This window comes from Betta splendens, chromosome 6 (assembly GCF_900634795.4).
Source record: "Betta splendens chromosome 6, fBetSpl5.4, whole genome shotgun sequence".
NCBI lineage: Eukaryota > Metazoa > Chordata > Actinopteri > Anabantiformes > Osphronemidae > Betta > Betta splendens.
The window spans coordinates 3,214,811-3,285,452 of NC_040886.2; the positions used below are offsets into that span (position 1 = coordinate 3,214,811).

Genomic DNA, 70,642 nt, shown 5'->3' on the forward strand with positions numbered 1-70,642 from the left:
TGTTGAATTGTGTCTTAGCAGAATGATTTTAAACAACTCGTGCCTAATGAGCCACCAGGCTGCCTAAAAGACACAGCAACATTGCATTATGTTGCCATCAAGTGACATCTGGACTTTTTTGTAGGTCAAAAAGTGTTCTGTGGTCTCCAGCCAGTTTTTCTCTGACTGATGACCTAGATGGGTGGTTGTGAAACATTTTAATCTAGAAAAACAAAGTCCAGTGTCTGTGACCCAGACAACCTCACCTGAATGATTGAGAATCAGTCAGTTTGAGCATTTGGAATGTCATGTACAAAAATCTTTTTATTAAAAAAACCATATAAGCATTGGTCTCCACAGCAGGCGACCTGAGTTAGTCTTTTGCCTTTGACATGTATTTTGAGAGCAACGTGTAATACTGCCATACAAAAACTGAAATGTTAGATGATAGATGCATACAAAGAGATTAACAAAAGCCAACCTATCTACCTGACAGACAAACAGTGTGTGATAATGTCATCATATCAGTTCTTCCTACTATCTTCCTGCTTTACAGCTAAAAGATAAGATAGACTTTTTTCATTCTACGATGGGGAAGTTCTTTTATTTACAGTATAGAAATATAGAGGAACAGTGAGGCTACCACAGTGTCATAAAAAGTCCTTAGCAGCTGTCTGCTTAACTGTCTTAACTAGGTACTTGAATATGTCCATAGACTCAATGTCTGAGCCCTGGATGTTCACCAGTATGTGTGGTGAAGGGGACCTCCTGAAGTCAAGAACTAGCTCCTTTGTTTTGCCAGTGTTTAGTACAAGGTGGTTGTTCTCACACCAGCTGACAAAGTCAGTGATGACCCCCCTGTACTCCTGCTCATCCCCCCTGATACAAAAACAACAATGGCACTGTCATCTGAAAACGTCTGTAGGTGACAGTGGTGGGAGTTCTATTTAAAGTCCAAAGTCCTATTTAAAATCCCCTGAGGTGCTCTCGTGCTGCAGACTACCACATCATACACACAGTTACGCAGTCTCACAAACTGTGGTCTGTCTGTGAGGTAGTTTACGGTCCAAGCAGCCAGATGAGAGAACGCTGAGAATGTGGTCAGCATTTCCCTTGTATTGGGCTTGCGTTTTTAACATGGTTCGCCGTGCCCGAAGCCAGGTGCAGCGACAGCGCAACAATAACGCATGAGCCGACAGTACCTGGATCTCTCTCTCCAAGAAGGCAAAGAGAGGTTTAAACCCGTAGGCGCACTGGAATGGTGTGAGCCTGGGAGAGGTGCACAGCAGTGTGTTGTTCGCAAACTCTACCCAGACTAGCTTCTGGGACCAGGTATCCAGGTTTTGGGAGGCCAACAATCACAGTCCGGTCTCCAGTTGTTAGTTGGTCCGTTCAGTTTGGCCGTTGGTTTTCGGGTGATATCCTGTTGACAGGCTGGTCTGGGCTCCCATTAAAGAGCAGAACTCCCTCCAGAAGCGGTGACGAAATCCATGGCGATGTGCAACCAGGGCCGATGAGGCACCAGGAGGTGACGCAGAAACCCGTCCGGCTTTGGGTGCGATAGTTTGTTGGCCGCGCACGTGGGGCAGGCCTCCATGTACTCACGGATGTCCTGCCTGAACTGTTTTCTAACCCTGAAAGCTGTTTGGTTGATTTCAGGATGCCCGCTGAAGAGAGAAGCGTGAGCCCAGTGGATGACTTCACCTCTGAGTTCTGTGGGTACAAACAAACGGTTAGGCGGATTGCTTCCTTTTCTCATGCTTGGATGGACCATGTAACTGCCCGACTACACAACCAGCAGGCAGGATGGTTGCAGGTTCCTCTGGTTTGACCCCGGCCTCATGGATCCTGAACAGTGCGTCGGGCTTGCCATTGCCAGACCCTGGGCAGTAAGTAAAAGTATAACCTTCACACTCACGTTTAATCTGGATTGCAGGGTTCTGGGGTACCTTTTACGCTGCTCCCTGCTTCTCCTGGGTTGAGGTGCGTCGACGGGGTTCGGGAGGTGCTGCTGTCCCTGCCTGGGGCCACATGGGCGGCAGGCCGGAGACCCACCCTCCCCATGAATGAGATTAAGCAAATGGTGTGGGTGTGAGAATGAGAGTGCATGGGTTCACGTAAGCCCCACTCTGGGCGCAGGGACATCTCCTAGTGGGCTCTCTACGGACCGTGGGTCGTCGGGCTCCACACTCTCTCGGGCCGACCCTCCCACTGGGGGGAGTGTTTGCCCCTGGTTCTCATGGGGCAGATAGCGTTGACCCACGGTTGTCCACTCTGGCCTCGGGTGCTGTCTCTGTGGCTGTTGTAGCTCTGCCTGGGGGGCTCTGTGTGGGCGGCTTGGGTCACAACACCTGCCCTCCTGGAACTGAAGGTGTGTGGGGTCCCTGGCTGCTAGGTCTCTTACCTCCACTCATTGACATCACCCTGGCTTTCACAAGTGGCATTGTCTATGCACCAACATCTGCCTCACCCTTTGGGTGAACAATGTTAAGCTACAGCTTTACTAACCTTGTAGTGGGACACTCAACACCTGAGCTAATAAACAGGCTTTCGAAACCTAACTGTAAGTATTACTTATACTTATTACTACCAATATCAATAATGTGCAAATTTGGAAATTGTGACGTTGTATGTCATGGCTGTTATTAAGTAGTACTGTATGAGATCCTGTATAACAATGCATATGTGTATGTATATGATTTATGTATATGTTGTGTGTGAGTGTGTGCACATACCATAACATTATTATTGGTATTAAGATTAATTTCAAAGGTAAACCACAGTACAGCAGTTGTTTAGTTAGGAATGTGTCAGCCTAAGGTACATCCCTACATATTTATTTTGCACCAATTGTTTGCTTAACTGATTTGCTTGGTTTCAGCAGCTGGTTGCACCCCCAATATTCAATTATCTTAACATTTTCCTGGGTAAATATCATTGAATCTGCACATTTTCTGATCTAGTATGGCGAGAAAAACCGGAAGTGGGGCGACAGCAAGGGGAACCTCAGCCCCGATGCTGAAACTGTCAGTAAATGGGCTGATACAAGGCGTAATCCTATTCTGTTTCACAGTTTGTTTCCAGTATAATGTTTGCAGTCTTCAGACAGATTTATTCTACACCATGACTTTGTAAAACCTGCCTGATGTGTCTATCTATGTTTTTCTGATCAGCCATAAAATCATGATATGTCATAAAACCAACAGAGAAAACTCATGAGGGGAGGCTGGACAGGTCTGCGCCTCACCCAGAAAGGGGCGCTGCTTCCATCCTTTAACGCAGGATATCCCCACAAATGGGTTTCACTTTATTAAAAGGACTTACTGAATCACTCTAAGTAAAACAATTCAAGTGCTTGAGAAGTAAATTTGAAACTTGAGTGAAATATTCTATGTTATCCTAATGAAGAGCAAACCTGTAAAACTCAATAAAGCAGTGTTTAAAGTTTTAAAAACAACATAAACTTCACTGAAGCTCAAAATTGAAAATTTGCACCTCTCTATACTTTAGCATGAGTATGAATCATGAAATGACGCAATAGAAGTGACATATGTTTGATAGGTTTCTGTTCTCATCTTGAAAGTCCCTTCATTGGCTCCCAGTTGAGTTTCTCATTAGATTCAAGATTTCATTATTTGCTTTTAAGGCAGTCCGTGATATGGCACCTTCTATTTTATATAAGTAACCTAACTCAACTCAATATGCACCTGTGCCGTTTTGCTCTACTTCCCCAAGCCCAATAACAAGTATTTTCTGTGTCCTGGCCCCACGACTATAGAGCATCCTTCCTTTAAAAATTAGGTCTTCCAATGTCTTCTCTATATACTCTTAAGTTAATGTTATTGTTCAGCCTAGGGTAACATTTTGTTCCCCTTTGGCGCTATATAATTAAAGTTTGATTTGATTTATTTTGATTATTTTCACATTGCACAATAAAATCACAGCCACAAATACAACAACATTGTAGAACATTAAGTCATGGCATCTGGGCTTTGTTCTAAAGTTGAAACAAACATTTGGCTTTGTGGTCACCTGCCAGCTTTCCTCTAACTGATGACCCAGATAGGTGGTGGTGAAACATATTGATCTAGAAATGCAAAGTCCAGATTCTGTAGCTTACCTTACACAGACAATCTCACCTGGAATTGTGAAGTCATGGACATATAAACAATAAATTTAACTTTACTTGAAGTCACAGTATGAAAATAAGATTAGAATAAACTCTGTCTTCAAATTGCTGGGACCCGACATGACCCATCAGTCAGTTCCTCTGAGCTGGACCTTCATGTGATAGGGTCTGGGGGTCAGGGTTATTCCAAAAACAGGAGTAAAATCTGGCTCTCCTGCATCCTCTGGCCAGATGAACTTGAACTTCCTCAGCAAACTCACTAAAACAAGGAAGAGCTCCATGCGAGCCAGGGCCTCTCCAAGACAAATCCGTGGTCCTGTGTTTTAAAACACAAATGACTTATGAAAACTATTTTCTATAATCCAGTCAGTCTTTCTGTATATCTGCTATTAGATAATCATGCACCTGTAGAGAAAGGCATGAAGGCCTCTGGTTTTACAAACTCTCCCTTTTCATTGAGGAAGTTTTCAGGGTTGAATTCACGAGGGTACTTCCACTGTCCCTCCTCAAACAACACTGAGGACAGGTTGGGGATGATAATGGTTCCCTGAACAACAGACAAAACAACAAATATCAAAATCTACTACACTCTAATACCATTCTACATAAGAATAAGCACTGTGGTTTATTTTGCTTTGTTTGCAACAATTAACTTTAGCAAGCATTCGTCTATATGAAGCTATTGATTCATCACTGAATAAAATGAAATGTACAGGGGAGTTTAAGATACACATCACTTCAATGTTTTTAAAACAACTCGTCCCTTGTTCTCTTCGAACGTCTCCCTGCCCCACCTGGAGCTTCCCTCTGCACGCTTGAAGCCTCCACCGCAGCTGAACTAACGGAAACGTCGTCACAGAGAACGGGCCTGATCACCCTTCTACTTCCAGTCACACGGCAGGAAACCGCCAGCTTACGCACGCACGCACGCAACGTCGGATCTTCCCACCAGGATTGCGCAGTAAGGCAGAGGCATTCTTAGGTCTGAGCAGAGTAGAACTCTTAGGGTATCAGTAATTGTTTTATTGTTGTGTTGTTTCTTTTCCTGCACACACGATCTGACCACTGTGTATTTCCGCGATCACGTGACTGTAACGCTGTTACCAATCTACGTGAATCTAAGAGGTGCACATTGAAGTGTTGTAACCTGTGATTTCGCTATCTTAAGTGCTTTAGTGTGTTACTGTGGAGCGATGCTCTGTCTCTTCTGCGACCACGCCAAGGGCACGTTTCAACCACTGCACGCTTCCGCGATCACGTGATTATATCGCATAATATAGCCTCACGTGTTTGTGTGACCACAAGCCTTATCCACGCTAGTCCCACTTCACACTCCTTTACACTCTTCTTTCCCTGTGAGCGCCAGACACGCGCGCTCTATTCAAAGGGCTCAACGGCACACGCGCGCAGCTGTGCCACCTCACCACGCCCCTAAAGGGGGGCGCCCTCCTCCTTCCTTCTCCTTTCTCTCTCTCTCTCTCTCACACACACACACACACCCCTCTTATCTCAGGTAACGCGCATACACATACAGTACGTCCAGACGAACACACCATAAGATTAAGTTGTGTTTTGCTGAGTTATTCAAGATAGTGTTGACACTAGAGTTAATATTAATTGCTTATTAAAGCGTTCATAATTTAATTGGTCGTTGTCTGTGATTATTTGTATATGGTTTTGCAACACTGGTGAATTGAGTCGGCTATAGTACGGAGTTCATCCTTCAACCAACTTAAATACAAATGAGACTGTATTGGCTATTCCAAATTGGTTATTGGTCCCTGGTAACAGGGTGGTGCCCCGTAAATTAAGTAATTGTTAATTCAATTAATAATTATTAAATCAATAATAGTGTTTCACTTACCAAACTATAGACATTTTTCACATAGTTATATATATTTAAGCTAATAACCAAGATTTGTGAATCTAAAGTATAAACATAATTGGTATCTCCAATCAGGAGCTATAAATCCAATTATTATAATTTGTGCTCCTCACATTCAATGAACAATTGGTTAATAAGAATAGGTGGGTCAAGTGGCTACAAAAGACCTATAAGAAAAAACATGTGGTTTCAGTTCTTTGGTAAACAATGTTAGAATTCAGTGCTGTGAAAAATATCAGGGCCAATGAGCTGTAAATCTAAAAAAGAAGAATGGAGCGCAACAAAGCAAAGAAATTTGAAGAAATTCAAAGAATACAAGACCCTGCTTTAGTAAGGCATGGTGGCTCAGTGATGCTCACATGCCTGTAGCATGTGGAATAATTCAGCGATTGAGATTCCCTACTGTGGAATCAATACAGTTTATCCCTAATCTCAAGTTTCAGGACATCTTAAGAAACAACATGACTCTCTCTGTGAGGTAGTTGAAGCTTGGGAAACATACGTCTATTTAAATGTTCTTTTTGGATTTGTTCTTTTCAAACATTTGGGGCCTCATGTACGAAGGGTTCAGTACTTACACACATAAAACCTGGCATAAGCACAAATGTACACCTAAGGTCAGATGTATGAACAACTACGTGATGTGCGTAGGTCTACGGTAGCTCCCTGGTTTGCAAAGGTACTTTTCTACAGCTATTGGTCCCTTAGCAAAACTAAGAGGTGAATCTGGGAAACTGTTAATAATGTGAAAACGGTCATTAGTCACGCAGGAGAAAAATGCTAAATAATTTATATACAGCCACATGTCTACAAGTAAATGAGAGGATATAAAAATATGCGCAAAACTGTGCAAACATATATTCTATAAAGTAGCTCTGTTAGAGAATCTATTAGAATTTGGTAGACGCGCCATGGGGGCATCTACAGTATAATGAGCTGCAGACCGCTCGGGTATATGCCAGGGGACCCTGAGCCCAGCCGTGCCAGCTGCGTGGGACACAATCATCTGTGTCTCAGCAAAGCATCAATTTAGCATACAATGGTCGATCGGGGCAACATTAAAGTGCAGTTTGCAGCAAGAGCTGGTTTACTTGATGTAATCAGACCCATCGACTGGACACACATCGCTATAAAAGCACCGTCACAGGATGAGTCAACAGAAAACATTTTTATTTTATCAATGTACAAATAATCTGTGACACAAGTTTATTTGTGTAAATATTTAAATTGATTAACATATTTATATGGAGGTGTGTCACAGGAGGAGGCTACTCAAATGACTGCGTACAATTATATTTGATGCAAGCATGTTTGTTTTTGTGTTACATACCCTTGGTATAGAGAACCCCATAAGCTCTGTGTCTTGAGTGGTGCAGTGGAAAACACTGAGAGGAGTGATGTTACCCATCCTCTGGATTTCATGAATGACAGCCTGCAAGAAAGAATCATTCACTGTAGCACTGTGTGACCCAACAAACATTAATTTTACAGCAACAAGACATAGGAATGGTTCAACTAAAAAAATGTCAAATATATGTACATAAAGCTGAAACTATCATAGCTTGCCTGTACATAGGGCATCTGGTGTCTGTCTTCAAAACTGGCTTCATCCTTCCCATCCAGAACTGTGTCTATTTCCAGCTGACACTTCTCTGAAGAAGACAGAAAAAAGAGCTGGACAATTAGAAGACAGAACGACTTTATACAGCCACACTAGCAGCTGCACTGAGCTAAATGTCCTCATGAGATGGTCACACTGACAACTCAGTCTGTCCTAACAGCTCCTCAAAAAGCTTACAGCTTATTCAAAGTGCTGCAGAGATCCCATTTCTCAGAAATTAGCTTCTCTGCACTGGCTGCCTGTAAAATGTAGGATAGAATTTAAAATTCTCCTACTCACCTAAAAAGTACTTAATGTAAAGCTCCTTCTTATCTTGAAGGTAGGATACATGTAGTTCCTAGAGTCTTTAAATGTAGAACGGGAGGCAGAGCTTTTAGCTACCAAGCTCCTCAACTCTGGAACCATCTCTCTGTTCAGGTTCGAGAAGCTGACACACTCTCCACCTTTAAGATCAGGCTTTAAACCTTCCTTTTTGATAAAGCTTATAGTTAGAGATGGTTCAGGTCACTGGCAATGATTGTTAGTGACAGGAACCATCTCTTAGTTAAGCTGCAATAGACATAGACTGTTGTGGGACTTAATTTATACACTGAGCTCCTCTGTTTCCTTCTACTGTACCTCTTCTCTCTGTTTAACTAACCTTGTCTCTTTCTCTTCAGTAGTTGTGCCCCCCCCCCTCCTCCACTCTTCCCTTAACTATAGGTATCATTGGACTCAGAGCCTTGTGTCTGTGATGGGCAGCTGCGGATCCAACCATCCTGCCTGTATCCAGTCCCAGGTCCAACCATCATGCCTGTGTCCAGTCCCTGGTCCAACCATCCTGCCTGTGCTCTGTTGTTGCTGTGCTTCTCTCTCTCTCCAACCCCCCCCAACCGGTCGAGTCAGATGGCCGCCCACATCCAGCCTGGTTCTGCTGGAGGTTTCTTCCTCATTAGAGAGTGCGTTTTTCCTCTCCACTGTTGCTGTCAAATTAAAGGCTTGCTGTATGTGGGATCTGATGGGTTTAGTTGTGTAAGGTCTTAAACCTTACTTTGTAAAGTGCCTTGAGATAACTTTGTATTGAATTGCTACTGTAACTGTGTGATGTCTTTGTTTAGCATTTTAGCATCTTTAGCACAAACCATACATGTAGAAGACAAGGGTATTGTATTGTAGTGTGCTCATAGACTGATAAATCTAAAAATCTAAGAAAATTTCAAATTAAAATTTCACCTAAAGTAAAGATGAAGTTGAATATAAGGTTACATATTTCTGTATGCATACCCTGTATCTGTGGGTAGTTCATCAAGTAGAGACAGGCAGTAAGCAGAGTGTTGGCTGTTGTGTCAGTTCCACCAAAATGAAGCTCTGTAATAACTGAACACAACTGGTCTTCATAAAACGTGTCTCCTCCCTGCAGGGAGAGAAAGAGAACAACTGATCCAAATATCACCTTCACCTCAGCAAAAAATGTCTGCCACACAAACCTTCTCTATTTCATCAAGGTAACAGTCCATGAAATGTCTTGGTTTTCCTGGAACTCTGGTCTTTTTGCAGTCAGCCAATATATCTGAATATCTTTCATGTGCAGCCTAAAAGCACAGATTGTTTGCAATAAAAAATGATCAATTTGTTTTTGTAACATGTTTATATAGTAAAACATCTATTAATCTTAATAGTAAAGGTAAAATTAAGGAAAGCTATTTCTGTCTTCTGTACTTTCCTTTTATTAATTTCTATTTTTATGTGTAAATAAATGCTTCATTTTGACCTAGACTGAGGTCAGTGTTTTGTTTTGGCCACGTAGTGATACACTTACAGTAGTGGGCCTCACTTATTGATAGTACAGTAGGTGGTGATCAAGATCAGAAACAAACAGGAAAAACTTATTTAGCACTACACAAACCAGAAGAAAAACCTGTGTTTTTTCCCAGGGTTACCCAGGTATATCGAATTAATAAATTTAATTAAAATTGACCAAATGACATCTGAGATAGGTCTCCAAGGACCCTTACAAGGTGATAGTTTCAGAAAATCTAATCATTGGTTTCCTGAATTGGAAGGAAAGTTATACCTGGAACAGCTTAAAGGTTTTCTGGAAGGGCAGTGGCAGGCTGCGCAGCATGGGGAAAAAGTCGTAAGTCTGTAGTGTGGAGAAAAAATAAAACATACTCGATTTAGTATACTTTGCCCATATGAGATTAAAAACTTTGGTTATTTTACAGAATTAACACACATCAGTCTTGCAATTCCTATTTTAATATTTCTGTATAAAACGTTACGTACCATACCCCAGAACCCATTGATTTGTTTTGAACTCTCACGAAAAAATACAGGAAAAAACTTCATGAATTCATCATCGTAGTCAAACTGTTTAGCAAACAGGACTTGGCAAATAATACTAGATGCTGCGTTGTGGAAAAGCAGGTGAGGATCTATTTTCTTACCTAGAAATAAACAAGACTTAAGAAACGTAAAAAGGTAGATATGTTGACTGATAAGGTAAATTCATATAAAAATGTTACATCATCATAGCCTAAATGTAGACGTAATAGTCATGTTTGTAAAGTAGACATACCAACACTCTGCTCCAGACATTCTATAATGCGACGTATCTCTGTCAGAATCCTCACTTCCATAGATTGCTTGCCTAGCCCAAAGTTTTTCATGGTCATAACACCAAAGCGTCGATGTTCTTTCCAAGAAGTGTTAAAACCTGCCATTACCACTCCTGGAGCTATGTAAAAAACCAGCAAGTTAAAAAGAAATTCAGAATAATTTAGCCATTACATCAAATAGATACTAACCTATGTATCTATGCACAGTACTTCTGTGAACAGTCTTTTAGCAATGATCAAATGAAAGGTTTACAGGACAGTAGTGAGAAATTATGTTAATCTAAGTATTCTTTATTTTGTAGTTCACTGTCACTGTCAGTTTATGTTTTTATTATTTCAGCAAGTCTAAGCATTACGTATAAGAAGATTATAAGCTTATTCTGCTTCTACAGTATATGATGCAGCAATAATGCATGTACCTTTCTTTTGAAAAGCATGATTGATCATGAGGTTTTCTGGTCTGCCTGAGAAAGCTGCAGCTTTGTTTATTAGAGCTTCTTTCAACGCATGTAGTCCATTGATGACAACTGTTGGTCTGGGACCAATAAAGAGGCTGTAGACATTGCCGTACTGTTTGGCCAGCTGAGTAAAAAACCATACAATTCAGTTTTTTTATGTAGCACTAATTCACAACAAAAGGTATCTCAAGGCACTTTACAAGATTGAAGACCACGAACAACTAAAACCCAGAAAATCCCACATTAAGCAAACTTTTACAAGAATGTTTGCCTGACCAATATTCACTACAAACAAAGCCAAAAAATTTGATTTTCTGAATAGCATAGTGTGCAATATATTTGTTCTAATGACTGAATAAAAATGCAAACATTTAGTTTGTGTAAGGAACAAAGATAAAAAAAACACAGATGCAAATCGACCACACCGAACAAAATAAAGTGCTGACAAGTTTTGGTTTTAATATTAAATTTTCTACAGAAAAATATCATATACCATAATCCCTGAGGCTGTTTAGAATCATTTGTTAACTTTACCCTCTCCAGATCTGCAATGGGGTTTGTCAGGTTGAGCTGCAGCACATTTCCAAGGATAGGAATAGGCCAAGGACCTGGAGGAAAGTTGTTAGATTTTTGTGTTTGAAAAAAAAGTAGCAAGAAGAGCAAAGCAGCGACAAAAAGAGCCACTGAAGCAAACATGATGAATTTGAGTTTCTGGTGAATGCGAACTCCTTTTATTTCTGTCTCTGCTTTTATATAAGTGTCACAATCACAACCTTTGATCAGTTATGTTGGCAAATTACTGGTTCAGTAATCACAAAGGTGATGCAATTGTGAATATTTCCCAATATTTACCTCAAACAATAAGTTTTTTTTTTTTTTTTGTTCTGTCCAGCAGTTTAACAAGCAGCATATCTTACGCTGAATGCCATATTGTGATGGACAGCTTTGCTTTAACAAGAGGAGTATTTATAAAATATATATACTCTTCTTGATTTATGGTTTATTTAATGGTTTATTTAGCTGATCCAAAATATGTGTGATGTTGCTGTGTTGGTGGACAGGTTAAGTCGGTTCTGCTTTAATAAGGGTGTGCAACCAGCTGCTGAAACCAAGCAAATCTGTTAAGTAAACAATCAGAGCAAAATAAATAAGAAGCAGGGATGTACCTTAGGCTAACACATTCATAACTAAACAACTGTTGTACTGTGGTTTACCTTGGAGATTAATACTAATACCAATAATAGTGTTAAGGTATGTGCACATACTCATACAAACATATACATATCATATACAGACACATTGCATTATTATACATATCACATACTACTTAATAAAAGTCATGACATAGAACACCACAATTTCCATATTCACTCATTATTGATATTGGTAGTGATAAGTATTAGTAATACTTACAGTTGGATTTGGAAAGTGTCCCACTACAAGGTTAGTAAGGCTGTAGCTTAATATTATTCACCCAAAGGGTGAGGCAGACCTTGGTGCATGAACAATGACACTTGTGGAAGCCAGAGTGGTGTGAGGGGCTCGGCCACTACGCCCATTCAACCAGCAGAGGAAAGAATCCTAGCAGCTGGGGAGCCCACACACCTTCAGTTCCAGGAGGGCAGGTGTTGCGACCCAAGCCGCCCACACAGAGCCCCCCAGGCAGAGCTGCAGCAGCCACAGAGACAGCACCCGAGGTCAGAGTGGGCCACCGTGGGTCAACGCTGTCCACCCCATGAGAACCAGGGGCAAACACTCCCCCCGGTGGGAGGGTCGGCCTGAAAGAGTGGAGCATGAGGACCCACGGTCCGTAGGGAGCCCGTTAGGAGATGCCCCCGCGCCCAGAGTGGGTCCCACCCCCAGTCCACCACCCCTACACGGGCAGAGCGGGGCCTACCCCATCGGCCCGAACTCATCCCCTGGCACCACACCGGCCTGCAGCACAAGGCCAGCAATTGATGGGGGTCAGCAGAAATGAGACCACCCAGGCAGACGATCATCGTACCCCGGGCGGAAAACCGGACCCCCCACACTCCAACCGCACCACACGCATACAAACTCACACAAACACAGACGCATACACCCACCCACACGTACAACTCACATCATCACATCAACACACACACACCATAAACTCTCTCACAACAAACTAGTCAATCATATGTGAACCAATGCACTCTCGGATACATTCTCGCACCCACACCATTCGCTTGGTCACATTCGTGGGGAGGGTAGGTCTCTGGCTTGCCGTCCATGTGGCCCCAGGCAGGGACCGCAGCTCCTCCCTGCAACCCAGCTTGGACGTGAGTGTGTGGAACTAAAGCGTACTGAAGGTGGGTGACACCTCCAGGAGCACAACCGCTTTTAAAAAATTAGTTACAATAGTTAAAATTGGGTGATGATCTCCACCAGGGCCAGTGGGCGAGGCCACAAATGGCCTCAGCCCCAGGCCCTAGTGAAAGAGCCCACCCCCGACCCTAAATGTATGTGTATGTGGCTAAGTATGAGGAACTTTGGGAAAAGTGCAGTCCTAGGAACAGCAAGGATACTGCGCAGAACTCTCAAGCGAGGCTGCGACTGACCTAAAAGATAAGATCATGGCAAGATTGAAAAGGCAACCCCACTACAACGACTAAGTGAAGTACCATCAGAAAGTCTAATGGAAGATGTGAATGCAGCATTGAGAGCGATCCCTACCACAACAATCACAGAAACCAATGAGCTGATATACGCTTCAGCATCAGTGATCCTAGAGGTGCTTGGCTATAGGAGCAATCATGGGAGCCATGAGAAACAATACCCACCATGGAAACGAAGGTTGGAGGCAAAAATCAAGGCAGCTCGGAGGGAAGTGAGCCAAATGACAGAGGCCCAGAGAAGTGCAATGAAAAGACGCTGCCCAAGAGGTACAGCCAGATGCCCATACCTGAAGCACTCGAAACTGCCAAGCAAAGGCTACAAGCCTTGGCCAGCCGCCGAAAGAGATACACCAGAGACAACGAAGCCAGACGAATAAACCGGCTGTTCGCAACACAACCTGCGAAAGTGTACTCTCAATGGCAGGGTACTGGAAACTGAACAGTACTGGAAAGGTGTATGGGAAAGGGAGGCGTCACACAACTGTTGACTGTTGACTACAGCAACCTCCCTGAACATGTATATATATATATATATATATATATATATATAGAAAGGGAGGCATCACACAACAGTGATGCACAGTGGCTGGTGGATCTGAGGGAAGACCACAGCAACCTCCCTGAACACAATCCAGTGACTATCACAGTGGCAGACATCCAACATAGAGTCACACCAACCTGTGCACAGCCTGGATCGACTACAAGTAAGCCTATGACTCAATGCCACACACATGGATCACTGAATGCTTGGAGCTGTACAACATCAACAGAACTCTAAGGGCCTTCATTGCAAACTCGATGAGGTTGTGGAGAACCACCCTTGAAGCCAATGGGAAGCCACTTGCCCAAGTATCCATCAAATGTGGCATATACCAAGGAGATGCACTGTCCCCACTGCTGTTCTGCATAGGTCTGAACCCCCTCAGCCAAATAATAAACAAGACTGGCTATGGATACCGACTCCGGAACGGGGCCACCATAAGTCACCTCCTCTACATGGATGACATCAAGCTGTACGCCAAGAGTGAGCGAGACATCGACTCGCTGATCCACACCACCAGGATCTACAGCTCGGACATCGGGATGTCATTCGGGCTCGAGAAATGTGGGAGGATGGTGACAAAGAGAGGCAAGGTAACCCACACAGAAGGGGTCTCACTCCCAGAAGGAACAATAGCAGACATTGAGGACAATTACAAGTACCTTGGAATACCACAGGCAAACGGCAACCTTGAACAGGCAACAAGGAATGCGGCAACAGCCAAATACCTCCAACGAGTAAGGCAAGTCCTAAGAAGCCAGCTCAATGGCAAGAACAAATCCCGGGCAATAAACAGCTACGCCCTGCCAGTGATCAGATACCCTGCAGGAATAATAAGGTGGCCAAAGGAAGAGATACAGACCACAGATGTTAAGACACGAAAGCTCCTCACCATGCACGGAGGGTTCCACCCCAAATCCAGCACCCTGAGACTGTACGCTAGCCGCAAGGAAGGAGGCCGAGGACTAGTGAGCGTGAGAGCCACTATCCAGGATGAAACATCCAAGATCCATAAGTACATCAAGGATAAGGCCCCGACAGATGACGTGCTGAGTGAATGTCTCAGGCAGTGGAGAACAGAGGATGAGATGCTGGAAGAGGGACCATCATGGGAGGACAAGCCCTTGCACGGGATGTACCACCGGAACATAACTGAAGTGGCTGATCTCAACAAATCCTACCAATGGCTTGAAAGGGCTGGGCTGAAGGACAGCACAGAGGCACTCATCCTGGCTGCACAGGAGCAGGCCCTGAGCACCAGAGCCATAGAGGCCCAGATCTACCACACCAGACAAGACCCAAGGTGTAGACTGTGCAAAGAGGCCCCAGAGACGGTCCAGCACATAACTGCAGGGTGTAAGATGCTGGCAGGCAAAGCATACATGGAACGCCATAACCAAGTGGCTGGCATAGTATACAGGAACATCTGCGCGGAGTATGGACTGGAAACCCCAAGGTCAAAGTGGGAAACACCTCCCAAGGTGGTAGAGAACGAGCGAGCCAAGATCCTGTGGGACTTCCAGATCCAGACTGACAGAATGGTAATGGCGAACCAACCAGACATTGTGGTGGTGGATAAAGAGCAGAGGAAAGCCGTAGTGGTGGATGTGGCAATACCAAGCGATGGCAACATCAGGAAAAAGGAACATGAGAAACTACAGAAATACCAAGGGCTCAGGGAAGAACTGGAGAAGGCTTCGAAGGTGAAGGCCACAGTGGTGCCTGTGGTGATCGGAGCACTAGGGGCTGTGACCCCCAAACTGGAGGAGTGGCTACGACAGATCCCTGGAAAAACATCCGAAATCTCAGTCCAGAAAAGTGCAGTCCTAGGAACAGCAAGGATACTGCGCAGAACCCTCAAGCTCCCTGGCCTCTGGTAGAGGACCCGAGCTTGGAAAGTGGATGAGACCACCCGCGGAGGGTGAGAATAGAGTGTGTATATATAGGTAAGTATTGGGAAGGAGGCTTTAGACCTGTGTGTTCAAAAGAGGAGCGAAACAAAAAAGCTACAGATGAAAACAGGATTCAATTTTGACTTCAACTAAATGCTTTTCATTTGATGAATTGATCTGATCTGTTATTTGCTAATCAACAATTTAACCTTGAGCATTAATGCGGCAATTTGTATTGCTCAAAGTGGAGATATGTGCCTCGGTCTACCACATATGATGCTCCAATAATGAAATATTCTTTCATGAAATAGCTCAATTTTGCAATACATCTAAACTAAAAATGTATACTAAAGTATTACTACTGGCTATATTTACCACGCGGTAATAGGAAACATATATTTAGTATACTGAAAGTTTGGCGTATTATTGCCTGACAGCAACATTCCCACTTTCTCTAGTCTTGGAGCATTGATTAACACTACAAAAGGCATCCCTCTCACAACATATTATAGGGATAAAACTATGAGTGTTTATTATACAGTAGCTGATTTCTTTGTAATCTCTGGTTGAACAAGTAACAATGCTTCTAAAATACACAAAACCAAGTCAAGAGTGAAGACGGAACATACATTGTAAAACTACTAAAAATAACTGACAAAAACTGATTACAACAATTATAAAGAAGATACTATATACTTCACAGTAGGTTGTTTTCTTAAAAGGTAATGGTTGTTTTTATAGCCAAAATTATGATCAAACATTTTTTGTTTTTTTGTAAAAAAAAGACTAATATAGCTACTCTATATAGTATATACAGTATCTAAGGGCTATGTTAGATATAGTTCACAGTAATTTGTAGTGAACAGAAAGATCCACATGAGGGAGTCAGGGGCAAAGTGTATTAGTGGTCCAATGACTGTGACTGGTTCAAATATATACCGGTATTACATAAATTCATAACAACAAATCCTGACCATCTGTGTTTTTGTGTAGTGATTGATAATTACATTTAATTAAATTTAAAACCCAATGTTTTTGTTTAACTGATTTAAAAAGACAAAAAAACAAATAGTTCTGACTTTTAAAAGTACAGCAGATAAACTGTTCAGCTTCAAACTATTAGTAACATAATTCCCAGCCCCATAATCAGATGATGAATGACAGTTTATACACAAGATTATTGTAAAGACACTGAATTGTTGCAGGTTCCACTACACAAAATATTCAGTATCGAAATATGCATTTGTTTTGGCTGCCATCTCAACTTGTCAATTATTAATGGCTCCACTGAAATCAGTGGGTCATGTTCTCATTTTGCACACCTCCTTCTTTCTTCAATCCCTGCTGTTCGTCTTACTGCATCTCCCGGTGTTTGATCTTCATGCGGTACGGTTTTGGAGTCAGGGTGACCCCAAACTCCGGGGTGTAGTCTGGCTCTCCAGCATCCTCTGGCCAGAGGAACTTGAACTTCTTCAGCAGAGTCACCATGATAAGGAAGAGCTCCATACGAGCCAGACCCTCTCCAAGACACATCCGTGGTCCTGTGTTTTAAAATACCAATGACTTATGAAGACTATTTTCTATAACCCAGTCAGTCCTTCTGTATATCCGTATTAGATAATCATGCACCTGTAGAGAAAGGCATGAAGGCCTCAGGCTTAACAAACTCTCCCTGGTCGCTAAGGAAGTTTTCAGGGTTGAAGTCATGTGGAAATTTCCACTGTCCTTCTTCATTCAGAACTGATGTGAGATTAGGAACAATCATTGTGCCCTGAAAGAACATTTTGTACAAATTAGTTAGTTAACTCCATTTATCTTTCAATTTTCATACTATAGTACATAAAACTGTGAGGTTTATTTCCACAATACTTTGTCAAAATTTCTTCTCACTTTGGGAATAGAATATCCCATCAGCTCTGTGTCTTTGGATGTGCAGTGAAAGACGCTGAGTGGAGCAGTGTTGGCTACCCTCTGCACCTCATGGACCACAGCCTGGTAGAAGTTAGTTTCAAAAAGGATTTTAACAACAAACGTCACACCTTAATACTCAAATAAAAAGTTGAAAAAGGACTTCACAAGAACAAATAGTACAAAGAGAAGTTTTTGAATAAATGTAGGTGAATGTTAAAACCCAATCCATTAGCACACCATAACATCATTTTAAATATATTTGTGCACTGTAAAAAAATATTAAATAAAATATGATGAATCTTTCGTATGATGTACCTGCATGTAGGGCATGTTGTGTCTGTCGTCAAAGCTGACCAGATCCTTCCCTTGTAACACCTGGTCTATCTCCTGCTGGCAACGCTCTGAGAGTTAGAGGTCAGGAGAATGCAGGAGGTGGAAGGTAACACATTACAGTGACACACTTTTCACTAGTTCTGTTGTCACGATGAAGGACGTGCAACACTGTATAAACAACTGATGGAATCTTCAATATTATATGAAAAGGTTCCAGAGAATACAATGAACCTCAATAAGCCATATACAGTACACACACCTTGTATGTTTGGGTAGGTGGTGAGGTAGAGGAAGCCAGTAAGCAGCGTGTTGGAGGTTGTGTCGGTTCCAGCAAAGTGAAGATCGAGTGTCATGAAGATAAGTCGTTCTTCTGAAAATGGGGGAGCATCACTGCCTCTCTAGAAAAAGAGAAGGATTTAAGACAAATATTAGATGTGATTTTAATTTTAGTGCACATGGGTCTAGGTATGAACATGTATACACTTGTATAGTAGAGTATGATGATGTACATACATGTACCTAGGAACCAAACAGAATATTAAAAGGCCTTTTGTCCTACAGCATAAAGGTTCCTGTCACTCAATGTGAGACATATTGAGCAGAGATAGTGGGACGTTGCATAGATCTTGAAGATGTCTCACCTTCTATCTTAAAAGCTTCATCACCTTTGACTGACTGATTTAAAGCCATGTGGAGTCATTTATACTTAAACAGTTGCCAGTGAGTGTGTTGATGTTCCACCTGACTGTGATGTGTCATTGACCAACAACTCCAAAAACTCAGTGTGCTGAATGATGCTTTTGATTCTCCTGAGCTTTATAGACACTCCAGCAACACATGGAAACACATCGCTGTTCTGTTTTCTTCCCTTTTACTTTCTTTTACCCCCTTCTACCACCATATGCTTTGACTGAAACCTTGATGTACTTCAGTCTTATGTATGGGGAAAACAGGAGCTAGAGCCGTGAGCGGGAGAAAAGAGCTGCTAAGGCTTAGGGAGGGCCCGGATGCACGACCCAGAACAGACATGCAAATGAAATGTAATTTATTAAAGTAACGGATAGGGAAAAATTAGAACAACTAAAAATCATTGCAGAGCAAATCAAACTAAATACAGGAAATGACAAAACAAACCAAGATGACATGAAACAAAGCAAGACCAGAGGGCCCCCTGGTGGCGTGGACAGGCAGAGGCTGAGAGTCAACAAATAAATATTAAACCTAATCGTCTCGATCAAAACATAAGAAAAAATGTTAGGTAGATTTAACTAGTATTTTCTTTTATGAAAACATTGTTGATGATGACAAATGTTGATGAGACGATCCTCTGGTAAAACCATTACAACTGTACAAGGAACTGTAAACCCCTGACTTTACGAGAATAAATAAATGTACATAAATGTAAGGCTGCATAAAAGAGGGATATTTTAATAAACAACAATTGAACTGTATGTACAGGGAATATAGACATTCCATCGATACAAACACACACATACACGCACCTTATCCAGTTCGTCCAGGTAGCAGTCAAGAAAGTCTCTTGGATCTCCCGGGACTCTGGTTTTCTTGTGCTCATTAACTAAATTACTTGTAAGATTTTTACAAATCTGAAAAAGGACAAGTCATCATTCACTTACTGTTAAAGTACTTTATGTGTGTGAGGTGGGACAGAAATATTCAGTAAATTACACAATTATGCTCCAAGTCAAAGGATCATACCTCAAAATTCTTGAAAGCCTTTTTAAAAGGTAGCGGCAGCTTACGCACAATAGGATAAGAGTCATAGACCTGAAGGACAAAAATAAAGACATATACAAAATTCCTAGTATGGATTTTTTGACTGCATTCAAAGTTTAAAATTTTATGTTTAGAGGGCGCTGGTGGAGACAGGAAGTAGAGGGATAACAGAGCAGGCTGTCACATAAACGGGACAGAGGACCTTGGCAAAAATATGCAACATGCGAGTTGTGTTTATGTAATACTGTATGGATGAGCCATGATTCACTCACCACACTCCACGGTCCATTAGCTATCTTTGAATTCTCCATGAAGCAACGAACAACCTCTTTGATGAACTTATCATCGTACTCGTAGCGTGTCCCAAACAGAACCTGGCAGATGATGTTAGAGGCTGCATTATGGAACATGACTTGAGGACTCATAGATTTACCTGTGAAGGACATCTACTGTAAGAGACTAAAGCGCAACAAAAACATTGTACAAGAGAAAAACAGAAAAGGAAGAAAGCTTCTGTACAAACAAATAACACACCGATGTTGTTGTCCAGGGTTTTGATGATGTGTTGTATCTCTCCATGAATCCTGTCCTCCATGGTGTTCTTGCCCAGACCAAAGTTCCTCAGGGTCATCAGGGCAAAGCGACGATGTTCCTTCCAAAAAGGGCCATAATCTGCTAGAACTAGTCCTACAATAGAATGGGATTACATTCAATGTGTGTTTAAGAATAAGCTACTGTAATGTTTTCTGGAAGGTATGGCTTTTTATTGTGATTCTTGCTGTTCTTTTTTCTGGTTCTGAGTTCATCCAATAATTTGTTGTCCATAAATATTTGTGTTGGACTCTGCATCCATGCCACCAGGAAAACTAAACCACTCTGGTGTGGTTTTGTTTTGTGTCCTCTTGTTTTGTTGTTGTGGTGTCATGTCATTTCCTATAACTAATTTCATTTGATTCACCTGTTGTGTTGTATTTAAAGTCTTTCTAAAGTCTCATCTTTGTGGGTTCATCGGGCATGATATATTTTTTGTGTTTATTAATTAAAACTATTTTTATTTAGAGTTTGTCTATGGGTTGTGCATGTGGGTCATCTGCCTCTAGTCTTGTTGTAAGTCTTAGCAGTCCCCCCTCTCATTCTGAGTGCTGCCCATTCCCAGGTTTTGCCTCGTACGTAACAGTTTGATCAAGAGAGAGAATGCCTTATAGAGTTAACTCAAATCAAATTTCACCAATCTTCATTTAACATTTCTAGACACTGGGCTGGTACCACCTTGCAATGACCTCTAAGTTTTTGAGTGTGATATAAATGTGTGTAAAATGTTCAAACCTTTGTACTCAGGCTGGTTTTGCTTTTCACTAAGAACTTTGATGTTTGATTATATGTCATGTAACATCTACCTTTTCCTTGGGTGACGTCAACGACAAATATGTCTCGAGGGCGTCCAGAGAAATCAGCAGCCTTAGTCACTAGAGCCTCTTTAATGGCGTGGAATCCATTTATGAATACAACTGGTTTGCGCCCAAGGAACAGGCTGTAAACATTTCCATAAGACTTCCTCAGCTAGGAGAGAACAAATGACGTTGTCAGCGTTATCAGCATTTTCATTTGACATTGTTTCAGATGAACAGAATTCTATACAATCATGAGTGTGCGCTTATATTCTCAGACAGGCATTTCTTCAGGTGTTTAATGGCCATAAACACAAACACTTTCCTAGTTAAAGACATTAAAACTGAGAAGCAATAAAACGTCAAAAAAGGTTATTTGGGGCGTGTCACAGCAGAGCTTTTCCAGTGAATTAGTCTGATCTTGTAACTACTGGTGATCAGTATGTTTATGGTCTGCGTGACACAGCTTCCGGTTTCTGTACTGTCTGAACTTTTATTTTGAACTTTTACAGCCATGCAATTTCTGTAAGAGAAGTTTTTTAAAAATTAAAAAAAGATTCAAACTTTCTATTGAAGCTTAAGAATTTTCTTTTGCCATGGCACTAATCACTTTAATCTGCTGTACATGGTACAGTACAGATTTCTTGAAAGACTGGTTTATCAATATCTCTCGCTTATTCATGTTATTGTGTACAAAAGGCAGTGAACTCTGTACAGCTAATGATAATGTATCATGTAACCACAAAAAAACAGAACCAATGCTGTTGTTATACAGTGAAAGGATTTTAGGTTATGCTTTACACGATAAGGTTGCAATATAAGGTTTATTAGTTGAGATAAATCTTTAATGCATATGTTTTACTTACCCTCTCAAAGTCCTTTAAGGGGTTCTCTAGGTTCAGGTTCAACAGGTTCCCAAGTACTGGCACAGCAGGTGGTCCAGGGGGAAAGTTCTTCGGCCTCCCAGATTTGAGTAGAACAATGACCAACCAAATGCAAATGCATAGCAGGAGGGCTGCAGCAAACATGATTAACAGAACTGGGCTGAACAGAACTGAGGAGAGTAACTGTCAGACTGGCTTTATAAGAGAAGCCCTGCCTCTTTTGGCAGTGCAGGTTGCTCTTCATAGAACCGTGGCGCCCACAGTTATATAACTGAAAAACCAACACACAGGGGTGTTTCATCACATAGGGTTTATTATGAATTAAGACAAATTCCACTACAGCAGATGTTTATCTGATCATTTCAGGAGACGATTTATGTCCTTTTCTTTATTCCTATGTAACTACACAAAGGAGAGCAGACATCTTATTTATGTTGCCCTGCAGTATAGGCACTTTATCCCCTCTCAGATCAGCCTCAGTCTTCATTTTTAGGGTTAACAAACCCAGCTAGCTGGGTGTTTCTCTGTTGGCCCTTTTTGTAGGGGAGAGAAGGCTTCCCCTGCTTAGTGTTTTCTTTCTTGTTTGTGTTTTTGCAGTTATGTTAATTTTATTGTGTGTGGGTCACTGGGCAATAGCCTGAAGCTAGCAATGAATGACAGTGTTGCCTCATGGGAATTTGACCCCGAGAGGGCAGCAGAGTAAGGGCAAAGTGATGGATGTTGTATGAATTAGGATGCCCTATTGTGAAAAAAAGAATAGATCAAGGCATTGGAAGGGACTGACCAGAAGCAGCAGCTAACTGGGGAGAAATGAATGACAAAGTTTTGTGGACCTACTGTAACATAAATGTCAGAAACGATAGGTATGTTTGTCTAAAATAAAATTGTGGGTAAGTAATGGTGCAAAAACACAGTTGTGCATTTTGAATCAGCCTCACCTGTAGACCATATTCTAGGAATGGAGGGGGTGCAGATCTTCCATACATACAGTACCCTAGAATCAATACCATGTGGTTCAGCATGCAGTTGTCATTAAAGGGCTCATTGGGAGTAATAGGTGGAGTTCTCCATGGATATATTAATATTAAAATATTGACAGGTAGTATGAGACATGCATGTGATGTCTTTGTGTTTCATATCTAGTTTTAAAACATAAAATGTTGGCAGCTGGTAGAGTCATGAAGGCGAAATCGAAGCCTCATGAATCACTGAGCAACTATAAGACAGTTAAGTTGAAATCAACACATTGCTAAACACGATTTGACACAGTCAGAACAACGACATCTGCTGGTTGAGTATCATTTTGCACACCTCCTTCTTTCTTCAATCCCTGCTGTTCGTCTTACTGCATCTCCCGGTGTTTGATCTTCATGCGGTACGGTTTTGGAGTCAGGGTGACCCCAAACTCCGGGGTGTAGTCTGGCTCTCCAGCATCCTCTGGCCAGAGGAACTTGAACTTCTTCAGCAGAGTCACCATGATAAGGAAGAGCTCCATACGAGCCAGACCCTCTCCAGGACACATCCGTGGTCCTGTGTTTTAAAATACCAATGACTTATGAAGACTATTTTCTATAACCCAGTCAGTCCTTCTGTATATCCGTATTAGATAATCATGCACCTGTAGAGAAAGGCATGAAGGCCTCAGGCTTAACAAACTCTCCCTGGTCGCTAAGGAAGTTTTCAGGGTTGAAGTCATGTGGAAATTTCCACTGTCCTTCTTCATTCAGAACTGATGTGAGATTAGGAACAATCATTGTGCCCTGAAAGAACATTTTGTACAAATTAGTTAGTTAACTCCATTTATCTTTCAATTTTCATACTATAGTACATAAAACTGTGAGGTTTATTTCCACAATACTTTGTCAAAATTTCTTCTCACTTTGGGAATAGAATATCCCATCAGCTCTGTGTCTTTGGATGTGCAGTGAAAGACGCTGAGTGGAGCAGTGTTGGCTACCCTCTGCACCTCATGGACCACAGCCTGGTAGAAGTTAGTTTCAAAAAGGATTTTAACAACAAACGTCACACCTTAATACTCAAATAAAAAGTTGAAAAAGGACTTCACAAGAACAAATAGTACAAAGAGAAGTTTTTGAATAAATGTAGGTGAATGTTAAAACCCAATCCATTAGCACACCATAACATCATTTTAAATATATTTGTGCACTGTAAAAAAATATTAAATAAAATATGATGAATCTTTCGTATGATGTACCTGCATGTAGGGCATGTTGTGTCTGTCGTCAAAGCTGACCAGATCCTTCCCTTGTAACACCTGGTCTATCTCCTGCTGGCAACGCTCTGAGAGTTAGAGGTCAGGAGAATGCAGGAGGTGGAAGGTAACACATTACAGTGACACACTTTTCACTAGTTCTGTTGTCACGATGAAGGACGTGCAACACTGTATAAACAACTGATGGAATCTTCAATATTATAATGAAAAGGTTCCAGAGAATACAATGAACCTCAATAAGCCATATACAGTACACACACCTTGTATGTTTGGGTAGGTGGTGAGGTAGAGGAAGCCAGTAAGCAGCGTGTTGGAGGTTGTGTCGGTTCCAGCAAAGTGAAGATCGAGTGTCATGAAGATAAGTCGTTCTTCTGAAAATGGGGGAGCATCACTGCCTCTCTAGAAAAAGAGAAGGATTTAAGACAAATATTAGATGTGATTTTAATTTTAGTGCACATGGGTCTAGGTATGAACATGTATACACTTGTATAGTAGAGTATGATGATGTACATACATGTACCTAGGAACCAAACAGAATATTAAAAGGCCTTTTGTCCTACAGCATAAAGGTTCCTGTCACTCAATGTGAGACATATTGAGCAGAGATAGTGGGACGTTGCATAGATCTTGAAGATGTCTCACCTTCTATCTTAAAAGCTTCATCACCTTTGACTGACTGATTTAAAGCCATGTGGAGTCATTTATACTTAAACAGTTGCCAGTGTGTGTGTTGATGTTCCACCTGACTGTGATGTGTCATTGACCAACAACTCCAAAAACTCAGTGTGCTGAATGATGCTTTTGATTCTCCTGAGCTTTATAGACACTCCAGCAACACATGGAAACACATCGCTGTTCTGTTTTCTTCCCTTTTACTTTCTTTTACCCCCTTCTACCACCATATGCTTTGACTGACACCTTGATGTACTTCAGTCTTATGTATGGGGAAAACAGGAGCTAGAGCCGTGAGCGGGAGAAAAGAGCTGCTAAGGCTTAGGGAGGGCCCGGATGCACGACCCAGAACAGACATGCAAATGAAATGTAATTTATTAAAGTAACGGATAGGGAAAAATTAGAACAACTATAAATCATTGCAGAGCAAATCAAACTAAATACAGGAAATGACAAAACAAACCAAGATGACATGAAACAAAGCAAGACCAGAGGGCCCCCTGGTGGCGTGGACAGGCAGAGGCTGAGAGTCAACAAATAAATATTAAACCTAATCGTCTCGATCAAAACATAAGAAAAAATGTTAGGTAGATTTAACTAGTATTTTCTTTTATGAAAACATTGTTGATGATGACAAATGTTGATGAGACGATCCTCTGGTAAAACCATTACAACTGTACAAGGAACTGTAAACCCCTGACTTTACGAGAATAAATAAATGTACATAAATGTAAGGCTGCATAAAAGAGGGATATTTTAATAAACAACAATTGAACTGTATGTACAGGGAATATAGACATTCCATCGATACAAACACACACATACACGCACCTTATCCAGTTCGTCCAGGTAGCAGTCAAGAAAGTCTCTTGGATCTCCCGGGACTCTGGTTTTCTTGTGCTCATTAACTAAATTACTTGTAAGATTTTTACAAATCTGAAAAAGGACAAGTCATCATTCACTTACTGTTAAAGTACTGTATGTGTGTGAGGTGGGACAGAAATATTCAGTAAATTACACAATTATGCTCCAAGTCAAAGGATCATACCTCAAAATTCTTGAAAGCCTTTTTAAAAGGTAGCGGCAGCTTACGCACAATAGGATAAGAGTCATAGACCTGAAGGACAAAAATAAAGACATATACAAAATTCCTAGTATGGATTTTTTGACTGCATTCAAAGTTTAAAATTTTATGTTTAGAGGGCGCTGGTCGAGACAGGAAGTAGAGGGATAACAGAGCAGGCTGTCACATAAACGGGACAGAGGACCTTGGCAAAAATATGCAACATGCGAGTTGTGTTTATGTAATACTGTATGGATGAGCCATGATTCACTCACCACACTCCACGGTCCATTAGCTATCTTTGAATTCTCCATGAAGCAACGAACAACCTCTTTGATGAACTTATCATCGTACTCGTAGCGTGTCCCAAACAGAACCTGGCAGATGATGTTAGAGGCTGCATTATGGAACATGACTTGAGGACTCATAGATTTACCTGTGAAGGACATCTACTGTAAGAGACTAAAGCGCAACAAAAACATTGTACAAGAGAAAAACAGAAAAGGAAGAAAGCTTCTGTACAAACAAATAACACACCGATGTTGTTGTCCAGGGTTTTGATGATGTGTTGTATCTCTCCATGAATCCTGTCCTCCATGGTGTTCTTGCCCAGACCAAAGTTCCTCAGGGTCATCAGGGCAAAGCGACGATGTTCCTTCCAAAAAGGGCCATAATCTGCTAGAACTAGTCCTACAATAGAATGGGATTACATTCAATGTGTGTTTAAGAATAAGCTACTGTAATGTCTTCTGGAAGGTATGGCTTTTTATTGTGATTCTTGCTGTTCTTTTTTCTGGTCCTGAGTTCATCCAATAATTTGTTGTCCATAAATATTTGTGTTGGACTCTGCATCCATGCCACCAGGAAAACTAAACCACTCTGGTGTGGTTTTGTTTTGTGTCCTCTTGTTTTGTTGTTGTGGTGTCATGTCATTTCCTATAACTAATTTCCTTTGATTCACCTGTTGTGTTGTATTTAAAGTCTTTCTAAAGTCTCATCTTTGTGGGTTCATCGGGCATGATATATTTTTTGTGTTTATTAATTAAAACTATTTTTATTTAGAGTTTGTCTATGGGTTGTGCATGTGGGTCATCCGCCTCTAGTCTTGTTGTAAGTCTTAGCAGTCCCCCCTCTCATTCTGAGTGCTGCCCATTCCCAGGTTTTGCCTCGTACGTAACAGTTTGATCAAGAGAGAGAATGCCTTATAGAGTTAACCCAAATCAAATTTCACCAATCTTCATTTAACATTTCTAGACACTGGGCTGGTACCACCTTGCAATGACCTCTAAGTTTTTGAGTGTGATATAAATGTGTGTAAAATGTTCAAACCTTTGTACTCAGGCTGGTTTTGCTTTTCACTAAGAACTTTGATGTTTGATTATATGTCATGTAACATCTACCTTTTCCTTGGGTGACGTCAACGACAAATATGTCTCGAGGGCGTCCAGAGAAATCAGCAGCCTTAGTCACTAGAGCCTCTTTAATGGCGTGGAATCCATTTATGAATACAACTGGTTTGCGCCCAAGGAACAGGCTGTAAACATTTCCATAAGACTTCCTCAGCTAGGAGAGAACAAATGACGTTGTCAGCGTTATCAGCATTTTCATTTGACATTGTTTCAGATGAACAGAATTCTATACAATCATGAGTGTGCGCTTATATTCTCAGACAGGCATTTCTTCAGGTGTTTAATGGCCATAAACACAAACACTTTCCTAGTTAAAGACATTAAAACTGAGAAGCAATAAAACGTCAAAAAAGGTTATTTGGGGTGTGTCACAGCAGAGCTTTTCCAGTGAATTAGTCTGATCTTGTAACTACTGGTGATCAGTATGTTTATGGTCTGCGTGACACAGCTTCCGGTTTCTGTACTGTCTGAACTTTTATTTTGAACTTTTACAGCCATGCAATTTCTGTAAGAGAAGTTTTTTAAAAATTAAAAAAAGATTCAAACTTTCTATTGAAGCTTAAGAATTTTCTTTTGCCATGGCACTAATCACTTTAATCTGCTGTACATGGTACAGTACAGATTTCTTGAAAGACTGGTTTATCAATATCTCTCGCTTATTCATGTTATTGTGTACAAAAGGCAGTGAACTCTGTACAGCTAATGATAATGTATCATGTAACCACAAAAAAACAGAACCAATGCTGTTGTTATACAGTGAAAGGATTTTAGGTTATGCTTTACACGATAAGGTTGCAATATAAGGTTTATTAGTTGAGATAAATCTTTAATGCATATGTTTTACTTACCCTCTCAAAGTCCTTTAAGGGGTTCTCTAGGTTCAGGTTCAACAGGTTCCCAAGTACTGGCACAGCAGGTGGTCCAGGGGGAAAGTTCTTCGGCCTCCCAGATTTGAGTAGAACAATGACCAACCAAATGCAAATGCATAGCAGGAGGGCTGCAGCAAACATGATTAACAGAACTGGGCTGAACAGAACTGAGGAGAGTAACTGTCAGACTGGCTTTATAAGAGAAGCCCTGCCTCTTTTGGCAGTGCAGGTTGCTCTTCATAGAACCGTGGCGCCCACAGTTATATAACTGAAAAACCAACACACAGGGGTGTTTCATCACATAGGGTTTATTATGAATTAAGACAAATTCCACTACAGCAGATGTTTATCTGATCATTTCAGGAGACGATTTATGTCCTTTTCTTTATTCCTATGTAACTACACAAAGGAGAGCAGACATCTTATTTATGTTGCCCTGCAGTATAGGCACTTTATCCCCTCTCAGATCAGCCTCAGTCTTCATTTTTAGGGTTAACAAACCCAGCTAGCTGGGTGTTTCTCTGTTGGCCCTTTTTGTAGGGGAGAGAAGGCTTCCCCTGCTTAGTGTTTTCTTTCTTGTTTGTGTTTTTGCAGTTATGTTAATTTTATTGTGTGTGGGTCACTGGGCAATAGCCTGAAGCTAGCAATGAATGACAGTGTTGCCTCATGGGAATTTGACCCCGAGAGGGCAGCAGAGTAAGGGCAAAGTGATGGATGTTGTATGAATTAGGATGCCCTATTGTGAAAAAAAGAATAGATCAAGGCATTGGAAGGGACTGACCAGAAGCAGCAGCTAACTGGGGAGAAATGAATGACAAAGTTTTGTGGACCTACTGTAACATAAATGTCAGAAACGATAGGTATGTTTGTCTAAAATAAAATTGTGGGTAAGTAATGGTGCAAAAACACAGTTGTGCATTTTGAATCAGCCTCACCTGTAGACCATATTCTAGGAATGGAGGGGGTGCAGATCTTCCATACATACAGTACCCTAGAATCAATACCATGTGGTTCAGCATGCAGTTGTCATTAAAGGGCTCATTGGGAGTAATAGGTGGAGTTCTCCATGGATATATTAATATTAAAATATTGACAGGTAGTATGAGACATGCATGTGATGTCTTTGTGTTTCATATCTAGTTTTAAAACATAAAATGTTGGCAGCTGGTAGAGTCATGAAGGCGAAATCGAAGCCTCATGAATCACTGAGCAACTATAAGACAGTTAAGTTGAAATCAACACATTGCTAAACACGATTTGACACAGTCAGAACAACGACATCTGCTGGTTGAGTATAAGTTTGGGGTTATGTCACTGTTCTATAAAACTCTAACATGTATGGTAACTGTGTTGTGTTCCAAGCTTAGTTGCTAATTAGTCACGTCTGTACAAAAGGTGCTGCTTATCTGGTCAGTTACCTACAGCTTGTGTAACATAGCCATTAGATTCGTTTATCTGTTGTTTAAGCACAGGCAGGCCTGTCCTCTTGTTTGGTTTAATTATCTTTTGAGAAGATTAGAGAAGGTTGTGGCCTACATAATACTGAACATTTCACTAATCTACAATTCTGATTGCAGTACTTTTGTTTTGATGAGGTGATGGTGAGAACATAGCTTCCATCTGGTAGAGGACTGCTTCCGCTCAGTCTTCCAAATAGTGATGAGAACAAGGATCACCACATCTCCCTGATCATCTATCTACTGTACAACTAAACCTGTCCTGCTGCAGAAACACATCTCCAACATAACCAAGTTTACCACTGAAATGGAAAAATTTTACCTTAGTGCTATTTCTTATCCAACACACTCGTCATGTGCTGGTTAGGTACAATACTGAACATTCTTACACAAACAAATAATCTCTTGTGCCCTGACGTACATCAAGTCTAAACATCTGATGTTCCATTTGACTGACTAATAATTTATGATATATGTTTTTCTTTTACACCCGGACCCTGGCTCCATCCTATCTGACTCCCCACCAGACCCAAGGCTGTTAAAGCGAATGCATCTTGTCTTGGAAGCTCGGTGTTCCTTCCTTTGCATAACAAGACATGACGATGCAGAAGTGAGAAAGCAAACATTCTCACTCACAGCGAGATAAGGTGGCGCAAACAATTCCATTGCTGCAGAAAGACATTCCACCAGAGCCAGAGAAAGGGGTTAAAAGGCAGAAGCAACTTGAAGATCGTGGGCTCTTTGCATCACACCTTCGTGGTGTGTGCACTGATCTCCCCAGCTGGTTTTTGGTTTGTTGATGTGCACGATCAACATCCATGCTTTTTATTTGCTTTCCCCATTATTTTTATTTTCTTTATTATTTCAATAAATCGCACAAAAGGACAACTCTCTCTCATCTACTTCTTTATGGAAAATTTCCACCACAGAAATTGGCGTCTACGAACAGGATCCCGCGGCAGGTCGTCTGGATGGTGTGACCAGGGACGATAGTCCTGAGAACTAGGTTCGCTCAGCCTCCAAACCTCTACAGCTGTTCTGAGTGGGAGGACTGCTCACCCGTCTGGATCGCCTCTGACGAGATCCAACGAACTCAAAATGCAACCTCTACTCGGCCTGGTGAGAGAGATTCCGTTTTGTTGCGACTTATCGAAGAAAAAAAAAAAAGAAAACGGGTTTGAAATTGGTTTCAGGTATTCGGGTTTACTTGGCTCTGATCATTTGGTTTAGGGAAAGTAAAGCAAATAACAATTAATTCTAAAACATCCCCTACTAGACTAAAACAACGACAAAAGAAAATATAACTAGGACTAGAGATAATAATATTTCTAAAACGACTATTTGGCTGAAAAACATCCAAAATATAATATTAGGAAAAAATTATAATTTTAAAATTTAATATTCGGGTAAAATTAATTAGGTCAAAGTCTGCCCTGGTGGCTGAGACGGTGGTTGCTAAGGGTTGGCTCGTGGGACCGAGCTTGTTTTTGTCTGTACTGAGGATACAGACCAGTGTGCAGATCTGAGCGCAGTCCAAAGGGAGTGGACAAGAAATAAAAGACGGCTTCTGAAATACGGAGCGCGTTTGCAGGGGGAAGTGGTTTTGAGATACGAGGGACCCGGGTCTTAGAGGGGCCTGACGGTGAGGGACCACTTCCGAGAACCCTGTCGCTGATCTGAGCGGTTCCCTTTCTACGGAGACGTCCGTGGAAGAGAAATTTCGAAAAAAGGTTCCGTCCGGAACACAAAAAACTCTAAGGCAGAAAACCGCCGGGACTCTGAAAGATGGGTTCGGGGCGATCTAAGTCTCCACCACCAGACTGCAGCATTACAAAAGTAAAAGTAATAAAAGTAAAAAGTAAATAGGGTTATTAGTGCGTTTCATGTTTCCATGAGTGGGAAACTGGTTATGGGTTCAAAAGGAGAAGGACATACGCACCTTAAAAGAAAAATTAGAGACAAAAGAAAAGATTTGAAAAAGCAAAACTATCAAAACTAAAGCCCTAAAAGAAACAAAAGAGAGATGAGAGTAACGGAAAAAAGGAGATAACAACTCTGGGGAAGAATTGTTTGCACTCTGCCACACCACACACACACCACACACACACATATCAGGCCAAGAGCAAATGCTCCTATTGTTTCTGCTCTCTATTCTAATGCAGAACTGAGCGCGATGAGGGTAAATCCGGATCTGGACTCCTTTCCCACCATCAGCAGAAGAACCGAAGGAGAAGAAGCGCCTGACCAACAACCAGAACAGGGTGGAAGCTCTGACACCACAGCAGCTGGAGGACACAGACCACAGCATGAAGGCCTCAGCGACTCCCACAACGTCTGCAGCCATCACGTTCTGGGCTCATCAGATGAACCAGCTACTACAAGCCCTGCACCAGCATGAAAGGACTGTGTCTGAAGCTTCTGAAGCCGTGAAAGTGTCATACACGCGTGTGTGTCTGACACAGACACCTGCTTATGACAATCAGCAAAGGAAAACAAGGACAGAGCAACAGCAGAGAAGACGTGCTCTGACACAGACACTGGTTGAAACAACAGGAGAGGCTTCAGACGTGATCGGCCCAAAAGAGCTGCATCTGAGGATCCAGGAAAGGTCTGTCACCGAGGAACAACTGTCTCATCGAAAGGCTTCACCCACTGGCGCTCACATCAGACGGATGGTTGGGGAAGGAGGAAGGTGACGGTTCCTTTTCACGTGACGTAGAAGACAGTACCGCAAACTCACACACACACATTCATACACGCAACGAAGAAACACGCTTACAGCTGATACACGCTCAAATTCATGTTCATGCTTATCTGCTCGCAATGAGGAATCGGTTTTTGCTTAAAAAAATCCCACAGAGTGATTTTAAAATGATGACAAACAGCTAAATGACAACTGCTGCATGACTTTACAGTCTGATGGGTTTAAACTATTTCAATTTGCAACAAATTCAGTAATAAAATCCTCTATGTTTCTAAAAAGGATTTGTGCACAATATAGGTTTGCCTGGCCAGACTGTAAGAAAAACAAAACAGACTATAGAAAAAACAAAACCAGACCATAGGAAGACTGAAACCGACTGAAACAGACTATTAATGACTATTAAAGGGAAGACGACTATTAGAGAGAAGTAATAATAATTACTGTACGCACCAGACTATTAAAGAAAAACTTACTGTTTCACTGTCTTGTGCAACATCTGACAGCAAGAAAGCAATTTTTGCTTTCAAACTTATGCCCAGTTAAATTTTTAGGAAGACATCTGATGTGTAGTTTAGGTATTTGATTGATTTCCACTCCAGACGGAGTGCAGGTTACATCTACAGACATTCTAAATAATCCCTCTTTTGTTGGTGTTAACTTCAGCTCAGCTGTGCTCTTATCATTGGCTGCTGAGGGGGGGCTGTAACTGAGGCCCTCACACAGGCTGCATCACAGCTTGTTTTCATGTGATACGACCTCCAGAGACGCATCTGACCTGTCCTGTACAGCACATGTGTCTTCTGGTCCTGATGAGTTTGAAGAGTTATGATTTCACACACACACTGACAAACTGACCTCAACTTCCCTCTTTTGGGATGAACACAGGTCTGCGCTTGCGATTTCTTTTACTAACGAACAAAAAAGATTTTTATTTTTATTCTACAGTTCCACACGTCCCTCTGTGAAAACATGATGGAGACAGACGCAGGACGTGGGTCCTTTCGTGAACAGATGTCAACGGGGTGGAGACTGGTGAACGACTTCCGACCCCATATGACGTATTCACCTACTTTGCATACTTTTAGAAAACTTTTTTTTATTCTGCCCGTTATGTGCAGCAAACAGTGAACTGGGTACCTCTGCATACTAATGACACACACTACATGCTTTTGTTTTTATTTTCATTTCAGAGGACGCTTTGACCCAACACTCAGCCTTACAAGAAGCCCTGCTTCCCTGGGGCTCACACACAGACATGATGTAGGTTTGATCAGAGGAGATGAACCAGTGGTCATCACACCTAAATCTGACCACAGACCATGTAAACAAAAACACCCTCTTAAAGGAAGCCATAGATGGCGTTACTGCAGACACCACTAAGCTACTGAAACATTGGATGCTACAGGCCACAAAGAGAGCCTGTCTAAATTACAGTTAGTTCAGACTAAGGTTATTTTCTGGGTCATTGTAATTATAGCTGATGGCAAATCCATCTCACCCAACAGAGTTAAAGCAATTTGAAACCTGCCTAAACCGTGCACGTATAAACAGCTGATGTCTTTTCTAGGTCTTTGTTCTTATTGTAGGACCTTCAGTCCTAACTTTACCTTCTCTGAGGCCCCACTCAGGGTTCTGATGCAGACGTCTTCATCGTCCACTTCTTGTCTCACGTGGACGTCTGAGGCTGAACGACGTTCACTGACCTCATGCTTGCTCTTCAGTCGGCTCCTACTTTGGGTCTCCCTGTTCTGACCCTACGCGACCTTTCACTCAAACAGTGGATGAGAAATCAGGTTGTACGACTTCTGTTCTTTTGTCCTCACTGTGACTTTGATTCTTTTGAAATAGATCCCATCTTTCTACAGCCCGATGGCTTAGATACAACACCACCTGCTCAACATGCTGAACATTACTATCAAGACACTACTCTGCTCAGGCTGCAGAGTTGATCACATTGACTGAAGCTGGTAAACTAGCAGAAGGAGAGTCTGTTACCATCTACACAGACTCCACAGATGCTTGTAACACTTTGATGCTCTATGGAAGCATAGGAAGTTTTGAAGTCTGATTGCAAACCTATCTCACATCATGATTAGGTTCTGCTTTGCTGGACGCTGTCCTGCTACAGTACCTACAGCTAATGCTGTTTGTAACCGTCCGACTCACAACATCATTGACAACTTTGTTTCTGCCGACATGCAGCTGCAGACGCTGCTGCGAAGGTCGCTGCCCAACAACCCCTCCTTCTCCTGATCCTTGTTTCCTCTCCTGATCCTTGTTCCCTCTCCAACTCTCTCTATCCTTTCCTTCCTCTCTCCCTGTGCTTTAAACATTTTGTACCTCACAGGAACGCAGACTCTGGCTGACGAATGGTTCCACCTGTAGCCATGGAGTCTGGTTTGGACCTGATGGCAGCCGTGCCGCCCAAACACCTTTTCCCCATAATTCAGATTTCCCAACAGGTGAAAACAGTCGACAGGACCATTACACACCATCCAACCAGGGCACTGGGCGATCGTTAAGGACTTCAGGAGGAAGCATTGGGACTCCAAACGATGGCGAGGCCCCTTCCAGGTCCTGCTGACGACCAACACGACTGTAAAGATCGCAGAGGGAGCGACTTGGATCAACTCCATCCAGGAAGGTCCCGGATCCAACAGACGACCCTCCATCTACATCTACACCACACGAGAAAACCACCACTGACATAAAGAATTGAGAAGGACGACCCTCGCTGTGCTCACCCACGCACTGAGGCGAGGCTGCGTTGACCGTTCAGCTAAAGGTGTGAGCCAAGTGCCGCCTGAAGCTGCGCCGGTGAATCACACTATCAGACCATACATCTACACACACGCTCCTGAGAAAACACACACACGAGCAGCCTTGAGTTGCCGACGCTGGACGACGTGTAGACTCTTCACATCACGGGAGTGACAGTGACTCAGACGACATTGGGAGGAAACCTGGCGGTGATAACAAATCCCAAGTGTCTCTGTGATCAGCTGATCACAACCTGAAGAACCCCAACGGACAATCAATACTTCAACACACAGGTTGGAAACAATCTAACGCTACTGTTCAACAGGAAGAAGAAGATTGTTACGAGACATCAATTGTGACCTTGTTGTGTTAGACATTTTATGTTACTTGGATTATTGCCTTTATCATATGATGTTTCTATGTAACTTTACACAATACTTTTGAATGAGAAACTTTCACATAATTCACAACACTGAGTTTAAATATCCTGAAGTTGACTTGGTGTTTAATTTGCTCACAATCACTTTATTCACCGCTACAATTAGTTTTATCCGTCATCTACAGATGACAGACAACACAAGCAGCAATATGCATCATCATTCTGGTTAAATCCCTGAATCTCCTATTCGCTCTAGACCCAAATGTACAATTAAAGATCCGAAAGCATGAAATCTATCTTAAGATTATATGAAACAGAACCCCATCGGAAACCTATGGCTATCATACATTAATTGTCTTTATTACCTTACAGTCGAATGGATGTAGACACGTTGTTAGCAGAGAAAAGAGGCGTTTGTGTTATGTTTGGAAACGCATGTTGTACTTACATCCTGAATAACACTGATTCTAACGGTATTGTGGCAAAAGCGCTCCACAGCCTTCAGAATCTCAGCTAACTCTGGTATAGATTCTTCCTCTTGGAATTGGCTAGACGAAATGTCTGGAAAATGGAAATCTGTTCTCATGTCCGCAGCTGTTTCCCTTATCATTGAGATGGCTGTGATTCTCTTGTTTGGTTTTTGCGTTATCCCACTAGTTAGAGGTCTCATCATGCGTGCGACCTCAGCAACACTCTCATATCAAATGACACAATGCACTATGTTCAAAAACCCCAACTCTAACTCACTTAATGACTTTGACGATGGTATGGGCTCATTTTCTTCACATGCCGATACAGAGGTTATTCTTGTTTAACTACCCACCAAAACAGCTCCCAACCTTTTATTCCTAAGTTACTTGCATTTTATGTGAAGGTGTATTTTTGAATTTTGACTTAATACACTTACTGTTTCATTTGTAAGGGTTGTTACTACAAAATGCAATGTTTGAAAAATTTTATTATTTTAGTGTTTGATTAATGTGTAATCAAAAGGGGGGAATGTAATGGAAAAATTTTACCTTAGTGCTATTTCTTATCCAACACACTCGTCATGTGCTGGTTAGGTACAATACTGAACATTCTTACACAAACAAATAATCTCTTGTGCCCTGACGTATCCATCCATCCATCCATCCATTTTCATCCGCTTATCCGGGGCCGGGTCGCGGGGGCAGCAGTCTAAGCAGAGAGTTCCAGACTTCCCTCTCCCCGGACACTTCCTCCAGCTCTTCCGGTGGGACCCCAAGACGTTCCCAGGCCAGCCGAGAGACGTAGTCTCTCCAGCGAGTCCTAGGTCTTCCTCGGGGCCTCCTACCGGTGGGACATGCCCGGAACACCTCCCCAGGGAGGCGTCCAGGAGGCATCCGAACTAGATGCCCGAGCCACCTCAGCTGGCTCCTCTCGATGTGGAGGAGCAGCGACTCTACTCCGAGCTCCTCCCGGGTGACAGAGCTCCTCACCTTATCTCTAAGGGAGCGCCCAGCCACCCTGCGGAGGAAGCTCATTTCAGCCGCTTGTATCCGTGACCTTGCCCTTTCGGTCATGACCCAAAGCTCATGACCATAGGTGAGGGTAGGAACGTAGATTGACCGGTAAATTGAGAGCTTTGCCTTTCGGCTCAGCTCCCTCTTCACCACGACGGACCGATACACCGACCGCATTACTGCAGCCGCCGCACCGATCCGTCTGTCAAACTCACGCTCCCTCCTTCCCTCACTCGTGAACAAGACCCCAAGATACTTAAACTCCTCCACTTGAGGCAGGAACTCTTCTCCAACCTGGAGAGAGCAAACCACCTTTTTCCGGTCGAGAACCATGGCCTCAGATTTGGAGGAACTGATTCTCATCCCAGCCGCTTCACACTCAGCTGCAAACCGCACCAGCGCACGCTGGAGGTCCTGGCCTGATGAAGCCAACAGGACAACATCATCTGCAAAAAGCAGAGATGCAATCCTGTGGTCCCCAAACCAGACCCCCTCCGGCCCCTGGCTGCGCCTAGAAATTCTGTCCATAAAAATAATGAACAGAACCGGTGACAAAGGGCAGCCCTGCCGAAGTCCAACATGCACCGGGAACAGGTCTGACTTATTGCTGGCAATGCGAACCAAGCTCCTGCTCCGGTTGTACAGAGACCGAACAGCCCTTAGCAAAGGGCCCCGGACTCCATACTCCCGGAGCACCCCCCACAGGATGTCACGAGGGACGCGGTCGAATGCCTTCTCCAGATCCACAAAGCACATGTAGACTGGTTGGGCAAACTCCCACAAACCCTCAAGCACCCTGCTGAGGGTATAAAGCTGGTCCAGCGTTCCACGACCAGGCCGAAAACCACATTGTTCCTCCTGTATCCGAGGTTCGACTATCGGCCGAATTCTCCTCTCCAGTACCCTGGCATAGACTTTCCCAGGGAGGCTGAGAAGTGTGATCCCCCTATAGTTGGAACACACTCTCCTGTCCCCCTTTTTGTAAAGAGGGACAACCACCCCGGTTGTCCAGTCCAGAGGAACTGTCCCCCTCCTCCACGCGATGTTGCAGAGGCGTGTCACCCAAGACAGCCCCACAACATCCAGAGACTTGAGGTACTCAGGACGGATCTCATCCACCCCCGCTGCTCTGCCACCGAGGAGCTTACTAACTACCTCGGTGACCTCAGCCTGGGTGATGGGCGAGTCCGCCTCTGAGTCCCCTGCCTCTGCTTCCTCAGCAGAAGGCATGTCGGAGGGGTTGAGGAGATCCTCAAAGTACTCCTTCCACCGTCCGATAACATCCCCAGTTGAGGTCAACAGCTCCCCACCTCCACTGAAAACAGAGTTGGTAAAGAACTGCTTCCCCCTCCTGAGGCGCCGGACGGTTTGCCAGAATCTCTTTGAGGCCGAGCGATAGTCCTCCTCCATGGCCTCCCCGAACTCCTCCCAAGCCCGAGTTTTTGCCTCCGCAACGGCACGGGCTGCAGCACGCTTGGCCTGCCGGTACCCATCAGCTGCCTCAGGAGTCCTACAGGTCAACCATACCTGGTAGGACTCCTTCTTCAGCTTGATGGCGTCCCTTACCTCCGGCGTCCACCACCGGGTTCGGGGATTACCACCACGACAGGCACCGGAGACCCTGCGTCCACAGCTCCGAACGGCCGCGTTGACAATGGAGACGGAGAACATGGTCCACTCGGACTCTATGTCTCCCACCTCCCTCGGAATCTGGTCGAAGCTCTCCCGGAGGTGTGAGTTAAAGGTCCGTCTGACAGAGGGTTCAGCCAGGCGTTCCCAACAGACCCTCACAATACGTTTGGGCCTGCCAAGTCGTTCCAGCCTCCTTCTCTGCCAGCGGATCCTACTCACCACCAGGTGGTGATCAGTTGACAGCTCAGCCCCTCTCTTCACCCGAGTGTCCAAAACATATGACGTATATCAAGTCTAAACATCTGATGTTCCATTTGACTGACTAATAATTTATGATATATGTTTGTCTTTTACACCCGGACTCTGGCTCCATCCTATCTGACTCCCCACCAGACCCAAGGCTGTTAAAGCGAATGCATCTTGTCTTGGAAGCTCGGTGTTCCTTCCTTTGCATAACAAGACATGACGATGCAGAAGTGAGAAAGCAAACATTCTCACTCACAGCGAGATAAGGTGGCGCAAACAATTCCATTGCTGCAGAGGGATATTCCACCAGAGCCAGAGAAAGGGGTTAAAAGGCAGAAGCAACTTGAAGATCGTGGGCTCTTTGCATCACACCTTCGTGGTGTGTGCACTGATCTCCCCAGCTGGTTTTTGGTTTGCTGATGTGCACGATCAACATCCATGTTTTTTATTTGCTTTCCCCATTATTTTTATTTTCTTTATTATTTCAATAAATCGCACAAAAGGACAACTCTCTCTCATCTACTTCTTTATGGAAAATTTCCACCACACCACCTACCCAGGACATGGTCTGTTTACCCTACTTCCATCAAGCATTTCATTTGCAAGGCCCTGCAAAAGCTTCTGTCCTCAAACCCCAGGCTTCTCAACACACTCAATAACCTAGAGTGTGAAGATAACAGTTTCTTCCAGCTTTGGAGTAGCGGTGCATTTTCTGGTTGCCAATTACATATTTCACAGAAATCTGTTTTTATAAGGGGAAAACACTTTCATTCAGGAAATCATTGAGTGGAAATGTGTTTTTGTGTGTGCAATACTCAAGAATTATTTTAAACAATTGAATTTTTACTTTATATTTACACATGCTTTTCCTTACGCTTGATTCACCTTTATAGCTTACCTTATTAGAAAAGAGAAAAACATGTAATTTCAATACTATCAAATTAGTTGCTGTGGAATAACTCATTTCAGTTATTCCACAGGTGGTCTAAATTCAACATACAGTGAGTGTGTGGTGGAAATTTTCCATAAAGAAGTAGATGAGAGAGAGTTGTCCTTTTGTGCGATTTATTGAAATAATAAAGAAAATAAAAATAATGGGGAAAGCAAATAAAAAGCATGGATGTTGATCGTGCACATCAACAAACCAAAAACCAGCTGGGGAGATCAGTGCACACACCACGAAGGTGTGATGCAAAGAGCCCACGATCCTCAAGTTGCTTCTGCCTTTTAGCTTCTCTGTCCGACTAGGGTGGAGTGTCTTTCTAACCCAATCAAATTACATGCACCATCTCCTCCCTGTCGCAGTGTGTGTGAAGATATTTACATTCTCACACCTGCATTGCTGATGTCCAACTATCTGTGAGAAAGGAGCACCTAGTCTCAACAGACAGAGACACAACTCCCCGACCTTGGGTTTGGGAGCTAGAGTTGAGAGTCTCTCAGGCAGAGACAACCATTGAACAATGTAGGTGAAATGTCAAATGCATACAGTAAGACAAAACGCAAGATATTAATTGCAGAACATAAGTCATAAATCGTATAATAACTGCATAGAAATAAGGAAGACACATAGAAATAAGGAAGAGACAATTTTTCCCATAACAAGTGTTTCATTCATCAGGAAACTCTGTCTTGATCTACAGTACAACTCACAAATGAAGAGATGGCAACTGAGATTTTTCACCCCAGGAATCCCCAGCACCAGCTCACTAGCCTCTGTAGTCTAGATACCTGTAACAACTTGAGATACAGAGACATATTACTGTCAGGTTTATTAAGAATGATCAAAAAACATTTCTGAAAAACACTAACTAAAAGCAGTAAAAATATGTAAGGTCAATACATGATTGAACCAATATTTTGTTTGTTCCCAGGTACAGTACGTCATGCAGTGATTGCTATAAATAATAATGCAGAACTTTTTTATAAAATTCTGTCAGAGCAGCAGCACAAGCAAGACAAAAACAGTGTAAAATGTATTTATACCATTTCAGCTGTGCTCTCAAACGTTTGTTTGTTTATTTGTATAATGTAAGCTATAGCAGTGTTTTTCTATTAACAAGTTTTCCAGGCAAGTTGTGTTATGAATATTTGCTCTGCATAGGCTATTTAGAAAAATGTTAACGCTAGTAGCTTTGCAAATCATTTAAATCAAATAAAGTAAATGTGACATTACCACAGAGAGATATCTCGCGCCAGTCAAAGTGTAATGATTTCAGCAGCCTCCTCTCCAGCTTCAGGGTCAGATTGTGGATAAAACAAATCCACCACCGAAAGAACTAAAGCTATAATTGCTCTCCTGAGGTCTGTGTTGTGTTGAAAACCACACATTGGCAGAGGCTGTGTGGATGATCTACAGGTTTTATGGAATGAAAACTTAGACACCTTACAAACATTGATGTCCAATATTCTTTAGAGTGAAAAGCTGTATGATCAAGGACCTTTAAAGCTCCACAAACTGAGACCAGTGTGTGCTGTGCATTTGGCTCTTTCACCTTGCTGTTCCCTGACAAGCAAACAGTAATGCAGCATGGCACTGAAATATAAATCTGTGTTTATTGACATCTGACTTTGTTTTTCCTGCCTTGTTCTGGGTGACGTCATAATAAATATAAGATCTTATGATGACATCATTAGTTTTGGTCACTAGGTCCTCTGTTGGTCATTCCATTCATGGCCACAGATAATTTTGGACAAATAAACAGGCTGCAAACATTACCATTCAACTTCCTAATCAGAAAGGGAAAAAAGACAGTTATAACTAGATAGGATTAGAGAGATAATTCACCCTTAGATTCTACTTTTCTTCTACAGACATTTACAATTTTTTTTTTTACATCAGCTTCTATACAACTGTGAACTGTGCTGTTTTGAATGTCTATGCTTAGTTTCAGGTTAAAGAATACTGGACCTGGGTGTCTCAATGAGGTGTCTGAACATGTGATCAGCTCCACTGGTCTGTCTGAAACTGTGAGATGTTAAAATGTTTTAACATCACCTTGAAGCCATTTGTTAATTATATACTGTAGTATATAGTGAAGTGTTTGGCCCCTGCTACTGGCTGAATCTAAACCAGAATAAAGGCAGTTATCTCTGTATAGACAATGCTAATGTAAATAGCTCTGTAAAAAATGGACATCTGAATAGATTGGAGGTTTTATAATACCATATTTTAAAATACAGTTGCAGAAGAATTATGTTCCTAATAATTCCAACTATACAGTATCAATGCAGTTTAAAGTATCAGTTCTGTCACCATTCGTCCGTGGATTCTCCAATTAGAAAAGGAAAATATGTTTTATTGCCACATAGAATATGCAGTAATTTAATAAATTTGTTGTTGTTTTAAGATTAGTTTTTAATTTGACATCAGGGATGTCAGTTCTGTATGGATAACACTCAGATGTTTTGTGGTCACAGCCCTCCACCTGCTAGAGGCCTTGTAAATTAAACATGTTACTTTGCGTAAATGTTGAAACATTTAACATGACAGTTCTGTGTCATGTCATCAGTCAAAATTCAAACCACTGACAGGTAATTATCTTGTTTTATTGACACATGTCAAAAAGAAAGAATTATAGCAAGGTGTAGAAAGTGTAAGGGGCAAATCATGGGCAATGTTTAAAACAACAAATCCCATTTTGAAACAATGTACAAAGGTGGTGTTATGTGATCATCATGTGTATGGCTGTCTACATGGTTTATGTGGTGAAATATACATGTATTGCTTTGAGTTTCTCTCTCTTGCGTGTTCTTACTGAATCTATCTGAGTTGGATCTTCATGTAGTAAGGTTTGGGAGTTTGAGTGACCCCATACACTAGGGTGTAGTCTGGTTCTCCGGCATCTTCAGGCCATATGAACTTGAACTTCTTCAGCAGAGTCACCATGATGAGGAAGAGCTCCATACGAGCCAAACCCTCTCCCAGACATGTACGAGGACCTGATACATGAAAAGACTTAGTTAGGCTCAGTTAACGTAGCTGCACATGCTACTGCAAGTATAAAGCAATAAGACCTACAGTAGTAGTTGTTTTTATGACCTTGTACCTGCAGAGAAAGGCATGAAGGCCTCAGGTTTAACAAACTCGCCCTTGTTGTTGAGGAAGTTTTTAGGGTTGAAGTCATTTGGGAATTTCCATTGTCCTTGTTCATTCAGCAGTGATGAGAGGTTTGGAATAATCACAGTACCCTAAAGAGAAAGAAGAATTTAACTGTAACTGTAGTGACTCTAACAATTATAATTTATAATGTTCAGTTATTTCAGATGCAGAAAAGCTGTAGAAGATGTGTTTTACAGCCAGTTCAAATTTAGATTACAACTCTCACTGTATTTAGAACTCATCATAATCTTCAAAAGCAATTTGAATCTTTAGGTGTCTAGCGATAAAAAAAAATTCAGGAATCCGAAACTATGGGTGCTATGTTGTTTAGTGTAATCACTAAACAGTCTGATCCACTAGGATTATGCACATGTGCATGTACTGTACAGTACGTGATGCAGAAAGAAAATGAACTGTACAAAAACTGGGTGGTTTAATCTCACTTAGATTATGTATAATCATTGGGCTGTATTTGACTTCTAATTATCCAAAAGTAGCCTCTTACCTTGGGAATGGAGTATCCCATCAGATCTGTGTCTGTAGTTGTACAATGAAAAACACTGAGTGGAACAGTGTTGGCTACCCTCTGTACTTCATGGAGCACAGCCTGGAAGGAGATAGATGTTCAAATTCAGGAGGATGCTTATCTGACTTAGCCCAAAAAAGAGATTTCAAGACAACAAGAAAACACTTGCTCTCAGATAGTCGGCCAGTACTGTAGCAACTGTGCACATTAAATTATTATATTAATGCTTATATACCACACCTGTGTGAAAGGCATGTTGTGCCTGTCATCAAAGCAGATCTGATCCTTCCCTTCCATCACCTGATCTATCTCCTGTTGACAACGCTCTGAGGGAATGGAGGGGCACGAGTTAAGTTACTCACTTATACAAATAGTGAACTGTTTAACTAAAGCTAAGTCTTACAGATTCCATAACACTAATATTAATACATGTGTGTATAACTTAAAAGTAAATGTAGTAGTAGCTGTATATAATCAGAAAGAATGTATTGAGTAGCCAGTAGACATACTTGGTTGTCTGTGAAACGTATTTCACACAGATGGACAGAAAATATTTACTATAGAAATACAACACAGGGTTGCATAGTCCATGACAGTAATGAGCCACATGTTCAGGTGCAGACACACCTTGTATGTCTGGGTGGGTGATGAGGTAGAGGAAGCCAGTGAGCAGGGTGTTGGAGGTAGTGTCAGTCCCAGCAAACTGAAGATCTATCGCGTACATAATCAGTTGTTCTTCTGAGAATGTAGTCTTCTCACTGTCTCTCTAACCAGAAGAGAAGACAAGTTCAATTAGTTTCATTTCCCTATATTTGAATAATATAAATGAATGAGTCTAACATACAATCGTGAGATGGGCTGTTACCTTGGACACACGCTGGACACTCACCTTTTCCAGTTCATCCAGATAGCAGTCTAAAAAGTCTCGAGGCTCTCCAGGGACTCGGCTCTTCTTGTGCTCACTTATTAATTTTTTTGCAAGTGTCCTTACAGTCTGAAAGAACATAATTCAGAATTCATGATGTGAATCAGTTACAGTTTTAGGAGAAAGAATAAAACACCTACTGCACTATAGTAAAGCTCTGAACCTGACATTTATTTCTCTTTCTTTAATATTTAACATTAGGTTGCTATTACTGTATTTTTATGATCTATTATAAATATTTAGAATTAATACCCAGATTTATTTAACATACCTCCATATTCCTAAAGGCTTTAGTAAAGGGCAGCGGCAGGCTGCGAATAAATGGAAGCGAATCATACAACTGTAAGAGAACAAAGAGAATTAATTTGATTGTGAATAGAAATTTGCAGAATATTGCTTCCAGGTGAAAGTAGAGCAGTACTCACTCAGTGGCACCTTCACCTTTATACCATGTGGAAGCCACACACACACACACACACACACACACACACACACACACACACACACACACACACACACACACACACACACACACACACACACACACACACACACACACACACACAGGTTCCTCTACCAGAGGCCAGGAAGCTTGAGGGTTCTGCGCAGTAACCTTGCTGTTCCTAGGACTGCACTTTTCTGGACTGAGATGTCGGATCTATTTCCAGGGATCTGTTGCAGCCACTCCTCCAGTTTGGGGGTCACTGCCCCCAGTGCTCCGATCACCACCGCCATACTCTGCGCAGATGTTCCTGTATACTATGCCAGCCACTTGGTTATGGAGTTCCATTTATGCTTTCCCTGCCAGCATCTTACACCCTGCAGTTATGTGCTGGATTGTCTCAGGGGCCTGGTTGCACAGTCTACACCTTGGGTCTTGTCTTGTGTGGTAGATCTGGGCCTCTATGGCTCTGGTCCTATGGGCCTGCTCCTGTGCAGCATTGGTAGAATTTGTTGAGATCAGCCACTTCAGTTATGTTCCAGTGGTACAGCCCGTGTAAGGGCTTGTTCTCCCATGATGATCCCTCTTCCAGCATCTCATCCTCTGTTCATTGCCGGAGACATTTACTTAGCACGTCATCTGTTGGGGCCTTATCCTTGATGTACTTATGGATCTTGGATGTTTCATCCTGAATAGTGGCTCTCACGCTTACTAGTCCTCGGCCTCCTTCCTTTCGGCTATCATACAGTCTCAGAGTGCTGGATTTGGGGTTAAACCTTCCATGCATGGTGAGGAGCATTCGTGTCTTAACATCTGTGGTCTGTATCTCTTCCTTTGGCCACCTTATTATTCCCGCAGGGTATCTGATCACTGGCAGGGCGTAGCTGTTTATTGCCTGGGATTTGTTCTTGCCGTTGAGCTGGCTTCTTAGGACTTGCCTTACTCGTTGGAGGTATTTGGCTGTTGCCGCATTCCTTGTTGCCTGTTCAAGGTTGCCATTCGCCTGTGGTATTCCAAGGTACTTGTAACTGTCCTCAATGTCTGCTATTGTTCCTTCTGGGAGTGAGACCCCTTCTGTGTGGATTACCTTGCCTCTCTTTGTCACCATCCTCCCACATTCCTCGAGCCCGAATGACATCTCGATGTCCGAGCTGTAGATCCTGGTGGTGTGGATCAGTGAGTCGATGTCTCGCTCATTCTTGGCGTACAGCTTGATGTCATCCATGTAGAGGAGGTGACTTATGATGGCTCCATTCCGGAGTCGGTATCCATAGCCAGTCTTGTTTATTATTTGGCTGAGGGGGTTCAGATTTATCTAGAACAGCAATGGGGACAGTGCATCTCCTTGGTATATGCCACATTTGATGGATACTTGGGCAAGTGGCTTCCCATTGGCTTCAAGGGTGGTTCTCCACAACCTCATCGAGTTTGCAATGAAGGCCCTTAGAGTTCTATTGATGTTGTATACCTCCAAGCACTAAGTGATCCATGTGTGTGGCATTGAATCATAGGCTTTCTTGTAGTCGATCCAGGGTGTGCACAGGTTGGTGTGTCGCACTCTGCAGTCTTGGGCGACTGTTCTGTCTACCAGGAGTTGGTGTTTGTCTCCTCTGGTATCCTTACCAATGCCCTTCTGTGCTTTGCTCATGTATTGACCCATGTGCCCTCTTACCTGTATCTTAGCTGCGATGATGCCTGACATGAGCTTCCATGTTGTGGAGAGACAGGTTATTGGCCGGTAGTTGGATGGGACTGTACCCTTTGAGGGATCCTTCATTATTATAGGTTAGTCATTCAGGGTGAGTATGAGCGCGTATATAAGTATGAGGTATACATTAACGCCTGGCAGCACAAATGAACCAGCTGCTAAAGGATTGGACCCACCCTGAATACTGGATACCCTGGATACACAGAATCCTCAAGCTCGGACCCCAGCTTGGAAACCGAATGAGACCACCCATTGAGGGTGAGAAGGGAGTTTTTTTTTTAAAATATATGCAGGCTCAGGTTTTTCTTAAATGTAAACTGGCTTTGACTCACCATAGCCCATGGACCATTGATTGTCTTCGCAATTTGTGTGAAGCAGCGGACAGTTTCTTTGATGAACTCATCATCATACTCGTAACGTGTCCCAAACAGAACTTGGCAGATGATGTTATTGGCTGCATAATGGAACATAACCTGAGGACTCAGCTTTTTGCCTGTAAAAGATGTAATGCAGACCTTGTATTACATAAGTCTTATGGTGAGTATCACTGATTACACACTGATTACACGCCGATGTTCTTCTCCAGGGTTTTGATGATGTGTTGTATCTCTCCATGAATCCTGTCCTCCATGGTGTTTTTCCCCAGACCAAAGTTCCTCAGGGTCATCAGGGCAAAGCGACGATGTTCCTTCCATCGAGGGCCGTAATCTACCACAATTACTCCTACAGTACAATAAATGTGTTGACGTATAGAGAATATGCTGAATATTTCCATGTCAAGCAAGATTTTATATTACTTTATTACTGCCTGCTATTTAGTGTCTGTTAGAGATAGAGTCTGAAACTAGGTTCCAAATTAGAGCCAAATTCAAAAGAATCAGGTGGGGAGGGTGAAATAAATTATAAAATCTTCGTACTGCTATGTACTAAAGGTGGGACCATTGTTTCAAATTAAATATTTTATATTTTTCAAATGGCATTCAATAAACCTAAACCTAAAGCTCACGTAAAAGTTCCAGTACTGTAGGTAGACTAAAGACAGACAAAGATGATCTTATATTGCAGATTTAGTCTTATAACAAAGTATAGTATAGACCTTTCCTGTGGCTGACATCATTAATAAACATGTCCTGAGGTCGTCCAGAGAAATCATGAGCCTTGTTCACCAGAGCTTCTTTCAGGGCTTCCACTCCATTGATAACCACAGTTCGGTTGGGGCCAATGAACAGGCTGTAGACATTACCGTACGACTTCCTCAGCTGAAAGAAAACAAAACAATAATAATGTACTTAGTAGATAGAAAACATTAAATGTCTCAACTGTGAATTGTATAAATGAAGGGTAGAATTTACCTTGTGGCATTTTCTCACAGGTTAGTATTATAAGAATAGAATTTGTTCTATGCAATATTCAACATCAACAACACATTTGGACCCATATAATGTGGTATAAAAAGGCAAAAAAAAAAGTGTTTGACCTTTACTACTGGCTACATTGGAGCCAAGAGGCAATTACCTCTGTACAGGCAGTGCTTGTGTAAATACTGCATCACAAGGAAAATCATTCTTTTTTTTTAATAGATTGTAAGTTGTATATGTTTATCAAACATTTCATAAAAGGTTTTGTTCTTAATATTATCACTAATATGAATGCAATTCAAGGCATATATTATTCATCACTCATTTTAATGTCTCACCCTCTCAAGGTCCTTCAGAGGGTTCTCAAGGTTCAGGTTCAACAGATTTCCCAGTAGTGGCAAAGCAGGAGGTCCTGGAGGAAAGTTCTCGGGCCTTCGGGATTGGAGTTGAAGGATGATGAAGCACACGCAGAGTGACAGGAGAATGATTGTAGCAAACATGGTGGACTGGATCAGACTGAGCTGAAGTGGCTGCAGGACCTGAATGACCTGCTTTATAAGGACGATCTGCCCACTCTGGGAGTGCACTTTGGTCAGTGTATGAAAGGTGAGTAAGAACAAGGGGACAGGTTGAGACCTGACCTTTTGGTCTACTGCTTTCAAATTACTCAGCATTTTACGAAACAAATCTTTGCACCCATTCAAAATGTAATCTAGGTGAAGCAACTGATTTACAACAACACCAATACTAAACAATAACAATTATGTTATTGTTTTATTTTTGTTAATTTTGTAACTTTGTTTTACACTTAAAATTTATTTTACTGTATGTTACCTTGTATGAAGCATTTTGATGACAGAATGGTGTTTTGTTTCACTGCTAATTTTCTATCTCACAGGAATGCAGACTCTGGCAAACGAATGGTTTCACCTGTAGGCATGGAGTCTACAGTAGTCAAACATTTTTTCCCTCACTTTGCTTAGTTGACACATGGGTTGGACCAGGTGTCAAAAAGGGGGGATGCATAACACAATTAGCACAATTCAGACTTTCCAACAGGTGAAAACAGGCGTCAGGACGCTTACACGCCATCCAACCAGCGGACTGGGCGATCATTAAGGAGTTCAGGAAGAAGCACTGGAACTTCAAACAGTGGCAAGGCCTCTTCCAGGTCCGTCTGACGACCCACACAGCTGTGAATGTCGCAGAGAGAGCGACTTGGATCCATTCTATACACTGTAGGAAGGTCCCGGATCCGACAAATGACCCTCCGTCTACACCGCACGGAAAACCCACCAGAAGTGAGGTTACGTGAGAAGGGCGACTCTCGCTGTGCTCACACACGCACTGAGGCGAGGCTGTGTTGACCGTTCAGCTAAGGGTGTGAGCAATCAAAACAATCAATGCGTCAACAGGTTGGAAACACTACTGTTCAACAGGTTGAAGCAGATTGTTACAAGACATCAATTGTAACCATGCTGTTAGATTTCATTTTATGTTACTCTGATAATTGCCCTAATCATATGTTTCTATGTAACTTTACACACTATTTTTGAATGAGAATATTTTGACAACACTGAGTTTAAATATACTATATTTGATTTGGTGTTTAATTTGCTCACAGTCACTAATTTTCTATCTCACAGGAATGCAGAGTCTGGCAAACGAATGGTTGCACCTGTAGGCATGGAGTCTACAGTAGTCAAACATTTTTTCCCTCACTTTGCTGAGTTGACACATGGGTTGGACCAGGTGTCAAAAAGGGGGGATGCATAACATATGCTTATGATGTATGCGATTTTAGACGACCAAAGTAATGTATCACTGGCCCATTCCCCCTTTTTTGATATGTTCAACCAAGGCGGAGAGCCACTGCCATACACATTAAAAACATGTTCCGGCACAGTGGACAAAATGGGACGAAGAGCCCATGGCTTTGTCATTGAAGGCATTAATGGAAAGGTCTCCATGCCACTGCCGGTCCTAACCGAATGCAACCAAATCCCAGACAATAGAAATGAAATACCAACACCAGAAGCCGCCACCGCTCACCCTCATCTATCTCGCATAGCTTCAGAAATACTACCACTCGATCCAGCAGCAGATATCCTTCTCCTCCTGGGACGAGATGTCATCCGTGCCCACAAGGTCCGCAGCCAAGTGAACGGCCCCCACGAAGCGCCCTACGCTCAACAGCTCGATCTCGGGTGGGTGGTTATTGGCGAGGTCTGCCTCTGGGGAGCCCACAGGCCCACTGTAAAGTCCTATATCACATGTGCTATAAACATGTGCTTGATAATTGTCGGCCCAGCTTGTTTTTTCCCTGTGAGAACAGAATTCACACTAAAGAAAGGTTCACAGCAGAACGTACATGATGAGAGGGGACTGGAAAGACGCATATTTGAACAAACAGCAGATGACGACAAAGTGGCACATTCTGTCGAAGAGGAAGCGTTCCTGAGCATCATGCGCGACGAGTTTATTAAGGATGAGGAAAACCATTGGGTGGCCCCACTACCATTTCGTTATCCTCGACAACGCTTACCTGACAACAAAAAGCAAGCACTCAATCGTTTCATGTCACTACAGAAGAGGTTGAAGAGGAACCCAGAGATGAGAGAGCATTACGTGGAATTCATGGAAAGACTGTTCATCAGAAGACATGCCGAGAAGGCTCCTCCGCTCGAGCCTCATAAAGAGTGCTGGTATCTCCCAAACTTTGGCGTTTACCATCCACAAAAAACAGGTAAAATAAGGGTAGTCTTTGACTCAAGTGCTCAGTGTGAGAACGTGTCCCTCAATCAGGTGTTGTTAAAGGGTCCGGATCTTAATAACAGTCTTGTAGGGGTACTTCTGCACTTCAGAGGCAAGCCTTATGCTGTTATGGCTGATGTGGAGCAGATGGTTCTGGTTTTTGGTTTGTTGATGTGCACGATCAACATCCATGCTTTTTATTTGCTTTCCCCATTATTTTTATTTTTTCCTTTCTTTATTATTTCAATAAATCGCACAAAAGGACAACTCTCTCTCATCTGCTTCTTTATGGAAAATTTCCACCACACTAACACAATCTGGATGGAGAAATTGAGGAGCTTTGCATGACTGTCCATGTGTTTGGGAATTGTCCATCACCATCAGTGGCCATCTACAGGCTCAAGAGTACAGCAGCAGAAGGAGAAAAGGAATACGAAAGTGATATGAAAGAATTTGTCGAACGACACTTCTATGTTGATGATGGATTAAAATCGTTTGCCTCAGAAGCCCAAGCCATCGACGTGATCCACAGGTCTCAAAGAATGCTTGCCCAATCCAACATCCGCCTCCATAAGATCGCTTCAAACAGTCCCATTGTTGCCATTGCCTTCCCTCATGAAGACCTACAGTAGCTACAGGCCTGCAGGGACTTGAGCTGGGACAACATTCATTACCAGTGCAACGGAGCCTCGGATTGGGTTGGGATCTGTCTACAGATCATTTCTCATTTCGAGTTGAGATAAGTGACAAACGTGTATGTTCACAACCGTGTGCAGCCGTTGCGCATCACACGTTCAACCCAGGCTCATCAGTGGCACTACGTGCCCACTCACTAAAACCCAGCTGACCACCCCACGAGGGCATTATCTGCTGAACACCTGTCTGACTCCACATGGCTGCACGGACCCATCTTCTTCATTGAAGGTCCCGGATCCAACAGACGACCCTCCATCTACATCTACACCACACGAGAAAACCACCACTGACATAAAGAATTGAGAAGGACGACCCTCGCTGTGCTCACACACGCACTGAGGCGAGGCTGCGTTGACCGTTCAGCTAAAGGTGTGAGCCAAGTGCCGCCTGAAGCTGCGCCGGTGAATCACACTATCAGACCATACATCTACACACACGCTCCTGAGAAAACACACACACGAGCAGCCTTGAGTTGCCGACGCTGGACGACGTGTAGACTCTTCACATCACGGGAGTGACAGTGACTCAGACGACATTGGGAGGAAACCTGGCGGTGATAACAAATCCCAAGTGTCTCTGTGATCAGCTGATCACAACCTGAAGAACCCCAACGGACAATCAATACTTCAACACACAGGTTGGAAACAATCTAACGCTACTGTTCAACAGGAAGAAGAAGATTGTTACGAGACATCAATTGTGACCTTGTTGTGTTAGACATTTTATGTTACTTGGATTATTGCCTTTATCATATGATGTTTCTATGTAACTTTACACAATACTTTTGAATGAGAAACTTTCACATAATTCACAACACTGAGTTTAAATATCCTGAAGTTGACTTGGTGTTTAATTTGCTCACAATCACTTTATTCACCGCTACAATTAGTTTTATCCGTCATCTACAGATGACAGACAACACAAGCAGCAATATGCATCATCATTCTGGTTAAATCCCTGAATCTCCTATTCGCTCTAGACCCAAATGTACAATTAAAGATCCGAAAGCATGAAATCTATCTTAAGATTATATGAAACAGAACCCCATCGGAAACCTATGGCTATCATACATTAATTGTCTTTATTACCTTACAGTCGAATGGATGTAGACACGTTGTTAGCAGAGAAAAGAGGCGTTTGTGTTATGTTTGGAAACGCATGTTGTACTTACATCCTGAATAACACTGATTCTAACGGTATTGTGGCGAAAGCGCTCCACAGCCTTCAGAATCTCAGCTAACTCTGGTATAGATTCTTCCTCTTGGAATTGGCTAGACGAAATGTCTGGAAAATGGAAATCTGTTCTCATGTCCGCAGCTGTTTCCCTTATCATTGAGATGGCTGTGATTCTCTTGTTTGGTTTTTGCGTTATCCCACTAGTTAGAGGTCTCATCATGCGTGCGACCTCAGCAACACTCTCATATCAAATGACACAATGCACTATGTTCAAAAACCCCAACTCTAACTCACTTAATGACTTTGACGATGGTATGGGCTCATTTTCTTCACATGCCGATACAGAGGTTATTCTTGTTTAACTACCCACCAAAACAGCTCCCAACCTTTTATTCCTAAGTTACTTGCATTTTATGTGAAGGTGTATTTTTGAATTTTGACTTAATACACTTACTGTTTCATTTGTAAGGGTTGTTACTACAAAATGCAATGTTTGAAAAATTTTATTATTTTAGTGTTTGATTAATGTGTAATCAAAAGGGGGGAATGTAATGGAAAAATTTTACCTTAGTGCTATTTCTTATCCAACACACTCGTCATGTGCTGGTTAGGTACAATACTGAACATTCTTACACAAACAAATAATCTCTTGTGCCCTGACGTATATCAAGTCTAAACATCTGATGTTCCATTTGACTGACTAATAATTTATGATATATGTTTGTCTTTTACACCCGGACTCTGGCTCCATCCTATCTGACTCCCCACCAGACCCAAGGCTGTTAAAGCGAATGCATCTTGTCTTGGAAGCTCGGTGTTCCTTCCTTTGCATAACAAGACATGACGATGCAGAAGTGAGAAAGCAAACATTCTCACTCACAGCGAGATAAGGTGGCGCAAACAATTCCATTGCTGCAGAGAGATATTCCACCAGAGCCAGAGAAAGGGGTTAAAAGGCAGAAGCAACTTGAAGATCGTGGGCTCTTTGCATCACACCTTCGTGGTGTGTGCACTGATCTCCCCAGCTGGTTTTTGGTTTGCTGATGTGCACGATCAACATCCATGCTTTTTATTTGCTTTCCCCATTATTTTTATTTTCTTTATTATTTCAATAAATCGCACAAAAGGACAACTCTCTCTCATCTACTTCTTTATGGAAAATTTCCACCACACCACCTACCCAGGACATGGTCTGTTTACCCTACTTCCATCAAGCATTTCATCTGCAAGGCCCTGCAAAAGCTTCTGTCCTCAAACCCCAGGCTTCTCAACACACTCAATAACCTAGAGTGTGAAGATAACAGTTTCTTCCAGCTTTGGAGTAGCGGTGCATTTTCTGGTTGCCAATTACATATTTCACAGAAATCTGTTTTTATAAGGGGAAAACACTTTCATTCAGGAAATCATTGAGTGGAAATGTGTTTTTGTGTGTGCAATACTCAAGAATTATTTTAAACAATTGAATTTTTACTTTATATTTACACATGCTTTTCCTTACGCTTGATTCACCTTTATAGCTTACCTTATTAGAAAAGAGAAAAACATGTAATTTCAATACTATCAAATTAGTTGCTGTGGAATAACTCATTTCAGTTATTCCACAGGTGGTCTAAATTCAACATACAGTGAGTGTGTGGTGGAAATTTTCCATAAAGAAGTAGATAAGAGAGAGTTGTCCTTTTGTGCGATTTATTGAAATAATTGTTCATTCAGCAGTGATGAGAGGTTTGGAATAATCACAGTACCCTAAAGAGAAAGAAGAATTTAACTGTAACTGTAGTGACTCTAACAATTATAATTTATAATGTTCAGTTATTTCAGATGCAGAAAAGCTGTAGAAGATGTGTTTTACAGCCAGTTCAAATTTAGATTACAACTCTCACTGTATTTAGAACTCATCATAATCTTCAAAAGCAATTTGAATCTTTAGGTGTCTAGCGATAAAAAAAAATTCAGGAATCCGAAACTATGGGTGCTATGTTGTTTAGTGTAATCACTAAACAGTCTGATCCACTAGGATTATGCACATGTGCATGTACTGTACAGTACGTGATGCAGAAAGAAAATGAACTGTACAAAAACTGGGTGGTTTAATCTCACTTAGATTATGTATAATCATTGGGCTGTATTTGACTTCTAATTATCCAAAAGTAGCCTCTTACCTTGGGAATGGAGTATCCCATCAGATCTGTGTCTGTAGTTGTACAATGAAAAACACTGAGTGGAACAGTGTTGGCTACCCTCTGTACTTCATGGAGCACAGCCTGGAAGGAGATAGATGTTCAAATTCAGGAGGATGCTTATCTGACTTAGCCCAAAAAAGAGATTTCAAGACAACAAGAAAACACTTGTTCTCCGATAGTCGGCCAGTACTGTAGCAACTGTGCACATTAAATTACTATATTAATGTTTATATACCACACCTGTGTGAAAGGCATGTTGTGCCTGTCATCAAAGCAGATCTGATCCTTCCCTTCCATCACCTGATCTATCTCCTGTTGACAACGCTCTGAGGGAATGGAGGGGCACGAGTTAAGTTACTCACTTATACAAATAGTGAACTGTTTAACTAAAGCTAAGTCTTACAGATTCCATAACACTAATATTAATACATGTGTGTATAAATTAAAAGTAAATGTAGTACTAGCTGTGTCCATGATCAGAAAAAATGTATTGAGTAGCCAGTAGACATACTTATTCTTGGTTATGTGTGAAACGTATTTTACACATGAATAGATGGAAGAAAATATTTACTATAGAAATACAACACAGGGTTGCATAGTCCATGACAGGAATAAGCCACGTGTTCAGGTGCAGACACACCTTGTATGTCTGGGTGGGTGATGAGGTAGAGGAAGCCAGTGAGCAGGGTGTTGGAGGTAGTGTCAGTCCCAGCAAACTGAAGATCTATCGCGTACATAATCAGTTGTTCTTCTGAGAATGTAGTCTTCTCACTGTCTCTCTAACCAGAAGAGAAGACAAGTTCAATTAGTTTCATTTCCCTATATTTGAATAATATAAATGAATGAGTCTAACATACAATCGTGAGATGGGCTGTTACCTTGGACACACGCTGGACACTCACCTTTTCCAGTTCATCCAGATAGCAGTCTAAAAAGTCTCGAGGCTCTCCAGGGACTCGGCTCTTCTTGTGCTCACTTATTAATTTTTTTGCAAGTGTCCTTACAGTCTGAAAGAACATAATTCAGAATTCATGATGTGAATCAGTTACAGTTTTAGGAGAAAGAATAAAACACCTACTGCACTATAGTAAAGCTCTGAAACTGACATTTATTTCTCTTTCTTTAATATTTAACATTAGGTTGCTATTACTGTATTTTTATGATCTATTATAAATATTTAGAATTAATACCCAGATTTATTTAACATACCTCCATATTCCTAAAGGCTTTAGTAAAGGGCAGCGGCAGGCTGCGAATAAATGGAAGCGAATCATACAACTGTAAGAGAACAAAGAGAATTAATTTGATTGTGAATAGAAATTTGCAGAATATTGCTTCCAGGTGAAAGTAGAGCAGTACTCACTCAGTGGCACCTTCACCTTTATACCATGTGGAAGCCACACACACACACACACACACACACACACACACACACACACACACACACACACACACACACACACACACACACACAGGTTCCTCTACCAGAGGCCAGGAAGCTTGAGGGTTCTGCGCAGTAACCTTGCTGTTCCTAGGACTGCACTTTTCTGGACTGAGATGTTGGATCTATTTCCAGGGATCTGTTGCAGCCACTCCTCCAGTTTGGGGGTCACTGCCCCCAGTGCTCCGATCACCACCGCCATACTCTGCGCAGATGTTCCTGTATACTATGCCAGCCACTTGGTTATGGAGTTCCATTTATGCTTTCCCTGCCAGCATCTTACACCCTGCAGTTATGTGCTGGATTGTCTCAGGGGCCTGGTTGCACAGTCTACACCTTGGGTCTTGTCTTGTGTGGTAGATCTGGGCCTCTATGGCTCTGGTCCTATGGGCCTGCTCCTGTGCAGCATTGGTAGAATTTGTTGAGATCAGCCACTTCAGTTATGTTCCAGTGGTACAGCCCGTGTAAGGGCTTGTTCTCCCATGATGATCCCTCTTCCAGCATCTCATCCTCTGTTCATTGCCGGAGACATTTACTTAGCACGTCATCTGTTGGGGCCTTATCCTTGATGTACTTATGGATCTTGGATGTTTCATCCTGAATAGTGGCTCTCACGCTTACTAGTCCTCGGCCTCCTTCCTTTCGGCTATCATACAGTCTCAGAGTGCTGGATTTGGGGTTAAACCTTCCATGCATGGTGAGGAGCATTCGTGTCTTAACATCTGTGGTCTGTATCTCTTCCTTTGGCCACCTTATTATTCCCGCAGGGTATCTGATCACTGGCAGGGCGTAGCTGTTTATTGCCTGGGATTTGTTCTTGCCGTTGAGCTGGCTTCTTAGGACTTGCCTTACTCGTTGGAGGTATTTGGCTGTTGCCGCATTCCTTGTTGCCTGTTCAAGGTTGCCATTCGCCTGTGGTATTCCAAGGTACTTGTAACTGTCCTCAATGTCTGCTATTGTTCCTTCTGGGAGTGAGACCCCTTCTGTGTGGATTACCTTGCCTCTCTTTGTCACCATCCTCCCACATTCCTCGAGCCCGAATGACATCTCGATGTCCGAGCTGTAGATCCTGGTGGTGTGGATCAGTGAGTCGATGTCTCGCTCATTCTTGGCGTACAGCTTGATGTCATCCATGTAGAGGAGGTGACTTATGAGGGCTCCATTCCGGAGTCGGTATCCATAGCCAGTCTTGTTTATTATTTGGCTGAGGGGGTTCAGATTTATCTAGAACAGCAATGGGGACAGTGCATCTCCTTGGTATATGCCACATTTGATGGATACTTGGGCAAGTGGCTTCCCATTGGCTTCAAGGGTGGTTCTCCACAACCTCATCGAGTTTGCAATGAAGGCCCTTAGAGTTCTATTGATGTTGTATACCTCCAAGCACTAAGTGATCCATGTGTGTGGCATTGAATCATAGGCTTTCTTGTAGTCGATCCAGGGTGTGCACAGGTTGGTGTGTCGCACTCTGCAGTCTTGGGCGACTGTTCTGTCTACCAGGAGTTGGTGTTTGTCTCCTCTGGTATCCTTACCAATGCCCTTCTGTGCTTTGCTCATGTATTGACCCATGTGCCCTCTTACCTGTATCTTAGCTGCGATGATGCCTGACATGAGCTTCCATGTTGTGGAGAGACAGGTTATTGGCCGGTAGTTGGATGGGACTGTACCCTTTGAGGGATCCTTCATTATTATAGGTTAGTCATTCAGGGTGAGTATGAGCGCGTATATAAGTATGAGGTATACATTAACGCCTGGCAGCACAAATGAACCAGCTGCTAAAGGATTGGACCCACCCTGAATACTGGATACCCTGGATACACAGAATCCTCAAGCTCGGACCCCAGCTTGGAAACCGAATGAGACCACCCATTGAGGGTGAGAAGGGAGTTTTTTTTTTTAAATATATGCAGGCTCAGGTTTTTCTTAAATGTAAACTGGCTTTGACTCACCATAGCCCATGGACCATTGATTGTCTTCGCAATTTGTGTGAAGCAGCGGACAGTTTCTTTGATGAACTCATCATCATACTCGTAACGTGTCCCAAACAGAACTTGGCAGATGATGTTATTGGCTGCATAATGGAACATAACCTGAGGACTCAGCTTTTTGCCTGTAAAAGATGTAATGCAGACCTTGTATTACATAAGTCTTATGGTGAGTATCACTGATTACACACTGATTACACGCCGATGTTCTTCTCCAGGGTTTTGATGATGTGTTGTATCTCTCCATGAATCCTGTCCTCCATGGTGTTTTTCCCCAGACCAAAGTTCCTCAGGGTCATCAGGGCAAAGCGACGATGTTCCTTCCATCGAGGGCCGTAATCTACCACAATTACTCCTACAGTACAATAAATGTGTTGACGTATAGAGAATATGCTGAATATTTCCATGTCAAGCAAGATTTTATATTACTTTATTACTGCCTGCTATTTAGTGTCTGTTAGAGATAGAGTCTGAAACTAGGTTCCAAATTAGAGCCAAATTCAAAAGAATCAGGTGGGGAGGGTGAAATAAATTATAAAATCTTCGTACTGCTATGTACTAAAGGTGGGACCATTGTTTCAAATTAAATATTTTATATTTTTCAAATGGCGTTCAATAAACCTAAACCTAAAGCTCACGTAAAAGTTCCAGTACTGTAGGTAGACTAAAGACAGACAAAGATGATCTTATATTGCAGATTTAGTCTTATAACAAAGTATAGTATAGACCTTTCCTGTGGCTGACATCATTAATAAACATGTCCTGAGGTCGTCCAGAGAAATCATGAGCCTTGTTCACCAGAGCTTCTTTCAGGGCTTCCACTCCATTGATAACCACAGTTCGGTTGGGGCCAATGAACAGGCTGTAGACATTACCGTACGACTTCCTCAGCTGAAAGAAAACAAAACAATAATAATGTACTTAGTAGATAGAAAACATTAAATGTCTCAACTGGGAATTGTATAAATGAAGGGTAGAATTTACCTTGTGGCATTTTCTCACAGGTTAGTATTATAAGTAGAATTTGTTCTATGCAATATTCAACATCAACAACACATTTGGACCCATATAATGTGGTATAAAAAGGCAAAAAAAAAAGTGTTTGACCTTTACTACTGGCTACATTGGAGCCAAGAGGCAATTACCTCTGTACAGGCAGTGCTTGTGTAAATACTGCATCACAAGGAAAATCATTCTTTTTTTTTAATAGATTGTAAGTTGTATATGTTTATCAAACATTTCATAAAAGGTTTTGTTCTTAATATTATCACTAATATGAATGCAATTCAAGGCATATATTATTCATCACTCATTTTAATGTCTCACCCTCTCAAGGTCCTTCAGAGGGTTCTCAAGGTTTAGGTTCAACAGATTTCCCAGTAGTGGCAAAGCAGGAGGTCCTGGAGGAAAGTTCTCGGGCCTTCGGGATTGGAGTTGAAGGATGATGAAGCACACGCAGAGTGACAGGAGAATGATTGTAGCAAACATGGTGGACTGGATCAGACTGAGCTGAAGTGGCTGCAGGACCTGAATGACCTGCTTTATAAGGACGATCTGCCCACTCTGGGAGTGCACTTTGGTCAGTGTATGAAAGGTGAGTAAGAACAAGGGGACAGGTTGAGACCTGACCTTTTGGTCTACTGCTTTCAAATTACTCAGCATTTTACGAAACAAATCTTTGCACCCATTCAAAATGTCCCACATGTGTCATTTCCCAACTAGGGAAACAAATGATTTACAACAACACCAATACTAAACAATAACAATTATGTTATTGTTTTATTTTTGTTAATTTTGTAACTTTGTTTTACACTTAAAATTTATTTTACTGTATGTTACCTTGTATGAAGCATTTTGATGAAAGAATGGTGTTTTGTTTCACTGCTAATTTTCTATCTCACAGGAATGCAGACTCTGGCAAACGAATGGTTTCACCTGTAGGCATGGAGTCTACAGTAGTCAAACATTTTTTCCCTCACTTTGCTTAGTTGACACATGGGTTGGACCAGGTGTCAAAAACATAACACAATTAGCACAATTCAGACTTTCCAACAGGTGAAAACAGGCGTCAGGACGCTTACACGCCATCCAACCAGCGGACTGGGCGATCATTAAGGAGTTCAGGAAGAAGCACTGGAACTTCAAACAGTGGCAAGGCCTCTTCCAGGTCCGTCTGACGACCCACACAGCTGTGAATGTCGCAGAGAGAGCGACTTGGATCCATTCTATACACTGTAGGAAGGTCCCGGATCCGACAAATGACCCTCCGTCTACACCGCACGGAAAACCCACCAGAAGTGAGGTGACGTGAGAAGGGCGACTCTCGCTGTGCTCACACACGCACTGAGGCGAGGCTGTGTTGACCGTTCAGCTAAGGGTGTGAGCAATCAAAACAATCAATGCGTCAACAGGTTGGAAACACTACTGTTCAACAGGTTGAAGCAGATTGTTACAAGACATCAATTGTAACCATGCTGTTAGATTTCATTTTATGTTACTCTGATAATTGCCCTAATCATATGTTTCTATGTAACTTTACACACTATTTTTGAATGAGAATATTTTGACAACACTGAGTTTAAATATACTATATTTGATTTGGTGTTTAATTTGCTCATAGTCACTAATTTTCTATCTCACAGGAATGCAGAGTCTGGCAAACGAATGGTTGCACCTGTAGGCATGGAGTCTACAGTAGTCAAACATTTTTTCCCTCACTTTGCTGAGTTGACACATGGGTTGGACCAGGTGTCAAAAAGGGGGGATGCATAACATATGCTTATGATGAATGCGATTTTAGACGACCAAAAGTAATGTATCACTGGCCCATTCCCCCTTTTTTGATATGTTCAACCAAGGCGGAGAGCCACTGCCATACACATTAAAAACATGTTCCGGCACAGTGGACAAAATGGGACGAAGAGCCCATGGCTTTGTCATTGAAGGCATTAATGGAAAGGTCTCCATGCCACTGCCGGTCCTAACCGAATGCAACCAAATCCCAGACAATAGAAATGAAATACCAACACCAGAAGCCGCCACCGCTCACCCTCATCTATCTCGCATAGCTTCAGAAATACTACCACTCGATCCAGCAGCAGATATCCTTCTCCTCCTGGGACGAGATGTCATCCGTGCCCACAAGGTCCGCAGCCAAGTGAACGGCCCCCACGAAGCGCCCTACGCTCAACAGCTCGATCTCGGGTGGGTGGTTATTGGCGAGGTCTGCCTCTGGGGAGCCCACAGGCCCACTGTAAAGTCCTATATCACATGTGCTATAAACATGTGCTTGATAATTGTCGGCCCAGCTTGTTTTTTCCCTGTGAGAACAGAAATCACACTAAAGAAAGGTTCACAGCAGAACGTACATGATGAGAGGGGACTGGAAAGACGCATATTTGAACAAACAGCAGATGACGACAAAGTGGCACATTCTGTCGAAGAGGAAGCGTTCCTGAGCATCATGCGCGACGAGTTTATTAAGGATGAGGAAAACCATTGGGTGGCCCCACTACCATTTCGTTATCCTCGACAACGCTTACCTGACAACAAAAAGCAAGCACTCAATCGTTTCATGTCACTACAGAAGAGGTTGAAGAGGAACCCAGAGATGAGAGAGCATTACGTGGAATTCATGGAAAGACTGTTCATCAGAAGACATGCCGAGAAGGCTCCTCCGCTCGAGCCTCATAAAGAGTGCTGGTATCTCCCAAACTTTGGCGTTTACCATCCACAAAAAACAGGTAAAATAAGGGTAGTCTTTGACTCAAGTGCTCAGTGTGAGAACGTGTCCCTCAATCAGGTGTTGTTAAAGGGTCCGGATCTTAATAACAGTCTTGTAGGGGTACTTCTGCACTTCAGAGGCAAGCCTTATGCTGTTATGGCTGATGTGGAGCAGATGGTTCTGGTTTTGGTTTGTTGATGTGCACGATCAACATCCATGCTTTTTATTGCTTTCCCCATTATTTTTATTTTTTCCTTTCTTTATTATTTCAATAAATCGCACAAAAGGACAACTCTCTCTCATCTGCTTCTTTATGGAAAATTTCCACCACACTAACACAATCTGGATGGAGAAATTGAGGAGCTTTGCATGACTGTCCATGTGTTTGGGAATTGTCCATCACCATCAGTGGCCATCTACAGGCTCAAGAGTACAGCAGCAGAAGGAGAAAAGGAATACGAAAGTGATATGAAAGAATTTGTTGAACGACACTTCTATGTTGATGATGGATTAAAATCGTTTGCCTCAGAAGCCCAAGCCATCGACGTGATCCACAGGTCTCAAAGAATGCTTGCCCAATCCAACATCCGCCTCCATAAGATCGCTTCAAACAGTCCCATTGTTGCCATTGCCTTCCCTCATGAAGACCTACAGTAGCTACAGGCCTGCAGGGACTTGAGCTGGGACAACATTCATTACCAGTGCAACGGAGCCTCGGATTGGGTTGGGATCTGTCTACAGATCATTTCTCATTTCGAGTTGAGATAAGTGACAAACGTGTATGTTCACAACCGTGTGCAGCCGTTGCGCATCACACGTTCAAACCGGGCTAATCAGTGGCACTACGTGCCCACTCACTAAAACCCAGCTGACCACCCCACGAGGGCATTATCTGCTGAACACCTGTCTGACTCCACATGGCTGCACGGACCCATCTTCCTAGCCGACATAAACCAAAGGTCAACAACAGAAAAATCTTTTGATCTCAGAGACCCTGAAAACGACGCTGAGCTCTGTCCGGAGATTGTCTCCTGTGCTATGTCCTTGGCGAGGAGCAAGCTTGGAACAGCAAGATTCCAAAGATTCTCTAGTTGGAACAACCTGACAAAGGCCATTGCCAGGCTGCTACACACCGCCGCAAGCTTTAAGAGAACAGCAGAACATGCATGTTATGGATGGCACCGTTGCAATAAACACAATACCTAGGAGCAGCTACAGCTAGCAAAAGCGACTATCATTCATGCAATTCAAATAGAGGCGTATGCAGAAGATATCAGATGCATGGAGAACAATGAGTCCACACACAGGCAAAGCCCATTTCACAAGTTAAACCCATTCATAGATAGAAATGCAGTAGTCAGAGTTGGAGGTCGGTTGAGGAGAACACAAATGAGAGCAGACGAAACGCACCCCATGATCATTCCCAGTAAGAACCACCTAACCTAGCTCATAATCAAACATTTTCATGCATGTGTATTCCGCCAGGGGAGACACTTTACGGAAGGCACTATCGGAGCTGCAGGGTTTTGGATAGTAGGTGGGAAGAGAGCAGTCAGCACTGTTATCCATAACTGTGTCACGTGCCGCCGACTAAGGGGCAAACAACCAGAGTAAATCATGTCAGATCTGCCAGAGGACAGAGGGTGTGCAGTGCCTCCCTTTTCATGTGTGGGCCTAGATGTTTTTGGCCCATGGGCCGTAACAGCCAGAAGAACGCAAGGGGGGCAAGCGGAATAAAAAAGATGGGCCGTCATCTTCGCGTGTATGAGCACTCGTGCCATACATATCGAAGTCATAGATTCTATGGACACTTCATCATTTATCAATGCTCTGCGTCGCTTCTTCGCCATTAGAGGAATTGTTTAGATCGGACTGTGGCACAAATTTTGTGAGTGCTTGTCGAGAGCTCCAAATAGACAAAAAGGGCTGTCACAACAACAAGATCAACACCTATCTTGAAGATAGTGGCTGTCGGTGGCAGTTCAATCCACTACATGCTTCTCATATGGCAGGATCTTGGGAACGCATGATCGGCATCACTCGACGTGTTCTGGACGCAATGCTGTTGCAGTATGGGAGCATCAAACTCACACACGAGGTGTTGGTGACATTCATGGTAGAGGTCACTGCAATAGTAAATGCAAGGGCACTTATGACGGTTTGCACGGACCCAGAGCATCCAGAGATTTTCACTCCAGCCATGCTGCTCACTCAGAAGGTTGGAATGCCGCCAGCGCCACCAGGACAGTTTGACGACCACGATCTCTTTAGAGACAATGGAGCAAACATCTTCTGGGGACGAAGAGAGAGTACCTCAGTGGACTTCAAGTACGTCGCAAGTGGAGGAAGCCAAAACCTGATTTGCGGGTTGGAGATGTCGTCCTACTTATGGATAAAAAAGAGAAGAGAAATCGCTGGCCTCTGGGGCTTATCACAAGAACCTTTCCTAGTGAGGATGGCAAGGTTAGGAAAGTTGAAATCAAGGTCATTGGTGGCGTGCAGAGGATGTATTTGAGACCCATCAGTGAAGTCATTATGTTGGTGTCAAAGGACTGAGTTCAGAGGGGCTTTGTGTAACTAAGTAACATCCCACAGATGTCAAGCGGGGAGTGTTCTGCCTCCAGCATTGTTCAGTTATTGTTGCTGTGTGGTAAAACTATGCTGCCTAGTGGTGTTTTGGAAGAACCATCACGCGACCAGGTTCAAGAAGCCATACGATCGTCATAGGAGTAGAAGATTGGGTGTGTCTTCGGTCACTACTTGGCAACGGCGCAACGAGCCAAAAGATCTGTAAGCGGATAGGAGTGGTTTCTTTGCAACGTGTTTGTGTGTCCGTAATAATATGAGAGTGAGCTAATGAAACGCTACACGTCAGAGCCTCATCCGGCTATTAGCTTAAACTGTTACGTGTAGCATACAAAACAAATGCTGATTTGTGTGTATTATGCTTTGTTACAGTTTTACAAGTTTGGTGGTATTCAACAGTAAATGCACAAACGGAACTTTCGCCTCCTGAGTGGTTACTGAATGTCATCAGTGTTTAGCTCGCTGCATAAGCCACGCATGGACGCTTGGCCGAGGGCAGAAGACCTACTCACCTAAAAAGTACTTAATGATAAAGCTCCTTCTTACCTTAAAGACCTTATAGTTCCCTATGCACCCAGCAAAACACTTCGTTCTCAGAGCGCTGGGCTACTTGTGGTTCCTAGAGTGTTTAAATGTAAAACAGGAGGCAGAACTTTTAGCTACCAAGCTCCTCTCCTATGGAACCATCTCCCTTTTCAGGTTCGAGAAGCTGATATACTCTCCACCTTTAAGATCAGGCTTAAAACCTTCCTTTTTGATAAAGCTTATAGTTAGAGATGGTTCAGGTCACTGGCACTGTTAGTCACAGGAACCATCTCTTAGTCAAGCTGCAATAGACATAGACTGCTGGGGGACTTAATTTATACACTGAGTTCCTCTGTTTCCTTTTACCTCTTCTGGCCAATACCCTCCCATCATTGTTCCATGTAACCTTGTCTCTTTCTCTCCAGTAGCTGTGCTTCTCCCCCGCTCTCTCTCTCAGTCTGTTCTCACCTACAGGTATCATTGGACTCAGAGTATTGTGTCTGTGATGGGCAGCTGCGGATCCAACCATCCTGCCTGTGCTCTGTTGTTGCTTGTTGTTGTTGCTGTGCTTTTCTCTCTCTCTATCTCTCACCCCAACTGGTTGAGGCAGATGGCCGCCCACATTCAGCCTGGTTCGGCTGGAGGTTTCTTCCTTGTTAGAGAGGGAGTTTTTCCTCTCCACTGTTGCTGTCAAATTGAATGCTTGCTGTAGGTGGGATCTGTTGGGTTTAGTTGTGTGAGGTCTTAAACCTTACTTTATAAAGTGCCTTGAGATAACTTTGTTGTGATTTGGCGCTATACAAATAAATTGAATAGTTAGACGCCAGCGATGCAGGTGTGAGAAGGTAAACATCTCGACACACACGGCGACAGGGATGAGATGTGTTATGGGAAAAGTTGTTTATTCCTTATTCTATGCAGTTATTATACAAGTTATGACTTATGTTCTACAGTTAATATCTTATATTTTATCTTACATCTGTTTTATGTATTTGACCTTTCACATAGATTGTTCAATGGTTGTCTCTGCCTGATAGACTCTGGACTCTAGCTTCTAAACCCAAGGCCAGGGAGTTGTGTCTCCCTGTCTGTTGAGACTTAGCATTCCTTCCTCTCTGATAGTCAAACGTCAGTGATGCAGGTGTGAGAATGTAAACATTTTCACACACGCGGCGACAGGGATGAGATGGTGCATGCAGTCTGATTGGGCCACACAGATGTTCCACCGTAGTCGGACAGAGGGGTTAAAAGGCAGAGACAACCTGAGGATTGTGGGCTCTTTGCATTACACCTTCGTTGTGTATGCACTGATCTCCCCAGCTGGTTTTTGGTTTGTTGATGTGCACGATCAACATCCATGCTTTTGATTTGCTTTCCCTATTATTTAAATTTTCCTTTATTTTTATAATAAATCACACAAAAGACAACTCTCTCATCTGCCTCTTTATGGGAAATTTCCACCACAATTTTGGCGTCTACAAACAGGATTCGCTGCAGGTTGTCTGGATGGTGTGAACAGGGACGATAGTCCTGAGGACTCAGCCTCCAAACCTTTACAGACATTCAGAGCTGGGAGGACTGCTCACCCATCTGGATCGCCTCTGACGAGATCCAACGAATTCAAACTCAAATCTTAACTTGGCTCAGCCCGGTGAGAGAGATTTCTTTGTGATGATTGATTTCATTTGGAAAAAAAAGAGCGGCTTCTGACGTTATCGCGCCATTCAATGGTCATTATCAGTGGTTATCAGCCCATACGTATGAGTCAGTAGGTGCCCATCTACCTGCTGGCAGCGGTGAATAGGTGCAGTAGGTCGTCGTCATTTATCCGTAAGGTTGATCACGGCTCAGATGATTTAACCAGCAGAGTCAGTAGGGGCGCTGTTGAGCGGTTGTTGTTCCGACGGGAGGATCGAAGTTTTTGATTTTGATTTATTAGCGAGCATAACTTAGCAAGTAGCTAGCGCTATTGTGTTAGCTAACTGTAACCTGTACCCTCCACCCGTTATCCAGCCCTAACCCTAACCACAATAACCTCTAAAGCTGCTTAACATAGCAACTTAGCTAGCTGTTAGCTGTTCGCGAGGAGGCAGAGCAGGCCCCTACTGGCCCGTACGAATGCGCTGATAAGTTCTGATCAGCCCATTCGTTATGGCTGATAACATTCGAAGCGGGTGAAAAAAAAACAACAGAGATTGAAACTTTTAATTTTTAATTTGGCTGAAAATTTTTAATTGGTTGGAAAAAAATCTTCTATTTGGTTGGAACATTACATTTGATTAGGAAAATTGATTAGGTCAAATAATAACCACAATAATAAATTTTCTTAATTAGGTTAAAGTCTGCTCTGGGTGGTGAGACATCGGTTGCTAAGGGTTGGCTCATGGAACCGAGTTTTCGTCAGTACTGAGGGTACGGACAAGGGTTTTTGATCTGTGCGTGGTCCACATGTGGGGGACTGAGCATAAAAGATGGCTCCTGAAAAAATGAGCGCGTTTGCAGAGTCAAGATAGATACCCGGGTTAGAGGGGGTGGTTCCCTTTTTACAGAGACTGTAAGAGAAATTTTGTGAAGGTTCCGTCCGGAACATCTAAGGCAGGAAGCCGCCAAACTGTGAAACACGTGTTCGGGCCGATCTGACTCTTCACCACCAGACAGCAACCTTACAAAATTAATGACGAGTAAATATGGTTATTAATGCGTTTCATGTTTCCATGAGTGGGAAACTGGTTATGGGTTCAAAAGGAGAATCACTTAGTGTGAAGGACATATGCACCTTAAAAGAAGAAAAGATTTAAAAAAGCAGAACTATCGAAACAACACCTCCAAAAGTAAAAACAGAGATGAGAGTAACAAAAAAAGAGATAACTCTGTGGAAGAATGTGTCTCACACACACACACACACACACACACACACACACACACACACACACACACACACACACACACACACACACACACACACACTGGACTCCTTCACCACCATCAGCAGAAGAACCGAAGGAGAAGAAGCGCCTGACCAACAACCAGAATGGGGTGGAAGCTCTGATACCACAGCAGCTGGAGGACACAGACCACAGCATGGAAGCCTCACAGACTCCCACAACATCTGCAGCCATCACGTTCTGAGCTCATCAGATGAACCAGCTACTACAAGCCCTGCACGGTCTCAATTTGCAACAAATTCAGTAATGAAATCCTGCATGTTTCTAAAAAGATTTGTGCACAATATAGGTTTGTAGACTATAGAAGAAAAGAATAAAACAGACTATAGAAGAAAAGAATAAAACAGACTTTAGGAAGACTGAAACAGACTATTAATGACTATTAAAGGGAAGATGACTATTAGAGAAAAGTAATAGTAATTACTGTATGTACCAGACTATTAAAGAAGAACGTACTCTTTCACTGTCTTGTGCAACATCTGACAGCAAGACACCTTAACATTCATTTTTGCTTTCAAACGTATGCCCAGTTAAACTTATTAGGAAGAGATCTCATGTGTAGTTTAGGTATTTGATTGATTTCCACTCCAGACGAAGTGAAAGTTACATCTACAGACATTCTAAATAACCCCTCTTTTGTTGGTGTTAACTTCAGCTCAGCTGTACTCTTGCAGGCTGCTGAAAGGAGGCTTTGACTTAGGCCCTCATGCAGGTTGCATGACAGCTTGTTTCCCCGTGTGATACGACCTCCAGAGATGCATTGTCACAACGCATGAACTTACCGCTAGGGCCGCTAGACGGCAGCACCTCCATCTGCTGCGCAGGTGCAATTAGGCACACCTCCAGCTGATCACTTGGCTGTGTACTTAAGCCAGGGTCTGGCTAGCTCTAGTTGCTGGTGAGTGAAAGTGGACAGTGATCCCTGAATTGTGTAAAAAGTGCTTGTTGATCCATGAGGAGAGTAAATAGAGCCTGTTTAGCCATGTTGCAACATAAGTCTGCCTTAGTGTCCTGCCTACAAAGAGTTGCCGTCTATTTTTGTGTTTTTCGCCTCAGCAGCAGTGTTTTGTAGAGATGGCGAAATCGAATGACACAGTTGGGCTGAAATCGACACATTGCTCGACACCATTTGATACAGTCAGAACAACAACATCTGCTGGTTGTGTGTGAGAACTGCATTCAGAGCAAACTGACCATTAAACCCTCGCTGATACGTGGTTGTTCAGGATTAAAGTCCATGTTTTATTGTCAAAATTGTGTAATTGTGTTTCTCTGTGCAAAATAATGTATAAGTAGCCTTGATGTGGCAAATATGTTTGATAGTCTGATGTTATTAGAGCTGTATTTGGTGCTTTTGCAACTCTCTTTATTACTACATTGAGGAGACATGTTTGTCATTTAGTTAAATCAAAGACCTTTATTTAATTTTATTTTTCCACAGAACATGACTTTAATCACCTTCTCACTACCTCTCCAGCTTTGGAGAAGAGCCTTATATAGATCATCCATAATCTTATAGATCATTTCCGGTCCGCTTGCCACGTTTATAAAGCTCTGACATATTGAAAGAACCTGCAGATCAGACGCTCGGCAGTCACGTGACGTATCGACACCTCTCACTCTCATTGGTCACGTGATTCGAAACGCGCTCGAGATTCTGCTTGACGACACTTCCGCTTCAAAAGATCGATGCTGAGTCGAATGGGAGGAAATCTCTAGTGTTTTGTGTTATCTTTGCCTCCTTGCCTTTTGCAAACGATTTCTGTTGGAACAATTTTTGTAATAAACCCCTTTTGTTTGCAAAGAACCAGTGACTCTGCACCAGGGTCCAGTCAGTCAGTGTGAGCGTTTGTAACAGAACTCACCAGCCAATATGGACCCAGCAGAGCAAGGCAGTTTGTCGTCGGCCGTACGCATCCAAGGGGTGACTTTGGGTCGGGCCATGCAACACATTGACGAGACCGCTAAGGCCATACTCGCGGTAAGGTCGTTAGCCCAGGAGGCTCATCGCCTCGGCTCTTCCCATCCCTCGGTGAGGCTTGCCACTCTGGAAAGATTCTGTGGGGACGCAGACCAGTTGGATGGCTTATTGAATAATATTAGCCTAATTTTTGAGACTGAACCGACCCGTTTCCTTACAGAGAGAGACAAGGTCTCATTCTGTCGGTCATGGATGGGAGGTAGCCCATACACTTGGGGCATGGCGGAGTTTAAAAGTATCACTGAGTGTTGCTCTTTATTCGCTAAGTTCTCTGAGAAACTAACACTGCTGTTTAACCCGGCGTAACTACGATGTCTCATCGCTGCGCGATGGTTCAGATTGTCTCAAGGCTACCAACCTGCTGTTTTGGAGTTTTGGACTCTAGCCGCCAGGCTGAGCTACGCAAAGGAGGAAGTTTTATGAGGGACTCGCAGAAAGCATTAAGGACACACTAGTGGGACATAAGCTTCCAGGGAAGCTACGTGACTTGATAGAGTTGGTTTTGGGACTGGGCCAGAGAGTCATGGCTCGGGCGGCGGAGCGCCCAAGTCAGCGGCTTTTGCCTCCGACGTTGTCAAAAAGGCTGGAAAAGGTGCCTAATACCTAACACAACCTGCGTAAAGTGTTTAGTAAGGCTAGGGCGACTTTCTCACCTCCACATCGGCCTATGATTGTGCCATCGA

The 70,642-nt window shown here is 42.6% G+C and overlaps 6 protein-coding genes across 10 annotated transcripts in view; all 6 read right to left on the bottom strand.

Moving 5' to 3' along the window:
* Positions 1-285: 285 nt before the first annotated feature.
* LOC114857023 (cytochrome P450 2F2-like) lies at positions 286-14,037 on the bottom strand. The gene is made up of 11 exons (XM_029153068.3): positions 11,204-14,037; positions 10,631-10,793; positions 10,172-10,330; positions 9,880-10,040; positions 9,668-9,736; positions 9,081-9,185; positions 8,878-9,007; positions 7,560-7,645; positions 7,324-7,425; positions 4,514-4,655; positions 286-4,424 (listed from the first exon to the last, which is right to left on the bottom strand). Exons 1-11 carry the CDS (start codon positions 11,363-11,365, stop codon positions 4,237-4,239), a joined length of 1,467 nt encoding a protein of 488 aa, XP_029008901.1. The 5' UTR covers positions 11,366-14,037; the 3' UTR covers positions 286-4,236.
* A 2,210-nt stretch (positions 14,038-16,247) lies between these two features.
* Positions 16,248-22,177, bottom strand: LOC129602917 (cytochrome P450 2J6-like). Its single transcript, XM_029153060.2, has 11 exons — positions 21,977-22,177; positions 21,120-21,282; positions 20,257-20,409; positions 19,995-20,155; positions 19,705-19,773; positions 19,488-19,592; positions 18,245-18,383; positions 17,968-18,053; positions 17,632-17,733; positions 17,371-17,512; positions 16,248-17,282 (listed from the first exon to the last, which is right to left on the bottom strand). Exons 1-11 carry the CDS (start codon positions 22,136-22,138, stop codon positions 17,095-17,097), a joined length of 1,470 nt encoding a protein of 489 aa, XP_029008893.1. The 5' UTR covers positions 22,139-22,177; the 3' UTR covers positions 16,248-17,094.
* Positions 22,178-22,287: 110 nt separating this feature from the next.
* On the bottom strand, positions 22,288-28,419 carry LOC114857022 (cytochrome P450 2J6-like). The gene is made up of 11 exons (XM_029153066.3): positions 28,220-28,419; positions 27,363-27,525; positions 26,500-26,652; positions 26,238-26,398; positions 25,948-26,016; positions 25,731-25,835; positions 24,488-24,626; positions 24,210-24,295; positions 23,874-23,975; positions 23,613-23,754; positions 22,288-23,524 (listed from the first exon to the last, which is right to left on the bottom strand). The coding sequence occupies exons 1-11, from the start codon at positions 28,379-28,381 to the stop codon at positions 23,337-23,339; spliced, it is 1,470 nt and encodes a 489-aa protein (XP_029008899.1). The 5' UTR covers positions 28,382-28,419; the 3' UTR covers positions 22,288-23,336.
* A 14,016-nt stretch (positions 28,420-42,435) lies between these two features.
* Positions 42,436-48,637, bottom strand: LOC114857118 (cytochrome P450 2J6-like). The gene is made up of 11 exons (XM_029153283.3): positions 48,302-48,637; positions 47,702-47,864; positions 47,176-47,328; positions 46,938-47,098; positions 44,727-44,795; positions 44,420-44,524; positions 44,158-44,296; positions 43,771-43,856; positions 43,510-43,611; positions 42,952-43,093; positions 42,436-42,844 (listed from the first exon to the last, which is right to left on the bottom strand). Exons 1-11 carry the CDS (start codon positions 48,635-48,637, stop codon positions 42,666-42,668), a joined length of 1,635 nt encoding a protein of 544 aa, XP_029009116.1. The 3' UTR covers positions 42,436-42,665.
* Positions 48,638-53,790: 5,153 nt separating this feature from the next.
* LOC114857119 (cytochrome P450 2J6-like) lies at positions 53,791-60,985 on the bottom strand. Its single transcript, XM_029153284.3, has 10 exons — positions 59,525-60,985; positions 58,927-59,089; positions 58,401-58,553; positions 58,163-58,323; positions 55,982-56,050; positions 55,675-55,779; positions 55,413-55,551; positions 55,013-55,098; positions 54,752-54,853; positions 53,791-54,335 (listed from the first exon to the last, which is right to left on the bottom strand). Exons 1-10 carry the CDS (start codon positions 59,900-59,902, stop codon positions 54,279-54,281), a joined length of 1,413 nt encoding a protein of 470 aa, XP_029009117.2. The 5' UTR covers positions 59,903-60,985; the 3' UTR covers positions 53,791-54,278.
* A 7,063-nt stretch (positions 60,986-68,048) lies between these two features.
* Positions 68,049-70,642, bottom strand: part of LOC114857120 (cytochrome P450 2F5-like) — an 8,381-nt gene continuing 5,787 nt past the window's right edge. Inside the window, exons 5-7 of one of the 5 annotated variants that reach the window (XM_055509895.1) lie at positions 70,613-70,642; positions 69,844-70,036; positions 68,049-69,740 (exon numbers count right to left, since the gene is read on the bottom strand). The exon at positions 70,613-70,642 is cut by the window's right edge and continues 43 nt beyond it. In XM_055509895.1, the coding sequence (XP_055365870.1) occupies positions 69,969-70,036; positions 70,613-70,642 (98 nt within the window). In that variant the 3' untranslated portion in view covers positions 68,049-69,740; positions 69,844-69,968. Of the gene's footprint in view, positions 69,741-69,843; positions 70,037-70,544 lie in introns of those variants that run through there. The other 4 variants (XM_055509897.1, XM_029153286.3, XM_055509898.1 and 1 more) reach the window with 4 other exon arrangements.

Bases quoted from the DNA above. Each gene is read 5' to 3' on its own strand.
- LOC114857023 (XM_029153068.3), bottom strand. From the start codon at position 11,365: ATGTTTGCTTCAGTGGCTCTTTTTGTCGCTGCTTTGCTCTTCTTGCTA. The intron at 10,041-10,171 runs GTATGTCTACTT...GTTTATTTCTAG, and splicing joins ATGTCTGGAGCAGAGTGTTG to GTAAGAAAATAGATCCTCAC. The intron at 9,737-9,879 runs GTACGTAACGTT...TCCACACTACAG, and splicing joins TCAATGGGTTCTGGGGTATG to ACTTACGACTTTTTCCCCAT.
- LOC129602917 (XM_029153060.2), bottom strand. From the start codon at position 22,138: ATGTTTGCTGCAGCCCTCCTGCTATGCATTTGCATTTGGTTGGTCATT. The intron at 18,384-19,487 runs GTGCGTGTATGT...CTCTTTTTCTAG, and splicing joins ACCTGGACGAACTGGATAAG to AGAGGCAGTGATGCTCCCCC. The intron at 18,054-18,244 runs GTGTGTGTACTG...TCTAACTCTCAG, and splicing joins CACCTACCCAAACATACAAG to AGCGTTGCCAGCAGGAGATA.
- LOC114857022 (XM_029153066.3), bottom strand. From the start codon at position 28,381: ATGTTTGCTGCAGCCCTCCTGCTATGCATTTGCATTTGGTTGGTCATT. The intron at 26,653-27,362 runs GTAGATGTTACA...ATTCTATTGTAG, and splicing joins TGACGTCACCCAAGGAAAAG to GACTAGTTCTAGCAGATTAT. The intron at 24,296-24,487 runs GTGTGTGTACTG...TCTAACTCTCAG, and splicing joins CACCTACCCAAACATACAAG to AGCGTTGCCAGCAGGAGATA.
- LOC114857118 (XM_029153283.3), bottom strand. From the start codon at position 48,637: ATGCTGAGTAATTTGAAAGCAGTAGACCAAAAGGTCAGGTCTCAACCT. The intron at 47,865-48,301 runs GTGAGACATTAA...GTTTTCTTTCAG, and splicing joins CTCTGAAGGACCTTGAGAGG to CTGAGGAAGTCGTACGGTAA. The intron at 43,857-44,157 runs GTGTGTCTGCAC...CCATTCCCTCAG, and splicing joins CACCCACCCAGACATACAAG to AGCGTTGTCAACAGGAGATA.
- LOC114857119 (XM_029153284.3), bottom strand. From the start codon at position 59,902: ATGTGGGACATTTTGAATGGGTGCAAAGATTTGTTTCGTAAAATGCTG. The intron at 58,554-58,926 runs GTCTATACTATA...ATTGTACTGTAG, and splicing joins TGATGTCAGCCACAGGAAAG to GAGTAATTGTGGTAGATTAC. The intron at 54,336-54,751 runs GTAAGAGGCTAC...CTTTCTCTTTAG, and splicing joins TGGGATACTCCATTCCCAAG to GGTACTGTGATTATTCCAAA.